Source organism: Astatotilapia calliptera, chromosome 3 (genome assembly GCF_900246225.1).
Source record: "Astatotilapia calliptera chromosome 3, fAstCal1.2, whole genome shotgun sequence".
Classification (NCBI taxonomy): Eukaryota; Metazoa; Chordata; class Actinopteri; order Cichliformes; family Cichlidae; genus Astatotilapia; species Astatotilapia calliptera.
In genome coordinates, this window is record NC_039304.1 from 43,139,140 (window position 1) to 43,199,875 (window position 60,736).

The 60,736-nt window shown below is 41.3% G+C and overlaps 2 protein-coding genes across 5 annotated transcripts; one reads left to right on the forward strand and one right to left on the reverse strand.

Annotated features, from left to right (window-relative positions):
* The first annotated feature begins 8,619 nt into the window (after window positions 1-8,619).
* Window positions 8,620-46,603, forward strand: LOC113009796 (uncharacterized). Of its 4 annotated transcripts, none has more exons than XM_026148365.1 (10): window positions 8,620-8,726; window positions 10,786-11,133; window positions 12,793-12,906; window positions 13,495-13,839; window positions 14,448-14,789; window positions 16,045-16,386; window positions 16,461-16,796; window positions 17,167-17,251; window positions 17,612-17,675; window positions 46,417-46,603. In XM_026148365.1, exons 1-9 carry the CDS (start codon window positions 8,690-8,692, stop codon window positions 17,652-17,654), a joined length of 1,992 nt encoding a protein of 663 aa, XP_026004150.1. In that variant the 5' UTR covers window positions 8,620-8,689; the 3' UTR covers window positions 17,655-17,675; window positions 46,417-46,603. The 4 variants fall into 4 exon arrangements, with proteins under 4 accessions (XP_026004150.1, XP_026004160.1, XP_026004140.1 ...); XM_026148375.1 differs by lacking the exon at window positions 46,417-46,603 and adding an exon at window positions 34,028-34,052; XM_026148355.1 differs by lacking the exon at window positions 46,417-46,603 and adding an exon at window positions 24,342-24,444.
* Window positions 28,723-44,578, reverse strand: LOC113014883 (stonustoxin subunit beta-like). Its single transcript, XM_026156686.1, has 5 exons — window positions 44,024-44,578; window positions 43,333-43,384; window positions 40,853-40,899; window positions 40,287-40,677; window positions 28,723-28,777 (listed from the first exon to the last, which is right to left on the reverse strand). Exons 1-5 carry the CDS (start codon window positions 44,088-44,090, stop codon window positions 28,723-28,725), a joined length of 612 nt encoding a protein of 203 aa, XP_026012471.1. The 5' UTR covers window positions 44,091-44,578.
* Window positions 46,604-60,736: the final 14,133 nt, after the last annotated feature.

Below are 60,736 nucleotides of genomic sequence, written 5' to 3' on the forward strand. Positions count from 1 at the left end.
GCTCTGTCATTTGCAAAATCCAAGTTGCCAGTTTCTCTGCATCTTGTCACCGCCCAGCGGCACGAGGTAAATGGGATGGAAACAAGTGCAAGATCCAAACCAGAAGCGAGACAGTGATTGAACAAAAACATTTATTTTCCTCACAATTAAACACACAAGCCAAATTAAAACAAAGCCACTACACTAGTGGGCGCATTGTCAAAACTAAGGCAACTAAAGGAAATCTAGACAGCTCTAGAATACAGCGGGTCAGCTGTGGCAGTGGGGAGGTGGAGGCTGGGCTGGGAAAAATGCTATGAAGAGACCGGGTCACTGTAATGAGAGGAGAGCACAGTCAGAGGAGCCCAGCAGTCAATAAGCAATCCTCCACAGTTAAACTGAGTTGCCTTTCTTGGTTTCAGGTGAAGGAGGCAGGTGAGAGGCGGGCTAGTTGGTAATGCAGTACCAGCAGCTGGTGGCCCGGGTCCAGAAAAGCAGGGATGACTGAAGTGAGAACCCCACTCCAGGAGCAAACTCTGAAGATAGGAAAAAGCAGGTACGTTTTCACACAGGATCTGGACAGAGCAATAACACACCACTGACTAACATGGGAAAGCAGATACTCAGGCGATGACTGATTGAGTGCGCAGGTCTTATATGCTGCAGGAATAATTGCCCACACTGTAAACCCGAATCAGTTGACTGAACTTAAAACATTTGTGGAAACTGATTACCTCAAAAGTTTTAAGTACACAAACTCATCTTTTCTAAGTATGGGGTACTCAAAATTTGTATTTATTGTTAACTTAAAAATTTTAAATTATATTTTTATTTTATTAATTGAGCTTTACTTAAAAACTATACACTTTAATTTTAATATTTTTGTGTTTTTTGTAGTTTACTATTTTGATCCAACACAATGCAATTATATTACAAACTAAACGCAAATTATATGATTATTAATTAAAAGATATTTATTTTTAAATGTTTGAGTGTAGACTAGTAAAAAAAATTAGAGAAATTCATTTACTTTACATTTTGTTTATTTAACATTTTTTATGGAAATGTAAAAACATCACTTAGTGTTTTTATAAAACCACTAACATGGACATTGGCACCATAAAGTGAGCATTATAAATTCAATGTAGAACATGTATCTTTTTATAAAATCACAAAGGACAACATCAGTCCTAATTGCATCTTTCTCAAAATACATAAATTCAAAATAAAAAGTCAAATACTAATCACTTTTGTTTGAAAAAGAAATGAAAAACAATTTTATAAAATGGGTACAAATAAAGATGATCATCTTCCAAATAACCAGAGCAAAGTTAGGTAAACTGATGGAGTTAAATCCACCCAAAGTCTGTAGTAAACTTAAAGTGCTTTAAATAAAGTGCTTAAAACAAAGTGTTTAGTAACAGAGTGCATGTCCTAACAAACATTGCCTTATATTCCTTCCAGAACTACTCTTTCAGCAACAAATCATTTTTAAGAGCATGTAGGCAGGGTTTCAGAGGTTTGCCGTCAACAAGCCCCATGAAGATTTTTTGGACAAAGGTAAATGTGTGAACGAGCTTCCTGGGGTAGTCTAAATGCAGAGCATAGATCAAGCCAAACAATAAGGCAAATGCATCTGCAAATCTGGGAATATCACGCATCACCAAGTCGCCTTCCACCACAACGGCCATGCTTGAGGAAGTAAAATGAACTGGACTGGTCTGGGAAGCGCCGTCGGTAACCACTGTGAGAAGGGCAACTGGAGTGTCAATGAGGGTCGACTCATCCAATGTGTCCGCCTGGAATAGACACAGTATCAATAAGTAAGGTTGGTTTGAGAGAATGTGACAAGCAAGACCTGTAATCTAGCAAAAAATTCAGCAGTGTAGTGGGTTACTTTGTAACGGGTTAGGGTACTCTTTTTTGAAAAATGTACATTAACGCGTTAGCTTCTTGCATTACATAATTAGTATGTTTGTTATTTTTCTAAAAAAAAATGACTTATGACTTTATCTCAAAAAGAAACTAAATCTTGACTTCAGCCTTGTTTTTGGGGCCACCTGCAGCGTAGCCGAAGTGCTGTGATACACCTGTGCCCTGCTCCTGACCCTGTGTGTGTGTGTGAGGGTTTTCTAAAGAGAGGGTATTTTGCTTGTACAATTTGGTAGCTGCTAGGGTATTAAATTGTATTTAAAAAAATCCATGGTGTTTTATCTCACTGGCAGAATTTAAGTGATGCAAAAATACACTTATATTACATGTCTTAAAGAATTCTGGGTCCTCCTCCCGCAGGTATACAGGAAGGGCACGAAGCACTGCAGTGCGTTTCACGTTGATATCAGGCGCCTCCTAAAACGGGAAAAGAAAAGTTCATTTAACGCAAAGTTTTCAGGTGTCATTCTTTGGGGAGAATACATGTTTATGAAACTGCATGACATGTGACTCTACATAATTTTGGAGACATTTCTTTTAAGACACAACCTTTCTGTCTCTTATGACAAAGAGTCTGTATCTTACTCATTTGACAAAAATCCTACACAGTATTTTAAAGTAACATACCAGATCAGAGCTGTAATCTGTATAAAACACAAATGTTCAAAGCAAGGAAAAATTGAGTTTTTATCAGTGAAACTTTTAATTTGTGTTAATTTTATCATTATCAATATTCACCTGAAGATCATAATGATTGAGAATGGTTCGCAGAGCCTCTGATATCTTGCCAGTCCGTGCAGCCTTCTGTCTGTATAGAGCCATAAGTCGTGGTGTGTGTCTGTCAAGTTCAGCGTAGAACTGGTTCCGCAGGTTAATGTTTGTGACTTGGTGGAACTCCGCACAAATCTAAAATAAAACAGGACAAAAACATCCAACATGAAGCCAAATTACTGACCTAATTTACATCTTATCATTAAAGAGGAATTGCCCAACTTCTGTCTAACCTTGTTTTATAGATGTCCTATGAAGTTTTCTTTTTTTCTTTTTTTCTTTTTTTTTTAATTGGACCCGAACCACAAGCACAAGTGTATCACAAAGCTGAAATATATTTTTGTTTGTTATCTATTATTTATTTATGTGTTATTTATTTATTATCTGAATCTGAAGAGATCTGCTGAACTTGCATTGTTTCATGTTAAACTGAAGAAGAAAAAAAAAATCAAAGCACAGATACCTGAGAGTCAAATCGCAGAGCAGGCCATTTCTCTAAGAAGTTCTTTACCATTGGGTTGTCTTGAACAATTTCATGGCGACGAAGTGCGAAGGTAGTCTGCATCAGTTTTTCAATCATTACTTTGTTGGGCTCAGTCTTCTCAACCTCATTTTTTATCTGGACTCTCATATCCTCCAAACTGACCTGATCTTCTCCTCTTGGAAAGTTTGGGAGGTAGTTCACCTCAGCTCTTCTGGCTCTTTTTATGTTTGAGTGGGGATGCTCTCCTTCAGGGTTGTTAACACTCCTCCTGCCAGCGTTGAAAGACACCTCCACACATCCAGATCTGGCTAGCTTGGTGCGATAATTTCCCATCTTGAATTCCTACTTCCAGGCTCTTTAAGACATGGATGAGTGGTAACAAGAGCTTCTGCTGCCAAACCGACATCTCCATCACTCGGATAGGCTTTGAAGATGTGCATCGCTGAAGCCATGGTCTCCAAGATGTTGTGCTTTTGGGCTCGAGTGTTTTCCAGACATCTCAAAGGCTCTATTTCCCTCCTCAAGGAGATGTTCAACTTCGTAAGAAAAGGTAGGTACTGGGAAAGTGTCAGGCCAACACTTCAGACGCTGAGCTAAAGGCACATGAGGAAGGATGTCTGTATCAGAACTTGCACAAGAACTGACATCACTTTCAGATCTCACTACTTTTAGTGTGCCCTTCTCCGGCAACTCTTGAATATCCAGTAGGCAGGTAAGTTGCCCATCAAAGTCGGGGTCTTCGTATTGTAAGGTAAACTCAAAGTCCAGCCTTGGGTTGAGCTTCTCACGGAGTATGGTGATTAGTTCTTCCACCGACTCAGGCCGCTTAGTTAGAGAAACCTTCACAACAACATCTGTGGTGAGGTGAACTCTCAGCAGGAACTTTTGGGATACTGCCATCATCCTATGAATAAAACAAGGAATGGAGATGATTTTTTAAAAAATGAATCGTCTCATATATAAAAACACTGTACATCATACCATTAACCTTATTATGGTCAGTGATAATTATATACTCAGCCATCATTACAGCTTTCAAAAATTTCAAAAGTACACTGTACATTTCATGACAAAATAAACACTTAGCATGGTAAAAAAAAACTTACAATTACTGCTGTTTACTTTGAGTGCAGTCTTGAATTCTATGGCCGATCATCCAACAGTCCAAAACATAGGTAAGAATTTCAGATGTTACAAAGTCACAGGCCATCATTCCATTTAGTCATGGTAAACAGTAACCCTCTTTTAGTTTTAAGTTTAACCATATAATCAACATTGTCTCACCATGTATAAATTCTGTTAAGTTGGAAAAAAAAAAAGAAAAAAAAAAAAGCACAGAATACATATGAATTTACACTGCAGTTATTTTAAAAAACCAAGCCAAACTGCGGGATAAATCTTTGCAAAGACACATTGTTATGCAATAGTACATAATACATCAGTGAGATACTTGTAATATTACAAAGAACTTCTACTTACAAACTACTTCTTTTACAGGCTGCTGCTTAAGAGTTAAGTTGCCACTGCTAGCTAAGTCACTTTTGAATGATGCTAATGAGAAGAAGAAAAAAACCCGGCCAAATAATGAGGCTGCTGTTGTAAAAACGCCAACTTTCTTGCGTTGGCAATGGGTCGTTAAAATATCACTAAGACACTTTCTTTATGTGCAATTCTTATTAAAACTGTGTTTTAATCGGTTAAAACTGTAAAACTGATGATATCATCGGTTTGAAAAAGAGCGCGAACAACAGCGAACAACAATTCACTACCTGGGTCTGTGCTGTTTAACACAACGGCGCATTCAAAAACAAGTTAATGGCTGCAACATATTAATATATTTGCTCTTTTACGGAAAAAATAAACATAACGAAGGTTCCGTTTTACTTACAAGTTTCTCCAAATGTGCTCTCCGGTCGCTCGAGAAGGTCAGCCATATTGAACAGAATTTTCTGTCAATGTCGTTCAGGTTAGAGAGAAAACGTCATGACGTCATGACGTACAAATGCGGAGCTCGAAAAAAAAACCATTTACTCAAAAATCATAATTAAAAAAGCAGTATTTACTCTTTAACTTCTAAGCCATGTACAATTATAACTGTTTGAATCGTTAAGAGAACAGAAAAGTTTTAAGTTTTTTCAACTTTGTGACGCATTTCAATTGTTGTATCCACAAACTTTATAAGTCAGGTGGACTGTTGGGGTTTACAGTGCATAGGTGGTCAGCCAGGAAGGAGCAACCGATCTCCACCCAAAGGAGGGCCACTCTTGGAAACCTACAGGTACCCACCCAGACCATGACACATCTATTATTGCAAATCAGTAACAAACCCATTTGGCACTGGGATACCACATTCACATCTCTGACTCTCTGACAAATGCATGAGTAGGCTTTTCTACCACCAAGTTGCCAGTTTCCCTTCCCTCTATCCCTCTTTCACAAAATGCAGCAGTAAGCTTATGGCACTAGGATGCCAGGTTTTCTTCCCTCATTTGCAAATGTAGCAGCAAGCTATACCACCAACAAGTTGGCAGTTTGTCTGCAGCAAAAAGCAGACACGAACCCCTCTAGCACAGCAAACTTTTGGCACCAAGATGCCAGGTTCTCTCTTCCCTAATCGCCCTTCAAAAAATACAGCAGCTCACTTTTCCACCACTCGATTGGCAGGTTCAGCCTTCTATCTTTTCACAAAATATAACAGTGGTCTGTATTGCCAGTCGGTCATTTGCAAATACAGCAGTGCACATTTGTTATGTTAGTGTTCGTTTTCTTTTTTTAAGGAAGTACATGAGAACTTTTCAAAGATTTAATTTGCTTCAGCAGTTGAAATTAAGCAGTTACAGTGTGCTGGACCCCAGTGTGAGCCAGTGGTTTGCTTCACAAATGATCGCCCTGTAAGCGGGCAATACAGTTTTATAGCGCAATAAAAACAAGTATTATTATGACTTTTTTCTTCTAAGAAATGAAGTAGCCAGTCCTGCAGTCACACGACTGGATCTTCTCCCACACTTTATCCACATCTGACCTCATCTCTCACCTGCTCCTTTTTCTGAAAAAAGATAGAGAAAGGAAAACAGCTCACTCCGTAACTTTGCTGGATTAATATTAGCTAGCAATTAGCAGCCTATTGAGTCTATTTATTAGGTATGTCTGGGACACTCTGTTCAGACTCCCTTGGCCCCCCAAAATTTCGCCCTGACCAGTTAAGCCCAAACACCCACAGTACTGGGGGCACTCGGGCTCAAGTGTTTATCTATGTTCAGTCTGTAGATGTGCAAAGCTGGTAGAGACAGACTGGCAGCTGGAACTGCAGCAAAAGGTGGTTCTACAAAGTATTGACTCAGGGAGCTGAATAATTATGCACACCCCACTGTGCAGTTATTTATTTGTAAAAAATGTTTGGAATCATGTATGATTTTGGTTCCACTTCTCAAGTGTTCACCACTTTGTGTTGGTCTTTCACGTGGAATTACAATAAAATTGATTCATGTTTGTAGCTGTAATGTGAGAAAATGTGGGAAAGTTCAAGGGGGCCAAATACTTTTGCAAGCCACTGTATCTGCTCGGTTTATCAAGACATCACATATTTGCAAAAGTGCTCAGACGTTTTTGGAGACGTCTGTTACCCACCTGCTCAATAGCTAGCCGGGAGGTTGAGGGTCATTAGAGCTGGCGAGAACAGAAAACTCCCGGCACATCGTTTTCAGATCCCCCGCAGTCTTTTGCTGCTCAGGTTAAACATGATATATAAGTCACTTACTTAATTTAAAAATGTTATTGTTTGGCTTTTTTCAGTGTTTTATTTGTTCGTGAGTAAATCGGTTTGGCTGAAATTAAAGTTATAGTTTTTACACAGCTGAATAAACGTCAAACAGAAAACTGATTAAACAGAAGTGTGAGATGATGGAGAATATACGCCAGTGACCTGTTATATTTTAGATAGCACGAGCAGATGGCTGAGTTTATTAAACTCCACGAGCCAGCCAGCTGATCCAGGTAACGTTGCCACACAGGTGTGTTAATGAAAGTCACAGGTGACCAGCTGAGAGCTGACGTCAATGATGTTTGTGTCTGAAAAGGAAGCTGAGGACACACTTGGTCTGATTGACGGACTACATTTCCCCATGCTGATCCTCTCTTCTATATCACATTTGTTGTCTTTGGTCATTCTGTGTGAAACTGTTCTGTGCTGAAAAACAGATGTGACACACAGATCACCTGAGTGTTCCTAAGGAACCCTGATTGTCTCCTGTTCAATACAACTGTATTTATACAGCACCAAATCAAAGAACAGTCGCCTCAGTTTGCTTTATACAAAAAGCTGGTTGGGGGTGATGGAGTTGTCATATGTTGTTGTCCAGGCGAGATCCTGATTGGCGGTGGGAGCTGTGCATCTCTGATCTTCCTCTCCTCATCCTTTGAGATGTCCAACTTTTGGGTCGCCCTCGCTTCCTGCTTCCTTTTTTGGATTTGCACTGACTTTGTGCAATTTAAGATTTGGGACCACATTTCCACTTGCCCTTACACCTGTAAGCTCAGGCGGTTACAGTTCACAGCTAAAATAAAATAAATTGAACTGATCCAGCAGAACTAACATTTTGAAACTGGATTTTCTTGGTTTACTGGTTAGTCAGCTGTGTCTCTTGTTGCCTGGCAACTGCTGACCCTGAAAGGGAGAATATTTTTGCCTTGCATTTTTGCACCGTGTAAGTACATAACGAGCAGCAACATACCAGTTATATTGCATATTTATGACACTGCCTCTGCAGGTAGACTCACCGTCTGTAGCTGCCCACAGCCTCCATGCTATCACCACTCAGCCATATCTTCCTCTCATTACACACGTCTTTTTATTTGGTACTGACTAGTAAAAACATCAAACTAATGAGGAGGATCCCTGTCATCTACACTAGTCTTTCTCAAACTGACCCTGTTATACCCATGGAAGCAGTAAGGATGTAGTCTTGTTTAGTTTTGTTAATGACACAGTGTAATGTGTCGTGCTGAGGTTGTGTTAAATCATTTCAGAAGCTGGAATCAGATTATCGTTTTTATCCTGACATGTAAAACATTATAAATGAAAGCCAGCAAACCTTCTTTACATTTGCCCGTACATGGAGCACACCTGTCATGTCATTTGACCCAGTCATTCATAAAGTAGTAACTTTAGGTAAAGTTTATTTCTAAAGCACCTTTATAGACAGAGATCACAAAGTTTTTCACAATAAAATACCAGAGCGGAAAAAAACCCCAGCTGGTCTGCAACTGGTGAGTCACCCACGTCATCGCATCAAAGAATGACAGAGAGAAGAAAAATAAAGCTCTTACTGAGTTCCTGCTGTCACTGCAGAACTTTCCCCTCTAATGGAATAAATAAAATCTCTGAACACTTCTCTGTAAGCTTTTATTTTGAAGGTTGAAACCGAAAGTAAAACTTGTCGTCACACCTGGAAAGTTAAAGCCATTTGCTAGTTTGTATCGAGTGGAGCTGAGTTGGAACTAGGTTATAGTCTCTGTCACAGGAGGATGAAGAGCTTCGTGCCCTTCCTGCTGCTCGTGCACGGTAAGAACTTTGAACCTGTCTATTTTTTGAGCCGTCAGACACACAGGTATGTTTCCATTAATATCGCTTCCATCAGCCGACGCGTGCGTAAATGTTGTCGTCGGTTGGACTTCCGTATAGATGTCTGCAAAAACTGTCTAATAGAGATCTGGGTTGGTTTAGGTCCCTGCGGTGGCATATTACATGATGTTGTAGATGCAGCAGCAGCAACAGTTACAGTAGACACACTGGCACCTTGATTAATATCACACTCAACTGACTACGTTTTATCCCCCCGCCCTGCTCAGCGCAAACACAATGCTTACCTGCGTGAAGCAGGAAAAAAAGAGAGAGAGGGCAAGAGAAAAAAAAAAAAAACACAGCTCCCAATGAGCTCCCATTTCAAAGATCAGGCTCTAAAAGTCGTTTCGCTCGCTATGTCTGGACTTCATTAAGTTTCTTGGAAACGTTTCATCTGAGAAGCTTCTTCATTTCTGGAGTCGCATCTCATGAGCCAATGTGTGCAAATGGCTGTGGGTTCTTCCACCCCTTCTATTACTCCTCTTTCAAACTGTCTTCTCTGCTCTTAGGTCATTTCATCTCAGTAAGTCACATGGTAGGGTGGGGCAAGGTCTGACAGTGGGTTCACCTGAAACCTTAGCTGATTGCGACCTACACCCATTACTGCACCTTGGGCTGTGTGATTAGGTAGAGGATCAACAGGGGGTTCGTGACCCTCTTGGGGACACTCCCATAGGGCTTAGAATCTGGGACTCACTACCATTTCTTCTTAGAAGAACCTTCTCGGATGAAACGTTTCAAGAAACTTAAAGAAGTCAGTAAATCATGTTTGTTCATACATAATTTGTATTCCTATGTATCATGTTGATAACAATGCAAATATTTGTAAATAAATAATTATAAATAAATAATTATAAGGTACATTAAGCAAAGCAAAAAAGTCAGATAAGCCAATCTTTACAGAATTCATTCTTCTTGCTTCCTCCACTTCCATACAATTGATTCATTAATGCTGAATTCTTTCTCAGCTGCTCTATTCCTATGTTGTTGCTGTATATTCATGACTAACCTCGTATTGTGGATGGATTATCTCAGTTGTTCTTCTGCATGAAGTTTGGCCCTTTTTCAGCATACTGTTAACTTTTATCGAGTGGAAAAATATTAGCGTTCATCCTCCAGCGTCACTGTGCTAATGTTTTGCTAACTGCTAGCTGTGTGGCTAGTTCTCACATAGCACATCATTATATATCACCTAGTCCAACTTCACTGCTGTTTAGTTTTCTGTCTTGGAATGTTGGAAGTGATAACAGAGCTGTATGTTTTAATTTTCTCAGAAATCTCTCAGTCAGAACATGGTGTGTTATGTTTAGGTTGAAACTAGCGAGCTAACTTCCCGATAATGCCGTTAAACTTAATAAATTCAGTTTTCGTGGATGCCTGGATGTTAAACTTAATTGTTACACCTGGTAAAGCAGCAACACTGATCATTTTATTGAAGATGAAAGAATTTAGACAGTTTTTAACTCTCAGTGATGCTGCAGTGATCATTTGACTTTGGGACCTGAAGAGGAGAGAGTTTAGGACTCAGATTACTTCATGAGGCTCTTGACTACGTTAGCCGTAATGCTCCTACAAACCATCAAGTGCTGCGGCTTTATAGGTTTCTAAAGTCGTACGAAAACAGATTCTGACAGATTTGAGTGGAACCGTAAGTTAGGTAGTACTGGATCCTCTGACATAAGTCTGTGAGCAGAGAACAGAACCTGTTCTGCTTTGATGGAGGGTTCCAGCTGCTGCTGGAGTAGCCTCTTCCTGCTCAAACATGAAGGCCTTCCAAGAAAAACTTGTCTGCATGGAGCAGATGTTTCTTTGGCTCTTGATCATACCTTTGAGCGCTGATGGAGGCTCCTGATGGGTTTCAATATGTTTTCAAAGGTTTCTAGTGTTACACACTGTGGTCATTACTGGTACTAATTTAAAACCTGTTGTTAGAACTCATCCCGACATGTGACCCACCCTGTGGACAGACTGAATGACGACACTCTGTTTCTCTTATCAGTTTCCCAGCATGCCTCAGGGGTGGAGGTGTATGAAGGGGAGGAGTCTGTCCTGCTGCCCTGTCAGGTACCTGTTAATGTTTCCAGTAGCTCCACAGCAGTGGTCTGGGACCGTGATGAGTTCAAGATCCCAACAGTCCACATGCGTGTGCAGAGCGGAGATGATATTCTGAACGATCAGAACCATCGTTACACCAACCGAACATCGATGAAAGCCGACGCCCTGCAGACTGGAGACCTCAGCCTCACCCTGAGGAACCCTACAGTCTCTGATGGTGGGACCTACACCTGCATCGTCCGCAAATATGGACAAGATCAGAGCAAGACCCATGTGCAACTGAAGGTCAAAGGTCAGTGTGTGCAATCAGTCAGTACTCAGTATGATGCCTTTAAAATATTGTCTGTCTGAGATGTTGTTGCTCTGAGCTCACAAATCATGACTGACTAATAATACACATTCCAAAACACTGACTAAAGGTTCCTGGGCACTTCATTAGGTACACTTGTAAGCTGCTCATTGATCTAAATATCTAATCAGCCAATGTCATGACACCAACTTACTGCACTTAAAACAACCTGCAGAAGTTCAAACTAACCAACATAATGGAGAAGAAACGATGATTTCAGTGACTTTATATGTGGCAATGGAAGTTTACAGAGGTCTGAAACACAGAAACACAGCACACCACACTTATCCACACCAATCACGTTAGACCAGAGCACAGACTCACTGGACAACAGAAGGTTGACACATGTTTACTGGTTTCTGCTGCAACATTCAGATGGTAGAGTCACAGTTTGGTGAAAACATCATGAAAGCATGGATCCATACTGACTTGTACCAAAGGCTCAGGTGTGATGGTGTACTGCTTTTCCTGAGACACCTTTGGCCTCTTAAATACCAACAGAGCATTGTTTAAACCCCACAGCCATGAGTACTGTTGCTGACTGTGTCCATCCCAGAATGACCTCAGTGTACCGTCCTCTGATGCTTCCTGCAGGATAACAAATGAGTAACAATGAGTTTGCTGCACTCAGAGGGCTTACAGAGTCTCAGATCTCAGTCCAACAGAGCATCTTTTGTCATGTGAAGGCTGTGTGCAGGCAGGAATAGGACCCAAAGTGCAGACTCACGGCAGGCAAAAGTGTACTTCAAAACTCAACTTTTATTGCTGGATGGCAAAACGTAACAAAAATCCAAATAAACTTAGATAAGCAGGCAGCCGGCGCGCGCGCGCACACACACACACACACACACACACAAAATAAAACAGGAAACATAACACAGACTGAACTAAAGACACAGACTCACATGCAGGCACTGCAACAGAGGGAACAAAGACATGGGCCCAGGGCAGACAGACACTGACTGGACACGAGGATATAGCAACTAAGGATTACACAGAGACATAAACCATAAGACATGACTCTGAAACCAAAGACTAGAAATGATAAATAATATAATAAACTCAAAAACCCTGGGTCAACGACCCAGGCATCCTAACATCTTTGGTATGTGCTGGAACAGAAGAGTCACATGATAAATGTGCAGCATGTCTGTGATGATGTCACATCTGAGCCATTAACAAGCAAAGGAACAGGATACCAGCAAAGTGTACCTAATAAAGTGTCCAGTAAGGCTCTGTGACAGTGGCTCTGTAATGGTGTGAAAGAAAAACTGAGAGATGTCCAAGTGTCTCCAGCAGGGGGAGCAATCTGACTTCAACACATATACACTCACTGCCACTTTATTAGGCACACCTGTTCAGCTTTTCTTTAATGCAAATATCTAATCAACCAATCACATGGCAGCAGTTTAGTGGACGCTAATAAAGTATCTGGTTAGTAAAAACCTATCATCTTTTCACTTATAGGTTGCTGACATCTTGCTAGTTTATCAGGAATGGCACATCTCTGAGCTGTAGATTGTACAGTCCGCCAGCCCACACTTTTGTCATCTGCTGTGAATTCATCATGTTTCATGTTCAGGTTTCTTCTGTTCACCACAGAGCGGCCTCCGACTTGGCTCTGGGCTCTCTTTGTTGTCCTGGCTATCTTGGCTCTCCTGGCTGTCAGTGGGATCGTCATGTGTTATAGATATAAATGGATCAAACGCCCAGCAGGTATGGTAGTTTGGTTTGTTGTTGGTTCTTTAAAGCAGCAATAAAAAAACAAACAAAAAAAACAAACAAACAAAACTCACTTTTGCAGGGATCTAATGAAGAATTCCCAATACTTATGAAAATAATCATGATTATCATTTTGATCGGGGTTGTGCATTATACACATTATATACATTGTACGATAAAGCAGCACTGGACAGGCAGTAATAAAAGAATGATTATTTCCTCATCGGGGCTTTGTGGGCACTCATTTCCCTGCAGAGGAAGCTGGAACCAGATCAGGAGAAGCTAGCTAATGTGAACGTGGCTAAATGATACATTGTTCATAGTTCTACATCAGTCTAAGATATGCACAGTTGTGGCTTGATGCTAATTTGAAACGCTTGAGATTCTAGATGATAATAGATGATGATGATAGATGAAAATCTAGAAGAATAACTGTATCATAGCGCAGATACAGTTATTCTTCTTTTTCTGTCCTTCATGACTTCAGCACTAAAACAATCACACACCTGCTCTTTGAGGTCCTGGTAGACTGATGTGTTGGTGTTGTGTGCACATGTCATGTTCTGCTCTGTCTCCTCACAGACAGCCAGGTATTGATGGTGGAGATGTTGGAGGGAGACCAGAAGTCTGTCCTGCTGCCCTTTAAGACCACAGAGGATCTTCCCCAGGACGCCACAGTGGAGTGGACACTCACTGACCCCAAACACATGCAGATTCACGTGTATGACAGTGGAAAAAATCAGCCGGACAAACAGGACGAGGTGTACCAAGGCCGCACAGAGATGAATGAAGAGCCACTGAGAGATAAAGACCTCAGTCTGAAACTAAAGGAGCCCCGCGTTACTGACACCGGAGTCTACACCTGCACCGTCAGCAGCAAGGATGGAAGCCTCCTACTTCAGAAAGTGGTGTCTCTCACTGTCAGAGGTGAGTGGAACAGCTTTGTCTTCTGGGTTCTCCACAAATCTGAACAAACCGCTGCTGACACATTGGCCCATGAATGAGGGGGCGTGAACCAGTCAGATTAAGGGCTGCACAAACCTCAGAATGAAAAAAACAAACAAACAAAAAAAAATGTGGGATAGCTCAGCTCTTTAACTCGAGAATTAGATGTCCACACTGCTTCCTTCTTCTACAGATCTTAACATGTGGCCATACTATGTCAGGTCTCCATGGCAATGTAATCATGACAAAAAACGTTATCAATAAATTTACCACTGTCAATATAACAACACAAATGAATTATAAGTGCGTTATTAAAGAATACAGGAGCACTAAATGAGGCTGCAGGAATCACAAATGCTCAGAAGTTTCACACTGTAAGTTTCTGCAGGTGTGACAGAATAAATCCAGAAGACTAAAGAAAGCAACGCAGCGCCACAGCTGTTTGTGCAGCCTCACACATCAACACACATCAGCTCAAAGTCAGAGAAACACTGAAAACAGGAGCTGCTGGTTACACAGCAGAGGACATGATGGAGGATCCACCTCACTGATGTCTGTCTGTCTCATGTTCTGCTGTGTTCTCCTCTCAGAGAGCCAGATGGAGACGGTGGAGGTGACAGAATGGAACAAGTCTGTCCTGCTGCCCTTTAAAACCAAAGATGACCTTTCTCAGGATGCCACGGTGGAGTGGAGACGCTCAGACTCCAAACACAGGAAAGTTCACATGTTTCAGAGCAGCCAGCACCTTTCAGGTGAACAGGACGAGATTTACAGAGGTCGCACAGAGATGAACAAAGAGGCGCTGAGAATCGGAGACCTCAGTCTGACCCTGAAAGACCTCCGACTAACTGACAGTGGAGTTTACACCTGTACTGTCTACAAAAAAGATGGAGCCATCCTGAAACAGAAAGTGGTGGTGCTCAGTGTCAGAGGTCAGTAAGCACATCACAGAGGCTGTCATATGTTGTCATTTCCTGTTGTCAACTCTCTAGACTCCATTGACTGTATGAAAAATATGAATCTAGTGTCTAGCCTTTACTAGACGAGATAGCTTTTGTCTCCTGAATCCAAACTGGAAGCTGGTTCCATAGAAGAGGGGCCTGAAAACTGAACTGGTTTTTGCAGCTGCACTTAGGAACACATTTAAAGTTTTAGTAATTTCCCGGACTGACTGACCATGAGTTCTTAAAGTAATGATGGACTGTCGTTTCTCTTTGTTAGCTGATTGGTTCTTACCATAATATGAAATCTAACTGTTGTCAAACACTGCTGTCAGCTGTGTACCAACCTGACCTTTGCACAACATATCTGATGGTTAATAAGGCAGATAAGTTAATAAGTTAATAATTCCACAAATGAACCCTGACAAGGCATAGCTGTGAGTCAAAACCATTTCATGTGATCATAAAGCTCATATTAACATAACATAATGTATTATGTAACATAATGTATTGAGAGAAAGCCAACAAACAAGTCAACAAAATAAAGGTTGGCTATTATAAGGTATCAAAATATGGGATATATTTAGATTTATGTATTAAAAAGAAATTCTTGGCTACTTCTTACTTCATATATTTGATGTCTTCAGCATCTACAATGTAGAAATTAATAAAACAAAACCATTAAATGTGAAAGTGTGGCCAGACTTTAGACTGATAGTGTAAGTTTAGGTGTTCCAGGCCTCCAAGACATATTCTCATATCAAACACCAATCACTGCACATATAAATATTCAATTCATGTTTATATTATGGGTTACTGCTATTATCTGCATTTTCTGTTTGTCTGTTCTGTGAAGTACATTGAGAATATAAAACGAAAAATCTTTGTTATTTATTTCACTCTTTGTATGTTGATGCACCACTAGTTCATGTCCTGAACTTTGTCTTCTCTCTGCTGTAGTTTGTTATTTGTCCTGTTTGTTATGTGTGGTCTCTCTGATCTTCTTCCTCTACCTCCTCACCACCCAATAAATAGACCTCTTTGATCCTGTTTCTATTGGAAGTCTCTTCTTATAAAAGATCATTTTGCTTCACATGTGTTGCTCACAGGAGGTTATCTGATCAGTGTAGTTATTTTTTTTTGGTATTGTAGATTTACTTTCCTTGTGAAGCAAATAAACTAAACTGATTTGAATATCAACTGCAGAATATAACGTGTGTCTTTCTGTATCTCCTACTTTCTTCAGTCTACGAGCTTCAGACAGTGGAGGTGACACGGGGGGTGAAGCGCGTTATGCTTCCCTTCAAAACCACAGCTGACCTGCCTGAGGACGTCAGAGTGGAGTGGAGACGTACAGACCTTGAAGATGTGAAGGTCCTCATGCATGAGAACCACCAAAAAAAGCATGAAGAGCAACACCAGGACTATCAAGGCCGCACTGAGATGAAGGAAGAACTACTGAGAACCGGAGACCTCAGTCTGACCCTGAATTTCCCTCGACTTACTGACAGTGGAGTCTACACCTGCACCGTCTACAGAAAAGATGGAGCCATCCTGAAACAGAAAGTAGTGATACTCACTATCAGAGGTCAGTAAACTCATCTGAGGTCAGTAAATTTATAACTTGTGTCTGTATTTACAGCTCATGTTGTATTTTATCAGACTACCAGGTGGAAATAGTCGAAGTAACAAAGGGGAAGAAGTCTGTGCTGCTGCCCTTTAAAACCACTCCTGGTCTACCCGATGATGTCACAGTCGAGTGGAGGCGTGCTGATACCAAAGTCACAGTCCACACCTATCAGGATGGCCAAAACCTGCTAGAAGAACAGGGACAGGATTATAGAGGTCGCACAGAGATGAATGAAGAGCCACTGAGGACTGGAGACCTCAGTCTGACCCTGAAAGATCTCCAAAAAAACCACAGTGGTTTCTACATGTGCACAGTCTCCCAGGGTGAAGACATCCTGAGACAGAAAGGAGTGACGCTTACTTTCAGAGGTAAATGCATCACAGAGGTCAGTAAATGCAGCTTCCTCCAGCTTCTGCTACTTTAGTGGAGGAACTGCTGTGAAAACAGTAAGTAATCAATTTCTATTGAGTCTCAGATGAGTCAGAAATAGGTTCACATAATAGACTTATCCTGAAACTGATAATAAATCAAAACAATATTTGAATGCTGTCTTTTACAGTGTAACGTTGTAATTCTCCTTTGTTTATAATGAGGAATAGCTTCCCATAGTTTTCTTTGATATCACTGAGTAATGGTTGCTGTCCTGATTCCGATGTTTCAAATATTCTTGATAACTCGCACCAGAGATTGAAGACAAGTTAAATGAGACTGAATCAATGTTGTCTGTTTCCTCTGCAGGAAAACATGGTGCAAGCTTTACAGAGCAGTTTCAAGGCTTCAGAAAGAAGAAAAAATCCATGACTGATGGACCTTCTTCCACTGTGTAAAGTCCTCTTCCTCTTCTTGTTGTTGTCTGTTGTAAAGTTGGTGTGAAATGTAAAGACTGGAGCTGGAACATTTATAATGAATCTTTAACTCAGCGCACATCCTGCAGGTTTAAATCCAATTTTGCTAAAACCTCAACTTACATCAGAACCTGAATACTGAAAGCGTCATTCATCCTTCTTTCAATCTTTACTGAATTCTTTGCTGATCAAGTTTGTTTTATTTATATTAAATATCTAAGTGTAATCATGTGACTCATTATTTGGTTCTTGGTGTCAAACTGGAAATACCAATGTTACATATGTTGATCTTTTTGCTTGCTTCTTCCTGATTGTCTGTTCTATCTTCTCTTGACCAGAATTCATGAATCTATTCCACTCACTACTAAAGAAGCAAGTTAAATGGAGGAGAAGAGCTGGCAGGTAAGTCATCAGGCACATCCGTCCCTCTCAGCAATGTTTGATTCAAATGACATGCAGATTTGTGGCCACGTACACAGGTATTTTTGAAAATACAGCTTTTTCTAGATCCACATGTAAATGGCATTTTCAATCACTGAAAACTGAGATTTTTAAAAACTCATGCCAGGGTGGAAATTTTTGAAAGCTATGCTTTTGTGTTTATGTGTGGATGAGGAAAACTGAGATTTATTCACACAATATCAAAGGTGTGCGCAGAGTGAACTTCTTCATTCAAAACAGACACTCTCACAACCTAAATCCTAATGTGGTCACTGGTTAGGAATAAATGTAATTTAAAAAAAAAAAAATTGTGTATGCACAAATTTGTTTATTAACATTTGAGATGATAAAGGCACTTGAAAAGTAACATATATACAGAACATACATACAGAAGTATTTAAGGTTTGCATAAAACCCTGTTTACTTTTTCCACTCCCAGGCTTCTACACTTCTCATTGCCCCAAATTTCTACACCACTAGGATTTGGCATGTCCTTGGCAGCGTTCACATTTTTGGTGTTTAGATGTGGACGGATATATTTCTTTTCAAAACTGCACGTGTGGACGGGATTTTTTTTTTTTTTTTTTTTTTTTAAATAAAACCGAAAATCTCTGTTTTAAAAAATACTGTGTGGACGTAGGCAAGGCAAGTTTATTTGTATAGCACAATTCAACAACACGGTGATTCAAAGTGCTTTACAGAGACATTAGAAACAAAAACAAATAAAAAGCAGGATTTAAAATTGATTAAAACAAGCAAACAAACTAACTAACTAATTAACAAACAAACAAACAAACAAACAAAACAGTATATAAAATCAAAACAGATAAAATCAGAACATTAGATAAAATCAGTAGTTAAATGTAGACGTAGACTATGTGTGATCCAGTGTGTATCTCTGACTGACTCTTCTCTCACACCTTTAGACAGGACTGGGCTGAGACAAAAAAAATTATTTATTTATTATTATTATTTATTTGTCTCTCAGAACCAGTTCATGACTTCCCTTCAACTCATTCATGTCACCTAAAAGATAAACCTGTTTCTGGCGGAAATTGGGAGATAAACAAGAGAGACGGGACTTGCGACAGAAAAGCCGATCAGCTGATCATTGATCAGTTTCATGATTGAAGTAGCAACAGGAGAGGGAGGGGGAGAGAATGAGAGAAGAGGCAGCTGACAGCGTAAAGACACAGAATAACTCCAGCTTTGTGTCTTTTTTTTTCTATTCTAGCTGAAGTACAGGACAAACTGTTCCTTTTCAGTTCAATACGAAACGCGTAATAGTTTCTCAGGACGATTCCGTTTTTTTATGGGACGGTTGGCAACTCTACTAACTAACCTTATGAATAAAAAAAGTTCACTATCAGTAACATCATAGCACCCACCCAGCTGTATTGAAACTCCATCATGCTTGCTAGTACACAGTGCGAGTTATTGTAACTGACTGTAAAAAGTCAACACAACGAAAATAAACTACACCTAAACTTGGTTTATATCTGATCCAGATAGACTGCAGGTCATAACTTCTTACCTGAAGTTCAGTTCCCCTGACACTCGAACCGGCAGCCGCCTCGAGTCTCTCCTCCTTCTGGCTCCCCTTTCCCTCATCCACCTACTGGCTAAAAAAAAAAAAGGGTCAGGCTAGCTTTCCAGCTTGTAAAAACAAGCAAACATTTGTTGACCTTCAGTGTGTTGCTTACAGACATGTTCCGGTGTGATGTTTATTTGTTTATTTATAAGGAACCATTAGCTTCCACAACAGTGTTTGCTAGTCTTCCTGGGGCCAAAGCCATCAAATACATCCATCCATCCATCCATCTTCATCCGCTTTATCCGAGGCCGGGTCACGGGGGCAGGAGCCTAAGCAAAGAAGCCCAGACCTCCCTCTCCCCAGCCACCTCCTCCAGCTTATCCGGGGGAACACCAAGGCGTTCCCAGGCCAGCCGAGAGATATAATCTCTCCAGGGTGTCCTGGGTCTGCCCCGAGGCCTCCTGGAGAGATATAATCTCTCAAGGGTGTCCTGGGTCTGCCCCAGGGCCTCCTCCCGGTAGGACATGCCCGGAACACCTCACCCAGGAGGCATCCTTGTCAGATGCCTGAACCACCTCAGCTGGCTCCTTTCGATGTGGAGGAGCAGCGGCTCTACTCTGAGCCCCTCCTGGATATCCGAACTTCTCAACCTATCTCTAAGGGAGAGGCCAGCCGCCCTTCGGAGGAAGCTCATTTCTTTTTTTCTTTTTTTTTCTTTTTTTTTTTTTTTTGTCCCGTTTGGATCTTTAGCAATCAGAATTTTACCAAGTGGATCATCATGGCCTTGCCATATTGGTCCATTTGATTGACCTTTATTATAATTATGAATTTATTTTTTTTCAGTTGCTACAAACGGGACAGAGATGACTGTGGGATAGGACAGGGAGAAAGAATGAAAGAAAGAGAGGGAGAGAAAGAAAACCAAAGGGGAGAAGAGACGGTGAGAAGGGGGGGAAGAAAGAAAAAAAAAAAAAACAAACAAAAAAACAAAACACCTGGGTCACCTGTATGGAGAAAAAAAAACAGAAGAGAAAGCAAACAACAAAGAGCAACATAATAAGAAAAAAAAGCACCATCACAATAAACTAGCTAGCAGTAGATATCAGTAGTTACTAAATAATAAACGATATTGTGCAGCACGCAAGATAGACAGCGCACAGTGTGCTTTGAGGCAGCAGCCAAGAAAGCTGTAGTCCACGTCTGTGAATACCCATGTGTACACCTGTGTGTACACCTGTGTGGATCAGCATACTTGCATTCCAAAGGTTTCTCCATGTAATGATCTGCTAGGGAGTGTGGGGAGCCACAGCCCTGTCCTCTATGGTATGAAGCAGGTATGGAAGAGATCAAAACTCCAGACATCCAGAGGCCCCCAGAACACAAGAGACCAAGGAAGACCAACAGAGGGGCAGCCGCGCCACTGTCCCAGTAAGAGCTGAGGAGAGTCCCAGATGAGGGCTCATTCAGCAGCTGCGGAGCAGAAGCCAGGGGGAGTTGCAGTGACGCGCCCGTGAGCTCCGCCGGCAGCCAGCTGTGCCTGAGTGACCGAACCCCCGGCCAAGAGGCCGGGGGCACCCCACCTCCGAAGTGGCGGAAGCTCATTTCTGCCGCTTGTATCCGTGATCTCGTTCCTTCGGTCACTGCCCACAGCTCGTGGCCATAGGTGAGGGTAGGGACGTAGATCGACCGGTAAATTGAGAGCTTCGCTTTTACACTCAGCTCCCTCTTCATCACGACAGACCGGTGCAGTGTCCGCATCACTGCAGCCGAAACCCCAATCCATCAGTTGATCTCTGGCTCCCTTCTCCCATCACTCGCGAACAAGACCCTGAGATACTTGAACTCCTCCACTTAGGGCAGGAACTCATCCCCGACCCGGAGTGGGCACTCCACCCTTTTCCGGCTGAGAACCATGGCCTCAGATTTGGAGGTGCTGATCCTCATTCCTGCTACTTCACACTTGGCTGCGAACCATTCCAGTGCGAGCTGGAGGCCTTCACTCAACAGAACCACATCATCCTCAAAAAGCAGAGATGAGATTTGTCCATAAAAATTATGAACAGAACCGGAGACAAAGGGCAGCCCTGGCGGAGCCCATCACCCACCGGGTACGAGTCCGACTTATTGCCGGCAATGCGAACCAAGCTCCTGCAACGGTTGTATAGGGATCGAATGGCCCGTAGCAATGGGCCAGTCACCCCATACTCCCGCAACACCTCCCACAGGACACCCCGAAGGACACGGTCGAATGCCTTCTCCAAGTCCACAAAACACATGTAGACTGGTTGGGCAAACTCTCATGCACCCTCAAGTATCCTTGAGAGGATAAAGAGCTGGTCCAGTGTTCCGCGACCAGGACGAAAACCGCATTGTTCCTCCTGTATTCGAGGTTCGACTAGCGGACGAACTCTCCTTTCCAGAACCCTGGCATAGACTTTCCCAGGGAGGCTGAGGAGTGTGATCCCCCTGTAGTTGGAACACACCCTCCGGTCTCCCTTCTTAAGGATGGGGACCACCACCCTGGTCTGCCAGTCCAGGGGTACTTCCCCGGATCTCCACGCAACATTGTAGAGGCGTGTCAACCAGGACAGCCCTACAACGTCCAGAGCCTTCAGGAACTCGGGGTGGACAACATCAACACCAGGGGCTCTGCCACCAAGGAGTTGTTTAACTGCCTCAGTGACCTCGCCCCCGGAAATTGGCGGGTCATTCCCCTCATCCCCAGACTCTGCTTCCTCTTCGGAAGATGTGTCAGTGGGATTAAGGAGGTCCTCGAAGTATTCCTTCCACCGCCTGACAATTTTCTCAGTCGACGTCAGCAGCGTTCTGCCAGCACTATACACAGTGCAGGTAGAGCACCGCTTTCCCCTCCTGAGACGCCTGACGGTTTGCCAGAATCTCTTCGAGGCAGTCCGAAAGTCTTTTTCCATGGCCTCTCCGAACTCCTCCCACTGCCCGAGCCGCATTCCGCTTGGCCTGTCAATACCTGTTGGCTGCCTCCGGAGTCCCTGGCTCCCTTCACCTCTGGTTTCCACCGTTTGGTTTGGGGATTACCACCACGGCAGGCACCAACCACCTTGTGGCCGCAGCTCAATGCAGCAGCTTCGGCAATGGAGACACATGGTCCATTCGGACTCAATGTCCCCAGTCTCCCTCGGAATGCTGTTGAAGCTCTGCCGGAGGTGTGTGTTGGAGATCTTGCGGACTGGGGCCTCTGCTAGATGTTCTCAGCACACCCTCACTACGCATTTAGGTGCATCGGGTCTGTGCAACGTCCTCCCCCGCCAGCTGATCCAACTCACCACCAGGTGGTGATCAGTTGACAGCTCAGCCCCTCTCTTTACCCGAGTGTCCAGAACATATGGTCACAGGTCTGGTGATACGATTACAAATTCGATCATCGACCTGCGGCCTAGAGCGTCCTGGTGCCACGTGCACTTATGGACACTCTTGTGTTCGAACAAGGTGTTCGTTATGGCCAAACTGTGATTTGCACAGAAGTCCAATAACACCGCTCGGGTTCAGATCAGGGAGGCCGTTCCTCCCAATCATGCCCCTTCAGGTCTCGCTGTGGTTACCCACGTGAGCATTGAAGTCTCCCAGCAGGACAACAGAGTCTGTGGAGTGTTTAACAGTAGTGGTTTTCTTTATAAATACAAGTAAGCCATAGTATAATTTAGCTTGTACAGGAATCCAAGAAAGTTTATTATGCATTTTATCAATATTTGTATAATATGAACACCTTAACACTAATCTGGCTGCCTTATTCTGGACTAACTGAAGTTTGTTTAGATCTGTCTTATTTAGCTGCTGACCAAATGACAGAACAATACTCCAGGTGAGATAATATTAGTGCATTAATGACATCTTTTATAATTGAAGAAGTAATATGAAATGAGCATCTCCTAGCCATAGCTATGCCCTGTCCCATTTTTCTTAATAACAGAGTCGATGTGCTGAGACAATGCAAGGTGGTGATTTATAATAATAATAATAATAATAATAATAATGGATTGGTAAAACCAAGTAATTTAATCTGAGTGGGCTGTTCTAATCCTGATCCAGCTATGGAAAGATGGCATGTTGGTGTACATATTGGACTGATGGGACTGAAATTGGGACAGAAGTGGTTGGTGTCAAGGTTCGAATTTGAGGAAGAGACAAACGACTGCATGGTCTCTCAGTAGATGTCAGAATAGTGATTTTATTATACATATGTACATATGGGGAAGATGAGCGTCACAAGTCTTCACGAGCAAATCTCCCAAGAACAACCCTAACACAAGGTTTTTATTGCAATGATGACGTCAAGTCACCTGATAAGTATCAGTCAGTTCACCCTTCTATGTCCTTGTATGGCTAAGAACAACAACATGTTCCAGATGTTTCCACTCCTCTGTATTCTGGGAACATAACCAATAGTGTGTAGAATGTGTAGTTGTGTGAGAGTGTCCGTTTCCGGCCAACAAAAGTTCACCGTGTCCTCATATGACTTTACTGCGGGCTGACTGGACCCCCAGCTAAACTGGTGCTCTACTAACTGATAGAGTATTGTGATACATGATAATATTGATGATAAGCTGATGCGGACTAATGAAGTAATAATGAAATAATGACGGTGCTTTATGAATGATATACAGTGACAGTAAAATAAGATGTTTTCCTCAATAACTCCCCCTTTTTGTGCTGGCTTTGCCAGCACAACTTCAACCAACACGTTACAGCACTTATCAACCCCAACATCCTCGTTAGTTTCTAATTTTCCCCACAGTTTCATGATCCCTGTTCCCAGGCTCTTTTACTTTTACTTTAAACTTCGTGATAAAAATATGAGGTTATAAGAATGAGAGTATAAACTTCTGAGTATAAAAATATGTGGTTAACATACAAAACGATTACGATTCCTTTAAACTATCAATTACTTCAGTCTAGAGCCCTAGCCTATTAGGAGCCTGGAATGAATTAATCAAATGCTGCTTGGCGCGACGCTCCTCTTCATTCTTCAACCTCAGGGGTTAGACAACCCTTCAGTCGTGGCACAGATCAGGGGATTATTCTGCCCCGATTTCGAACAACGATCTGTGTATCCTCAGGTCCTCGAACCTCCAGGAAAAGAAACCGGAATGTGTCCCCCTTTAGCCCCAGAGCCTCTCGAACCTCGTTGGTCTGGTGTTCCTGGATTTCCGCCAACCCCTTCATGGTTACTGCTGTGTTTATGGGATCCATCCTTTTGAGGTGACTACCTGGAGCCCAAACGCCATGACCCTTGGACCCAGTTGATGTCTCGGCAGTCACTGTGTCTATCTCTGCTGCGAAGGATCCTCGCCTATCTGTGACCTCATCTGGTGTCTGTTCCTTTCTCTGCAAGAGACAGAAAACCAACACATCTCCCTCGCTGGCTCTCCTAACCTAATGTTGTTGACTTTGTTTATTCCAATCCTATGCCATGCCTATGTGTGTATAAAAGTGACCAACAGACCTCCAACCAATTGGGCATTTTTAATTCTAACTTAAGTTTAAGTCTAGTACTCAGTTTCTGATCATCTAATCATGCTTCTCACTGGTTCCCTAAATTGTCCAAAAACCTTTAATTTTGCCATACCTAAATCATTAAAACACAAACGAAATCATAGACCCCTGCTATAGCTTTTTGCCTTATGAAGCTGAGCACAATTCTATAATGAGCAACAACCTGCAATATGTACCAAAAATCTTCATGGTCACACCTGCAATTAAAGATCGGATGCATTTTATATCTGTTTTAATTCTTCCTTATATAGAACCTCCTCAGTTTCAGGTTAGTTTTAATTAGTCTCCGTTAATAGTTCTAGTTGTATTTGCAATCTCCCTACTGCAAACTGCACAAGAACATTACACATCCTCTCTAACACACTCTCCCGCCAACCAGTAACCCTGTGTAAAAACATTAGTCAGCAGCTACCTGTTAACCTCCTTTAACTCCCAGTTCACCTAAAAAGCAAATCTGTTAAATCAGACAGCTTATTTACCCCCTGTAAATCATAAGAGTAATAAAAGATTCAGCACAACAGACAAGTATCGTGTTCAGATTCTCTCCAATCATTAAATCACTACTATTGCCGCAATCTGTTTTATTCACACTTTGGGCAATGTTACTCCCCTTGTTTATCACTCAGAGCCCCCTAATGGCCAGTTAGTGAGCTCTACGACAAACTGTCCCCAAATTTGTTATTTGTTATTATTACTTGTTTTACTATTAATCTTTTGTTTTCATGTCACTTGTCTGTTTTCTACTGCACCCTCCTCACGCATTCTTAACAACAGCAAAGCAAACATTAGCAGCACATTGACCGCGGTCAGCCATCTACCTACCAGAGATGCTATAAAAGATTTCCTGTAAAAAGAATCACACTGTTTTCAAGACAGGATGTGTCTCCCGCCGTTTAATCGCCTTACCAAATCATAACCCATAAACACCGTTTCTTCACACATAAGCCCAGAAATCCTGTAGTAGGAAAACATTATTGGCAAACAACACTCTCTTTTTAAGTTGACAAGTGGTTGATAACGCTGCGCAGGTGTGTACACACTTTCACATACACAGAAAGTAACATTTAAAAGTTAAATCGTCATGCAACCTCAGATGTCGCTGTCCTCTTTCTGCTCCTGTAGAAAGAAACACATAAATTCATCCACCCTTTTATCCTATCTAGGTGGAGGTGGTTAACCTTGAGTCGTGGTCAAGTCTTGTCATCTTTTACCAGTCAGTCCGTTTGTTTGTTGTATTTCCAGTCTTTCATCCATTCATCCATTCATCCATTTCTTTGCTGATAGTGAAACCTGTCGTCGCATTTAGTTTCCACACTCAGCAAAATGACGTCATTTCAAAAAGAAAACGAAGAACTTTAGCTTGGATTACATCGCTGAATCCTTTTTGGACAGGAACTTACTTTCTAATTGTCCCAGATAAGTGGCTTTCTCCTGAGCCCATTTTAATGTGGAGAAACTCACTTGCAACAATTTCCTCGACGACGTGTCGTACAGCGCTTTTAATTCCCGACGTGCAGATCTGCTTAAAGAAAAGAAATTCACAAACAAAAATCAGTGCACTGTTCAAAAAATAAAAATAAAATGAAAAATGACAAATAAAACTGAAAAACAAAAGAAAATAAAAATACAGAAGCCCGGTCTTAGGACTTGTCACAGAATATTCTTTCTCTTATAGGTGAGAAAACACCCGTACTTAAAAAACAAAAACAAAACAAAAAACAAAACAAAAATCTGCCAGTTTCACTCATTTAATTTCACTCATTTAAACTCTGGCTGCAGGATTCTGTTCACCCCTGCTATCATGTTCCCCAAAATACTAATTAAGTAGTCTATGTGTCAGTTCTCAACCCACTCAATAAACCAGACATGATGATGGTAACAGTATTACCTACTTAAAATTGTGTTTGATCCTAATGAGCTAATCCTACTGACTTTCATTACTCCATTGCATGTGTGTGTGTCGTCCTCAAATACTCTCCCAATCAATTCACCCGTTGCCCTTCTGACCTTTTACCCGACCAGAGGCTGAATAAATGTTTTCATCAAGAACCCCTACTAAGAGCTTAGTAAAAGAATGCACCTTAGTCTTTCTGAAAAACACACCCTGTTTAAACCTCCGAATTAAATTATATCTGTGCTGTCAATTATATTATTAATGCAATGGTGATGATGTTTTATTATTTAGCGCCATAGGTTGTGTCCTCGCTCTGACCCTCTCTTGTGGTCCCGAGATCTACTGCAAAGGGAACAAAACCCCATTTCCACTTTAATCAATTGAGTCGAAGCATATAAGCAATTACTCCTGCCTAAATTTCATCATAGCTAAATGTTACCCAGAAACAACTCCTGTGTGTTAACACTAACTTCACTTTAACCTCACATTTCCTATGTTATAACCTGTTTTGATATAACTCTTTTTATTTCATTTGGCTCCTTTTAATGTAACAATACATTCTAATTCTAGTTTATCAGACTTAACCAAAATCTATGCTTTCCTTCCTCTTTGGTCCGTCTTTAAGTTCAGTTAAAAGCTAAACAAATTTGAGGCCTTTTGCCTGGAATCAATGCTCTCATGTGTGTTTCTGGACTCTGTGTCTGTAAGCGTGTGCAATCCTACAATGACTCATATCCTCCTCACAGTAGATTGGCCAATCATAGCGCTAGCCAAAGGCTCGTGACCCTCAAGAGATGAATTGAGCCACAACTCCTTTAAAGGCACAAAATGCAATATGTATATTAAAAAGAAATCATCTCTATTTCTAAGCTCTCCCCTTTATCCCAAAAATAAATCTATGTAATAACTGTATGTGTACGCCTACATTATAGCCACTACTTCTAGAAATCAAAAAGAAATCAAACCTATTCTCCTTCTTCAACCCTCACTAATTTTCCCCTTTAACATTTGGCAGATTTCCTCTATTTTGACACCTACCCCCTTTAGCATTTGGGATTCTCCCAACAATATACTATAATCCCCATAATATAACCCCACTCAATAAAACAGAAACTTTCTCTAGTAAAAGCAAATTGTTTGTCCAGATTTATTCAAACTGAGCTCCTTCATTTTTATTTTCCATAGGAAAATAGTCCCTTAGGTTTTGGACTGGATTGAATAGCTTTCTCCTCAGCCAGTTGTAATCTGGAAAGCCCACCTTATATTTGCTCTTCCCGAGAATTTGTGCTGTTATTCACTGTTGCAGGCCTGCTTAAAACAAAAATGAGAAAAAGAGAGCTGATTATTAGCTCATGAGAACACAAAACAAAATCACCTGACAGGTTTTTCTAAGTGCACTGTTACAAAAATAATGGGCCCCTTTCAAACATGACCATGTTTCCTAAAACTCCCTCTATTAAAAACAAAAAAAAAACAACAATTCCACCCTAGCTGACAAAATCAGCCCATCACCACTACAACCTCAAACCCCCTAAAGACACAAGTATTGTCACCACATAATTCCACCTCCTCAATACACCGAAAGTCTAGTTAAAACCCCAAAGTCTAGTTAAAACCACACACTCTGCCCACAACACTCACATCACCCCCTTTATGCACTTTAACATGCCTAGATTCAACATACTCAAATGTTTTCATTAAACATTCACCCCATTCTATCACTCATACAAACAGCAAGCTGTGTTTTATTGCGCATGTTTGTGTTCTTAACCAAGTATAATCAATGTCTATGCAGTAATCATTATGAGCTTGTCCTTATAAGGTTAATGCATTTTCTGCTTGTGTATGTGAATTTGCATATGTTGCTTTTGGCAGTGTGTCAGACTCTTGCACCTCTTCTCCACTTAAGCCGTCAGTTTTCTTACCCCCAAATTTGCTAACCCAAATTTTCCTCAGCCACAAATTAGGGCCCCACATGTTAAGTCTATGGAAACATGGCGCTGTGAACAATTCAACCAGAAACTTGCCTTAACATATCCAGTCAAGTTAACCTATAGGTTCTTCCGACTGCTGCACGTGGGGAATTGATCCAGGTCTGTCTCGCCCCTGAAGAAACACAATTGAGACATTTTATTATCATCATGAGTACTTAAACTGCCCGTAAGTGTAAGCAGGTCTTCATTGCCAATCCTATATGTTTTTGTTAATGTTCAGTGAGTGTAAGCTGCATTCTTCATTGCCTCTATATGTTATATTCAGAGTGAATTCATGCATCGTTTCACTGATTTCTTCATTCAAAACTATCTCACTTCTGATTCTTTATAAGAGTATAATTACACCTGTAACACTTTGTGTATGTGTGTTTTCCATTCACTCATGTAATTGTCAGTTATTTTCTTTCTTTATTTTATCTTCTCCTGTTTACCTCTTTTAGTTTTCCGGTGGACATCTCTAAACACCATCACGAGTGCAGGCTTTCATTTCAATCTAATTATACCCCGTATTCTTACAGTCAAGCTTCACCTCACACAGGTTCCCGTCCTCTTCTCTCAGTGTCCATTTATTGTCCTGGATTCACCAGCACACAGTCCGTTTCTTCTCCGTTTCTCTTCAGTATTTCCTTCTGGATTAAATCCCAGCCTGGCAAAATATCACGTTCAGTGTCATATCACACTGTTCTTACCAGCCTGCAGTCCACCGTGCATTGTCCATCACGTGGTTTCTTCTTCGCTGTTGATGCTTCAATCGTCTCTTTCACGATTACTCCAAGCATGGCAAATCTGACAATCAGTGTCCAGTGCTTTCCCACCGTTCAACTGTCCAGCCTGTAACTCAGAGTGCATGTCAGTTTTGGTTTCAGGGTTAACAGTTCAGTTGCACTATTTTCGGCTGCTTGTAAATTCTTCTCAAGTTCACGATGTTCTATTGGTCTTCATCAGGAGATTAATTGTCCTTTGAGCTTCTTCTCAGGATCGGGACAAGTGGGAGGTCAAGCTGTAAAACTTTTTAAGCCAAAATCCGGCCTGTTTTCTCCCAATTATGTTACTCTACTGGTTTTGGCGCCGTACCCAAAATTCCAGGTTGAGAGAAGTCCACCGTTATTTATCCGTAACCTCCATTCGCTTCATGCCCATTCAAACTTAAAGAAACAGAAAAAAAAAAAAAAAAAAACTGTTTCTGCACTTTCCTCAATATTAAATGGACGCACGCTGCCCCCCTCTCTCTCCTTCTCTCCTCATACACACACCGCGGGGTTAGAAGCCCCCCTCCTTGCAACTGCTTGAGACAGAGAGAGAGACACACTTTTCCTTTTTTTTTTTTTACTTCGGTCTATCTGCACAGAGTTTACCTCATCTCTTTCCTTCTATGGGCATGCACTCTTCCTGTCACACACACACACAGCCCCTCTCTCAGAGAGAGCAGAAAAGAGTTTTTCCTTTTTTCAACACTCAGGAGAAATTCAACAGACAATTTATACCACTATTTTACACTTTATTTACACACACCGGTAATTTATATTCTATTTACACACGGGCCCGTATAAACGTAAGAAAAACACCACATGCCAGACCAGCTTCTTTTCTCTATTTCTCTGCTGGTGTACCTAAACTTTTTGACTAATTTAAAAGCCTCTGTAGCCCAGGCCGCGCCTTTCTGATCAATTACACGCTTCGGGACCCGCCCTCCCGATCGCAGTCTAATTCCTAAGCTCTAATTGATTTATAACCATTTCCCGCAGCTGGGAAGGAGCTCCACCTCTGGCGCTAGTATCAAACCCACGCCTTCAGCTTTACTTAAAGCTCTCAGGCCAACGACGTTGGGTGGTCCTGGCCGGGTCCGCGACCCTGTCAGTCAATTAATGCAGTATTAAGGCAATCACTCGTAGATCACCTAGCTTTATTAACGGGTGTCCGAAGTCCCACGGAGAGCCACTCCGAGCTTAAAACCTAACCACGCGTCCGCAATTAGGGGTCAGCGCCACCTGCTGAACAGACTGCATTCCTAGGGGCCACGCCCCCGTCCTAATTAAATTTACTTATTTTAAAAGCCTCACTGTGGGTACCCTGCCCTCCAGTTTAATTACCTGAGACCCAAAACCGCGTTTTTACTGATCAATTAAACCACATACCCTACGCTACCGGGTGGGGTGATTGGCTGGCACCCAACCACCCCACATTTAAACCTTTAAACCTTTTAAACCGTATTGACTTAAACACATAACCTCTTAACTCAACAGTTCACTTCAAATATTCCCCCTTAAGTTTTAACACTAATTACCCCAAAATCACCACGGACAGAACAGAAGCTCCACTGAGTGAACATTTAATTTAGCTTGATTTCCAATTCAGCACCTTTGGAGATCCAACAACAGGCGGTGCTTACCTCTCCTATTTCGGGGCCCATCACTCAGTCGAGCTCCTGGCCGTCCGTCTGACACCACTAGACCGTCAGCCAAGGTCCATTAGTCTCCCCTCAAACCGGTGTTTCGGCACCAAAATGTCAAGGTTCGAATTTGAGGAAGAGACAAATGACTGCATGGTCTCTCAGTAGATGTCAGAATAGTGATTTTATTATACATATGTACATATGGGGAAGATGAGCCCCACCAGCCTTCACGAGCCAATCTCCCCAGAACAACCCTAACACAAGGCTTTTATTGCAATGATGACGTCAAATCACCTGATAAGTATCAGTCAGTTCACCCTTCTATGTCCTTGTATGGCTAAGAACAACAACATGTTCCAGATGTTTCCACTCCTCTGTATTCTGGGAACATAACCAATAGTGTGTAGAATGTGTAGTTGTGTGAGAGTGTCCGTTTCCGGCCAACAAAAGTTCACCGTGTCCTCATATGACTTTACTGCGGGCTGACTGGACCCCCAGCTAAACTGGTGCTCTACTAACTGATAGAGTATTGTGATACATGATAATATTGATGATAAGCTGATGCGGACTAATGAAGTAATAATGAAATAATGACAGTGCTTTATGAATGATATACAGTGACAGTAAAATAAGATGTTTTCCACAATATTGGGAAGGGGCTAACAATAACAAGTGACCATACTGAATGTAGCTGATGATAAAATGTTTGTGTGGGTTGCCATGACAACACCAGAAGCGTGTCTGAGGTTGTTGTATTGTTTTCTATTTGTTTTCCTGTATTTGGGACTCATGTTTGTGTACACTTATAGTAGAAAGAGATAATCTATGAGTCCAGTGATACATTTTTATAAAAAATGTTTCTGTTAAAAATTATTCTGAAGTAGTCACTTCCTGTGAGTTGCGGGAACTGGAAGTTGTGCGCCGGAGAGACAAGACAACGATAACACAGAACATGGAATCTACAACTTCTCTACTGCTGGTTTTACAAGGCGTACACAGTAAAAACATGCTGGCTAATTTGTTAAGCACTTGTGCACTTTGTGAAAAGTAATAACTGGTTGACATGGATGTCGTATGTGCTCTTAATATTATTTTACTTGTTTCTAGTTTTCACAGTGCTTCATGATTGTGAGAGGAATAAAAAAGAATTGTGGACATCAGTACGAAGCGTGGATTCTTTTGACCAGAGTTGATACACTGAATTTCCTCTAAGACTTTAAAATAAGTTTCAGTGTGTGGCTGTAACTCAGGTAATAGACCAGGTTGGTAGGTATCTTGCCCAAGATACTCATAGTCATTGGTAGGTATGTTGCCCAAGATACCCATGTTGCTAATGATTCATCTATGTGTAAAGGATAGATAATGATAACATCAAGGGCGTAGATTTGGCATGGACAGAAAGGACATGTCCCCACCAATATCCAGCAATTATTGAATTGTCCCCACCTATAATTTGACCTCTTCGAGTAAAGAAAAACAAACCCGATAGAAAGAAAAAAAAAGATCTCATTCACCCAGCGGTGCAGAAAGAGTTAAATTACGTTCTCTACTGGAGTCCTACCTCATGTGACAAATATGGCCAATGTGATTGGCTGTGCCTTTCATGGCCATACATGCCAACACTCCCGATTTTTCTGGGAGAATCCTGAATTTCAATGCCCCTCCTGAAAATCTCCCAGAGCCGCCATTCTCCCCAATTTCTCCTGATTTTCTACCCGGACAACAAAATTGAAAAACCATATCCCAGGTTGGCAAGTATGTGCTAGGCTTTGGCCCACATCAGTCTAAAATTGTATGTAACAATGAATAACGTGATGCCATGTCCACCAGGAGAGACTGGACAGTATAGATGTAAAACAAATATGCCAGCAGTTCATCTCAGTTAATGAGAGGAGAAGGCATGTGTTTGGCTCCTTCACATAGTGGACATTGAGTTGTTGTGTGGGGCACCAGTAGTCCATGTCTGTTGCTGTAACAGTAGTTCATGTTTAGAATAAAAAATCCCAGCTCACTGATTTGATAGGGGCAATAGTGTGCCTATTGCGATCGTGGCTCAAGAGTTGGGCGTTTGTCTTTAATCAGAAGGTTGCCGGTTCGAGCCCCGGCTTGGACAGTCTCGGTCGTTGTGTCCGTGGGCAAGGACCCCCTGATGATCCTCTACCTAATCACATGAGTCAAGGTGTGAAAGCGGGTTTGGGACCTAATCAGTCAGGGTTTGGAGTGAGCTCATTGCGAAACCTGGCCCCACCCTATCATGTGATTTCCTGAGGTGAAATGGCCCAGGATGTGAGTGGGTGTTAAGGCGTCTGGTAAGGGATCTCAAAACTGGATTATAGATGGCAGAGAGTTGGTGTCGTAAACCACCGCCTATTGACTATATATATATATATATATATATATATATATATATATATATATATATATATAAAGCGTTATATAAATGCAATCCATTATTATTAATGTTTGTACTAACTTGGTTTTAAAGCCTTTACTTTAAAATAAACGCCGTTCAATAGTCAACCTTAATCTTAAAGAGAATGTGATGATTTTGTGGATAATTAAAGTCAGTCATATATCCACAAACACAACAAGCTGAAAGTCAGTGATGCTGCTCAGTTTGCAGTCCTGAATATCACGGCACAAGCAGGATTCACTGCACTGTTAATGTTAGCTATGTTATATTGCTGCCTCTGTTCGGTGGTGTCGAGTCAAACGCACTTTAACGTGTGTTTGAACGAGCTGACGGTTCACTCGTTAAGCTGAAAGAAAGATGCTTTAATCACAGCAGTCACACATGTGTCCACTGTACCATCTGGGAACTCTTCTTGTTTAGCACTCGTAATAACACAAACACTAAATCCTGCTTCTCTGGTGCTGTTGTGTAGCAGTGAAAATGTATTTATAAGTTACACATGTTTTTGAATCCTGCAGCTTATCACACATTTGATTTCCATGTGTAACAACTGCAAGTGTCCAGAGTGAGGACAGACTGAGGGACCCACTGCTGCACATCATGTGTGAGGCTTTGCACCCCTGATGATCCACCAGGACAAACTCAGCAGTGTGTGAGGAAGAGGAGGAGGAAGAGCCAGCAGCAGCTGACAGATGCAGAGAATAGACAGACTGTTCCCTGTTTGTGAAGGACTGCTAGGAAAGTTTAACATAACTGTCTGTGCTGAATCAGTCTTATTAGGTAATGTTCAAATAATTTTATGTTAAGTGACGCTGAAAAACTAGTTCATGCATTTATTACTTCCAGGCTGGACGACTGTAATTCATTATTATCAGGATGTCCTAAAAACTCCCTGAAAAGCCTTCAGTTAATCCAAAATGCTGTCAGGGACTCGAAAGAGAGAGCAGATTTCTCCTGCATTTCCACAAACGTAAATATGCAGAATCTGGCAATGAGTCTTTCACATCACTATGGAGGAGTTTTGGTTGTGTATATTTTGCAGAATTGATTGAATTCAGCCACATTGGAGGTTTTTCAAGTTCATCCCAAATACACTTGATGTGATTCAGTCTGATTTAGACTTTGACTTGGAAACTCCAAAACCTTGATTTTATTTATTTGAGTCATTCAGAGTTGGACTTGCTGGTCTCTCTGCGTAACCTGAGTGCTCTTGAGTTTCAGGACATAAAATGGTGTTTGAACATCCTCCTTCAGGATTTCTGAGAGCAGAATTCATGTTTTCCTGAAGCAGCAGAGCAGCCCAGACCATCACATCACATCACATCTCACTGCTGCTGTGATGTTCTGTTTATGAAATGCTGTTAGTTTGATGTCTGATGTAGCGGGAGTCAAACCTTCCATACAGTTCAGCTTTTGTCTCTTCAATCCAAAGAAAAGTTTTCCACAAGGATCATCCAGATGTTTGTGGCAGATGTGAGATGAGTGTTTGTGTTGTTTTTGCTGAGCAGTGGTGTTCTCCTTTTCTCCACTTAAAGATATATACTAATTTTTCAACTGTCAATATTGGCTTTTTAGCAGAATTTCTGGGTCAACCTCATTTCACTATAATTTCCCAGTCAACCAGATCACAGACTTCAGTTGTGGACAGATGGGATGTAATAGAACAGTCTAACTGATAATATCTTAAAGTTCACAGTCAATTATAAATCCATTACTTTTCAATGTCTTTGATGCCACCTGGTGAACTCTAAGTATTCTATTCAATTCAATTTTATTTATACAGCACCAAATCACAGCAACAGTCGCCTTAAGGCCCTTTATATCGTACAGTAGATCGTACAACAATAGATACAGTACGGATTTCGACGGAACAGATCAACAGCAATAGCGTTAATGAATACTATTGAAGACATTTCATCAGCAACACATAATAATAAATATACTATAGGGATATTCATTGATTTAAAAAAAGCTTTTGACACACTGCAACACTCCATCTTAATTTCCAAGTTAAGTACTTATGGTGTGAGAGGAATAGTGTTGAACTGGTTAAGCAGCTATTTAGATAATAGGTTTCAGTATGTGCAGTGTTTAGGCAATTCATCGGAAAGAATGAAAATAGAATGTGGGGTCCCTCAAGGTTATGTTTTAGGACCAAAACGTTTTAATTTATATATAAACAACACTTGTGTTGTGTGAAAAATGTTACATTTCATTTTGTTTGCAGGCGATACAAGTCTTTATTGTTCTGGAGAAAACTTGAAAGAATTGGTAAAATTATGGTTATTGAAATGAATGAGTTAACTTAAATTAAAAAAAATAATTGAATTAAAAAATGGTTTTAAGTAAATGAGTTATCGCTGAATTTGGAAAAAACAAAGTTTATGATATTCAGAAACCGTCTAAAGGAGGAAGAGATAGTATCATCTATAGAGGGAGAATTAATTGAAAGAGTGACACAATTCCATTTTCTGGGTGTAATAGTGGATGACAAGTTAACATGGAAATCTCATTTTGAACATGTTGGAAAAAAAATGGCTAAAAGTATTTATATCCTGGGTAATGTTAGATATAAATTATATTACAAGGCAATGCAAATATTATATTTTTCATTATTTCTACCTCACCTGAGTTATGGTGTTGAAGTATGGGGGAATACATATGTGACTAATATGAAACCATTATACTTATTACAGCTCCTTTTCATGCTTGGAAACAGTGTAACTTCAATTAAAAGGAAGGTTGTGTGTAGGAAGTGAATTGCTGATGTACCATGTGTGAAACAAATATATATATATATATATATTTATATATATAAAATTCCCCACTCGCCCCTGTGGGCGGTCAATCCTTCAAGCTCGGGTCCTCTACCAGAGGCCTGGGAGCTTGAGGGTCCTGCACAGTTCCAGAAGATCGCAGGTCCTGTTCCTAGGACTGCGCTCTTCTGGACAGAGATCTCCAATGTTGTTCCCGGGATCTGCTGGAGCCACTCGCCTAGCTTGGGAGTCACTGCACCTAGTGCTCCGATTACCACGGGGACCACCGTCACCTTCACCCTCCACATCTTCTCGAGCTCTTCTCTGAGCCCTTGGTATTTCTCGAGCTTCGCGTGTTCCTTCTTCCTGATGTTGCTGTCATTCAGAACTGCTACATAGATCACTACAGCTGTCTTCTCATGTTTGTCTACCACCACTATAGTTAGCCAACACCATTTTGTCCGTCTGTATCTGGAAGTCCCACAGGATCTTAGCTCGGTCATTCTCCACCACCCTTGGGAGCGTCTCCCATTTTGACCTCGGCACTTCCAGGCCATATTCAGCACAGATGTTCCTGTACACTATGCCGGCCACTTGGTTATGGCGTTCCATGTATGCCCTGCCTGCTAGAATCTTGCACCCTGCTGTTATGTGCTGGATTGTCTCTGGCGCATTTTTACACAACCTGCACCTGGGGTCTTGCATGGTGTGATAGACCCCAGCCTCTATGGATCTTGTACTCAGAGCTTGTTCTTGTGCTGCCATGATTAGTGCCTCTGTGCTGTCTTTCAGTCCAGCTTTGTCCAGCCACTGGTAGGATTTCTGGATGTCAGCCACCTCCTCTATCTGCAGGTGGTACATACCGTGCAGGGGCCTGTCCTTCCATGATGGTTCCTCGCCTTACTCCAATTTCTTGGGTTTCTGCTGCCTGAGGTATTCACTGAGCACGCTGTCAGTTGGGGCCATCTTTGTGATGTATTCATGGATGTACGTTGTCTCATCCTGGACTATGGTGCTGACACTCACCAGTCCCCGGCCCCCTTCCTTCCGCTTAGCATACAGCCTCAGGGTGCTGGACTTGGGGTGAAACCCTCCATGCATGGTAAGGAGCTTTCTTGTCTTGATGTCAGTGGCTTTTATCTCCTCCATTGGCCAGCCTATTACCCCAGCAGGGTACCTGATCACAGGCAGGGCATAGGTGTTGTTGGAATCTCCCAATTCTTTTAATCTTTGGGCTGAAGGAAGGACAATACTCGGTGTATAAATGCTCAATCAACAATCATTTATTTTCATACAATTCAATACTTAAGAGCATTTAGAACCATCATGATGGGGAGACCTGCCTACAGAGGGTCACAGCAAGTCTCAAAATGGTGACGGATTTCACAGCCTCTTATAGCTTCTAGCGGCCCCCACCTAGTCGTAAAAGCCTAAACATTCACATTCTTTCTCTCTTACGGCGCCTAAGTTATGACCTCGGCTCCTTGTCTTTCTGCTCTCTGTAAAGGTGGGGGTATGGAATGTGGTCTGTCTCTTCTATTATCGGCACAAGGTCCTCTGCACACAACATTCTCTTCATGATTCAGCAGTATGACATGTCAAGAAACAGTGTAACACATTCAACAGTGTCAAGTAATACAGGTCAATCCAATAGATCTAATGATTTTCACACTCTTTTAAGTCAGAAGTATAATGCAAACTAAAACTACATACTGATCACACACTCTATATTAAAGGGTATAATATGATCTACAGCAGTATCATAATTCAACTACTTTGATTACATATATAAGGTAACATATGATAACAGAATAATCTCACAGTGTTGATAGCCCGGATCTTGTTCTTACCATTCAGCTGACTCCTCAGGACTTGCCTGACCCTCTGCAGGTATATAGTTCTGGGCATTCGAGTATACAGCTGTGGGGCATTGAGTCATAGGCCTTCTTGTAATCAATCCAGGCAGTGCACAGGTTGGTCAGTCTGGTCCTGCAGTCTCGGCTGACTGCTTGGTCTGTCAGTAGCTGGTGTTTTGTGCCTCTGGTATTCTTGCCCATCCCTTTCTGTGCCCCACTCATGTATTGACCCATGTGCCTTTTCATCTTAGCTGCTATGATGCCTGACAGGAGCGTCCACGTGGTGCTGAGGCAGGTTATTGGTCGGTAGTTGGAGGGGACCGGTCCCTTCTGGGGGTCCTTGAGGATCAGGACCGTCCAGCCTTCGGTTAGCCATTCCGGGTGTCTCTCGTCAACTACCAGCTGGTTCATTTGTGCTGCCAGGCGCTCGTGCAGTGCAGTCAGCTTCTTCAGCTAGTAGGCGTGAACCATGTCAGGGCCTGGTGCTGTCCAACTCTTCATACTGGAGACCCTTTCTTGGATATCTGCCACTGTGATGGGTACTGGACCCTGTTCAGGGAGGTCGCTATCGTCTGCCCTCAGATCCACTAGCCACTGAGCATTGCCGTTATGAGTTGCGTCCTTCTCCCATATGCTCTTCCAGTATTGCTCCGTCTCCAGACTGGGCCCGTTCAGCAGTCTGTCTCAGCTGGGTGGTCCGAGGGGCCACTAGAGCCTTCTATCTCCACTGGAGAGTCCGAGGGACTGCTCCACCTTCTGTCTCCGCTGGATGGTACGAGGGACTGCTTCAGCCTTCGTTTGCCTACGCTGCAGCCTGCTTCCACTGGAGGTCAGATGAGCCCATCCAGCACCATCCTTGCCTGGTCCAGCCTCGTCTGGTCCTGCCTTGTCTTGTCCGGCAGTTGCTACACCGCCGTTAGGTCCCGCTCGGCCTGTACCACCTCACCTTTGCCGGCCGCTCTCTAGGCCCCTAGCTGGACATTGTTACTGTGTAAGGCAGCCTCCTGAACGAGTTCGTTGCTGCGGCTGGCTTCGCGGTCGGCTTCGCGGTCGGCCTCCGGATCTGCTCTGTCACCGCCACTGCTTTCCGTATTGTTTGTTCCCGTACCTGGTTGGTCTTTTTTTCTCCGCCGCTGCATTCTGCGGTGGAGTTTATATATATATATATATATATATATATATATACATACATTATATATATATATATATATATATATATATATATATATATATGTACATACATACATTATATATATATATATATATGTATGTATATATATATATATATATATATATATATATACATACATACATTATATATATATATATATATATATATATATATATACATACATACATTATATATATATATATATATATACATACATACATTATATATATATATATATATATATACATACATATATATACATACATACATATATATATATATAAATAAAGACATTGTGTCTTTTTGTCAAAAGACATTCAGAAATAAGACAAGACTAGTTTCAATTGGTAAATTCAGTCTTTCTTATTTATTAGTTGATGATGATACTCCCAGACAATCATTTTATCGTTATAACTGCATTAACATCCATTGAGCCAATATTTGCAGCTTCTATGGCAAAAGTGTTTATAAATGATGAGCTTTCAACAATAAGTTAAACATATGATGAGTTTGGAAAAATCCCATTAGAAAAGAGAAATCAAACATTTGGATTAATTTTCATGAGCTCAGACTTGTTGAAAATCCAGAGGAGCTGGAACTGTGTGAACTGAGCTTCAGAGAAACACAACATACTGATATTCACTGTGAAGCTTTGAGTGGAAAAAATATAGAAAAACAACACGTGGGCCTGGAACAATAGTAGCTTGCATCTTTAAAAGACTGAAGAGGAAGAAGTTTACAAGAAATCATTTAGAACAGTTTCAAACATCAACTGATTGAATCTATGAATCTGAAAACATGTTTCTCAGTGAAAGAGACAGACTGAACTATCTTTTCAACAACTGTTACAGTGTTTCTCTAACAGGAGGACACTCTTTACACTCAACTCAACAGAAGCACTGATGAACCATATTCAACTGCAAACCCAGGATAGAGAGGTTCAGTGAATGTGGTGTTGAAGGTGTGGAGGTGGATCAGAGTGTCAGAGGAGACTCTGTAGAAGGACAGAGTGCCAGCAGGACAGTCCACATACACTGCCACTCTGTTAGAGGAAGAGGAGGAGGAGGAGGAGGAGGAGACAGAGGTCAATCTGTTATTGTGAACTACACCTTGAGTGTCATCATTAGAGCAGATCAGACACCAGGAAAGCTCATTCCCTCCAAACGTAGAGTCCATACTGATTCCTTTCCTTTTGATTCTTCCGTAACTAACTGATACATGCACCTCTCCTTTCCATTCAACCTCCCAGTAACAGCGACCAGTCAGACCATTTCTACACAGCAGTTGAGGATCACCATCAAATCTGTCTGGATGATCAGGATATGACTGAACCTCATCAAATGTACATGTCACCCTTCTGTTGTTGTCAGACAGTTTGAGGTATTTTTGTGCTGTCATTGTGTCGATTGTAAGTTGACAGGAATCTGATGAGAGACCAAACACAATCCAGCTGCAGTTATTGATCCATCATCTGTTCATTGATTGACACTTTGATGATGACTCCTGACAACAGAGATGTGAATGAGTGATGTGACAGTTTGAAGATGGTTGAATGTGTGCTGCTTTGTTTTTATGAATCACATTAAAAAACACACTTACACTTCCTTAGACTTTGTCTGAGCGATAGGACTCCAGCAGGCTCCACCCTGAAAGGAAGAGGGGGGTCAAAGCAGCACAGTCTCTATCAGCAGGCACACATGGACATTACATGGCTTTCATACACATACTGTTAGACACTGATAAAGGAACAGTCCGAGATTTTCACAAATACACTTCAATCCATATGTGGCTCAAACTGCTAATGATCTGCACTCAGTACAACACTGTATTGAATGAAATATAACTGATTCAAACTGTCACCTTCATTATTTTTATATTCCTCTTCTGTTTAGCTGGAAAGGATACCTCCCTGCCTTTGATTTTATTAATGATCTTTCATAGTTTCCTGTAGCATCCAGCGATCTGAAATGTGTTTCATGCTTTCTAACATACACTATAAACTCAAAACGTAAACTCAAAAGTTTTAGAACACCCTTTTCTACATATTTATTGCAGTTTAAGTCCTGTTAAGCACCCACACCCCAAAAATTAGGGGAAAAGGGAGGAGATCGCATTTAATCCATCATAACACGGGTTTAGAAGTATAAGTCCAAACATGTGTGGTATTCAAAGAAACAACGAAAACAAGTGATGATTAAAAGAGCAGTTATGTAAAAGTCCACTAAACAAACAACTGAACCAGAAATTCTCATGTAACCAGCTAAAGAAAGGCTAGCTAGCCTTCAGAGCTATCACAGATTCCAAATACCAATGTTCATCATGCTCAGACCATAATTCACTGAAAGAGCTGCAAAGGAAGACCACAAAATCACATAGCGGTTCAAATGCACTAAGACAGAAGTTGGCTTACCATCCTGAGTTTTCTTTTTTCCATTATTTCTGCGGTAGCCAGTAGCCCTGTGATATCAGCAGCTACCATGGCTAACTGGGCACATCAGAGCCACCTCTGTCCAAAACCATCATTTTAGACCCTGCTACAGACACGTCACTGGACAGACGGCGCATGCTGTAAATCTGGGCCCATGTGGGGTTTGGCTGCAACTTCTGATTGGTTGGAGCTAAGTGAACATGGCATTGTTACTGTGATTCTATTTGCTCAAACGATTAAAAACAGGTGTTAACAATGCCAAAAAGTTTCAGCCTCTCAAAGTTTAAAAGGCCAGACGCCATTTAAACTACATGTGTACTACATGTGTGTGGCAGAAAGGGCCAGTAGCCTGTGAATATGTGGTTAATTCTTCAGAAGAGCTCTCTCAGGAGATTAGAAAGAAAATCGTAGACAAGCATGTTAAAGGTAAAGGCTATAAGACCATCTCCAAGCACCTAGATATTCCTGTGACTACAGTTACACATGTCATTCAGAAATTTAAGATCCATGGGGTTGTAGCCAATGTCCCTGGACGTGGCCGCAGGAGGAAAATTGATGACAGATCAAAGAGACTGATAATCTGAATGGTAACAAAAGAGCCCAGAAAGACTTCTAAAGAGATCCAAGCTGAACTTCAAGCTCAAGGAACATTAGTGTCAGACCATCCGTCGTAGTTTGAGCTAAAGAGGGCTACATGGGAGATGACCAAGGAGGACACCATTGTTGAAAACAAATCATACAAAGCCAGACTGGAATATGCCAAACTACATGTTGACAAGCAGCAAAGCTTCTGGGAGAATGTCCTATGGACAGATGAGAACAAAATGTAACTTTTTGCCAAGGTACATCAGCTCTATGTTCACAGACGGAAAAATGAAGCATATCAAGAAAAGAACGCTGTCCCAACTGTGAAACATGGGGGAGGCTCGGTTATGTTCTGGGGCTTCGTTGCTGCATCTGGTACAGGTTGTCTTGAATCTGTGCGGGGTACAATGAAATCTCAAGATTATCAAGGGATTCTAGAGAGAAATGTGCTGGCCAGTGTTAGAAAGCTTGGTCTCAGTCGCAGGTCATGGGTCTTATAACAGGACAATGACCCAAAACACAGCTTAAAACACTCAAAAATGGCTAAAAGGAAAACACTGGACTATTTTAAAGTGGCCTTCTATGAGCCCTGACCTCCATCCTATTGAGCATCTTTGGAAACAGCTGAAACATGCAGTCTGGAAAAGGCATCCTTCAAACCGGAAACAACTGGAGCAGTTTGCTCATGAGTCGGCCAAAATACCTGCTGAGAGGTGCAGAAGTCTCACTGACAGTTACAGGAATCGTTTGAATGCAGTGATTGCCTCAAAAGGTTGTACAACAAAATATTAAGTTGTAGGTAATATCATTTTTGTCCAGGCCTGTTTCATGCATTTATATTTTTTAAATAATTCAGTTGAAGCTTGGTTGAAAAGCAATGTCTGACTTTCATTGGTTAACATTCATAGAATTTTTATTTATTATTACTTTTGTCAGATTAAAGTTATTTCTGTGACCATTGTGAGTTTTTCTTTCATTGAATGAAGGGTACCGACCATTTTGTCCACGTCTTTATCTGAAAGGTTTATTGAGTGACAGACAAAATGGATTTTTGAACTTTACTTACAGTTTCTGGGTTACTTCACTGCCCTGAGCGAGACCACTATTCGGCACTCTTCCTTAATTTTTCAATTTAAAAAGAAAATAGAAAGGAAAACATTGAGTCAGTGGGCAACAACTCCAAAATGTACTTCAGTTGAATTGCTATCTATGTACAGCACAGAGACCTGCAGTAGTAACTACCTGTTTTATAACTTTATTTAAGCTCAATAATAAAAGTAGACAAAGTAAAAACATAACATTGGGTGTAGCGTGTTTTCCACGAAAGTCAGTTCATGAAAATGAAATGAAAAGATGAAAGCAAGATGAATTGCTTAAATATCAATAAATCAAAAGTGTTAATTTCTTCATGCAATTTTTGGAGAGGTAAAGGTAAAACAGGCATAACAGGATAATCTTTTTAGAAATGTTATTATTTAATGTATTAATAGTTTGGCTGGACAATTAACAAATTAATGGAATGCTATTTATTAAGGGAGTAACTGGGAAGAAAAATAAAGAAATAAAAATATTAACTAACCTGAATCGCTAAAACAAAAAACTAACAAAAAAACATCTTTAGGATATTTCCTCTAAGTAATTTGAGGAGAAACGTGAGAAATTTAAAAACATAAAGTGACACAACCTGACTCTCAACATGCTTAATAAAATAAACCTTTGTATTTATTTTGTTGTTTTCATGTCTTTTTTTCACTTACTATTATTCATCATCATAATAATCAACGTTGCCACCTCCACTGCATGGTCTGAATAGCTCTGTATCATCACATCTACCGTTTTCAGCCTGTCTGCATTCTCCAGACGACTCTTTTTGATAGTCTGGAAATCACCTACAGGTTAATTCTGCAGGTAAAAGTGGAAACGTTTCAGCTGTTCCTCTCCCAGATCATCCAGCATTTCCAGGAGTTGCAATGGAACAGACTTCGCCATCATTGATCTGTAAAATACGAGAGGGCATTTTCATCTGAAAGAACAAGAGATTATCCATTAACTGTGGATACAGGAGGAAAGACTGAGTTTTTGTCCCAGTCACTGGACTAGCTCTTTATTCTCTCAAGGATAATTGGGTGCATGTGAGTTTCACCAACCATGAGCTCATGTGTTTTGTGGACTTTTTGCCGCATTGCTGGCAAAAAGTCCGACTAGTTCCCAGTGGGTGATGGACTCCATCAGTGTTTCCCTATGTCACTGATTCTCTTCTTAATAGACCGAATTTCTAGGTGTAGCCAAGTGGCAGAAGGTTTCCACTGGGGTGGTCTTAGAATCTCATCTCTGCTTTTCACAGTTAGTGTGGTTCTGTTGGCTTCTTCAGGTGGTGGCCTTCACCTCTCATTTGCAATGGAAATGAGATTCAGCACCCGAAATGGTGAAATACCCACTCTAGGGTGAGTTACTACCCCAAGTGGAGGAATTTAAGTGTCTCAAGACTTGTTTACGAGTGAGGCGAGGACACGGGAGATCGGCAGATGGATTGGTGCTGAGTATCTGAGTGACCCAGCCATCTGAGAGAAGAGGGAGTGAGAGGATTTTTCCGCACCGCGTTGGTATTCTCAAAAAGCCTGAGAATCCTCTTAGAGAGCTCTGAGCTTAGCCTCCAAATATCAGAAAGGATAGGAAGGAAGCTTAGGAGGTTCGGGAACATGATAAGAGCTGAGTTTTTTTGACATGTTTTTAACTGTCTGACTGTCTGACTCACACCTGAAAAATGAGGCTGTGCCTCATCTGGGCCTATGAGTGTGGAGCAACTTTGTCTTTCTTTTCAGATTTTCAGAGGCTATTACTGCAGTTTGTTATCTGATTCTTTGATGCGAATTAAACAGGAACACAAATGGATTCTATGATCAATCAAGGGAATATGAAGTTTACAACCCGACTGCAATCAAACACATTACAACTAACATTCATGTCATTTTAATTTTAAAGGACTGACAGGAAACATTTGGACACTGATGTATGTGATTTAATGGTGAGACAATTTTTTCATTCCAAGAAATAAAAAGGCACAGTTTGTTTGAGAAGTTATCAATCAAACATGAACTGTTTATAAAGCTGTTTGTTTCAACTCAATCAGTAATTTAGAATCATGTGGATTTGTCTTCAAACACAACAGTGATCAAAGTTTATCCTGAACTAAGAGCTGAACATCTGGTCCAAACATCACAGAAACAAAGAGTCAAACTGTTAAAGGAGGAAAAAAGCAAACTTACAGTTTCTTCACACATACCAACAACAAGATCCACTCCACACCTGGACACTAAACACGGACACACAAGTGAGCTGCTTCCTGGAAGGAGGCGGGACTCCACCTGAAGAGTGTGAGAGGGCCACACCTTCATGTGCTGATTTACAAATATGTTGTCTGACTGCTCAGACTGGCTCAGAGTGAACAAACTGATCACAGCTCGTCTCTGACACTTTAAACTATAAAAGTATGGAGGACCACAAGAGCCACGCTAAAAAAAACACATGTATACGGCTTGTGTCACTAAAGAATGCAAGCTTGATCGATGACCTTTTCACCTGGGTGGGGCATTTATATGGATACACCGTAATAACATGGGAATGGTTGGTGATATTAAAGTCCTGTTTGTGGCACATTAGTATATGTGAGGGGGCAAACTCCTCAAGATGGGCGGTGACCATGGTGGCCATTTAGAAGTCGGCCATCACGGATACAACTTTTGTTTTTTCAATAGGAAGAGGGTCATGTGACACATCAAACTTATTGGTATTGTCACAAGAACAACAATGGTGTGCTTGGTTTCAATGACCCAACTGTGGCCTGTCATTAAAACGTAAAAACTGGTGTATACTCTCATTGAAATATGTCAATAAAAGCTCATCTCTTCTCTCAGGGAGAAAATATAACAGCAAGAGGTTTCAGCTCTGACTCGGTGTGGGCTCTACTTTCTTCTACTTTTAAAAGAAAATGTCAACTACTATATTAAGTGACGTCATCCTCATTATAACCTGTTACTCACACACTGCACCACCGTAAGGAAAATATTTCTATTGTAAAAATCAAAACTCAAAAACATGTCATTAATTAATTCAAGGTGATCTCTTTCTTTCTTTTTTATTCCCACTGAAGCTTCTGTTGTGAATATCTGATAAACAACAGGAGTCCTGCAGGTTCACTGTGACCCAAACTCTACACTCAGTGAACATCACCTCACTGTTACAGGATACAACATCCACAGCAGCAGGAAGTTTCTCCAGGGTTCAGAGGTCGCTCATCAGAGGAAGGTTCACAGGTGTGTGTGAAATGGACTATTGCGATTGGTCTAACCCGTGAAAATGTGATAAATGTTCACTTCTTATAGTGAAGGAAATCACATTTTTCAACCTTTTCATTTAAAAATATATTTTGAGTTAGTTAAAACCTTCTAGCTTTGCTGAACACTGTGTGGAACAAACCTGATGACAGGAAGTCAAAGACAACTTAAACATCAACCAAACTAAGCTGACTGAGTCCATGGAAAACTGTAACCCTGTGTGCTTATTACAGTAAACGCAGCAGTTTTTCCTCTCTGTGTTTGACTTATAAACTGATTTATTGTGATCAACACAAATGTTAACAGAGGAATGATTTTACTGACTGATCATTACAGTCGCAGCTTTCTGTGTGTGTGAGGATTTCTTCAGAGCACGTGATGATCACAGTTATTACCAGTAACTGACCACAAAGCATGTTTCCACGTAACCTATGACAACAGACTGTATGTACAGTGGGGCAAAAAAGTATTTAGTCAGCCACCGATTGTGCAAGTTCCCCCACTTAAAATGATGACAGAGGTCAGTAATTTGCACCAGAGGTACACTTCAACTGTGAGAGACAGAATGTGAAAAAAAAATCCATGAAATCACATGGTAGGATTTGTAAAGAATTTATTCGTAAATCAGGGTGGAAAATAAGTATTTGGTCACCTCAAACATGGAAAATCTCTGGCTCTCACAGACCTGTAACATCTTCTGTAAGACGCTTTTCTGTCCCCCACTCGTTACCTGTATGAATGGCACCTGTTTGAACTCATCATCTGTATAAAAGACACCTGTCCACAGCCTCAAACAGTCAGACTCCAAACTCCGCCATGGCCAAGACCAAAGAGCTTTCGAAGGACACCAGGAAAAGTACTGTAGACCTGCACCTGACTGGGAAGAGTGAATCTACAATAGGCAAGCAGCTTGGTGTGAAAAAATCAACTGTGGGAGCAATCATCAGAAAATGGAAGACATACAAGACCACTGATAATCTCCCACGATCTGGGGCTCCACGCAAGATCTCATCCCGTGGGGTCAAAATGATCATGAGAACGGTGAGCAAAGATCCCAGAACCACACGGGGGGACCTGGTGAATGACCTGCAGAGAGCTGGGACCAAAGTAACAAAGGTCACCATCAGTAACACACTACAACGGCAGGGAATCAAATCCCGCAGTGCCAGACGTGTTCCGCTGCTGAAGCCAGTGCATGTCCAGGCCCGTCTGAAGTTTGCCAGAGAGCACATGGATGATACAGCAGAGGATTGGGAGAATGTCATGTGGTCAGATGAAACCAAAGTAGAACTTTGTGGTATAAACTCAACTCGTCGTGTTTGGAGGAAGAAGAATACTGAGTTGCATCCCAAGAACACCATACCTACTGTGAAGCATGGGGGTGGAAACATCATGCTATGGGGCTGTTTTTCTGCCAAGGGGACAGGACGACTGATCCGTGTTAAGGACAGAATGAATGGGGCCATGTATCGTGAGATTTTGAGCCAAAACCTCCTTCCATCAGTGAGAACTTTGAAGATGAAACGAGGCTGGGTCTTCCAACATGACAATGATCCAAAACACACCGCCCGGGCAACAAAGGAGTGGCTCCGTAAGAAGCATTTGAAAGTCCTGGAGTGGCAAAGCCAGTCTCCAGACCTCAACCCCATAGAAAATCTGTGGCGGGAGTTGAAAGTCCGTGTTGCTCGGCGACAGCCCCAAAACATCACTGCTCTCGAGAAGATCTGCATGGAGGAATGGGCCAAAATACCAGCTACTGTGTGTGCAAACCTGGTAAAGACCTATAGTAAACGTTTGACCTCTGTTATTGCCAACAAAGGTTATGTTACAAAGTATTGAGTTGTATTTTTGTTATTGACCAAATACTTATTTTCCACCCTGATTTACGAATAAATTCTTTACAAATCCTACCATGTGAATTCATGGATTTTTTTTTCACATTCTGTCTCTCACAGTTGAAGTGTACCTCTGGTGCAAATTACTGACCTCTGTCATCATTTTAGGTGGGGGAACTTGCACAATCGGTGGCTGACTAAATACTTTTTTGCCCGACTGTATATTGTCTGCTTTAGAAAAGTGACAGAAAACAGATGGATGGGCTATGACGTAGTCACACAAAGAACAAAGGAAAGCATGTCAGCAAACCCAACAGAATAAAAGTCATACTTTGCTGGTTTTGCTGTAGAGCAGGACCGTCCACGGTCACCTCGTTCAGTTTGCTGAGCATGTGTGGAAAACCTCGACTAATGGAAGGACACAGAGTTTGTGTTCTGGTATGCTGAGCCACAGAATCACTGGACTCCAAAACTAAATCATCATCAGTTACTCTGACTTGCCGTCAGCAATGAGACAAACACATTCAGGTGAAACACCAGCTCCTGCTTTTACTGGCTGAGCTGATGATGTTTTCTTCTCATACTGTGGTGATGAAAACTTTGAAGAGCTCATTGCTCCCTCAGTCAGAGTTACATGTCTGAGGTCTGGATCTGTCAGAGGAAGCAGGTGAGTGTCTGAGCTCTAAGAGAAAAAACTCGTGAAGCAGATTTTCTGTTTATGAGCATCATGAGGAGGACATTGTTCCATCCTTTAACATGGATGATGACACTTTCTGTTGGACGTCTTTGGGTTGCAGTGAGTATTGAGTGCAGGCTTAACACTGACAGCTCAAAAGGCTCAAATGATCCACGTGTGGAAAAAAATGCATCTGCATTTTGTGAAAATATTGTTTGTGACTGAATAGTTTTATTGGTAATTTGGGTTTAAATGAATTCGGTTCCTCTGCAGAGAAGCAGAAGTGTCATGTATGGATTCAGGTGGTGATACTGAGGAGCAGAGGTAATCATGAGCTTATAAGAAACACAATATGCAGTGTTCTTAGCAGGTATCTGCCACCACCTCGTCAAAGATAACCTGAGTAATAAAACTGTTGTTTTTAAAAGATGATAATTTTATTTAGGGAAAATGTTATCCAAACCTACCTGTGTGCAAAAGTCTGTACCTTGTGTCAACCTTGGCATCGAGAACTGCAAATCAAAGATGTGTGGATTTTCGTCTTATCTTCTTTGAAGGATGGTTTGAATTCAGACACATTGGAGGTTTTTTTTAGCACGAATGGCGGTTTAAGGTCAGTGAGTTGCCCTCGTACAACCGGAGAGCGCAAAGTTGAAGTCTGAGTCACCCACGAGGAACACAGACATGTTTAAACAGTCAGGCTGGTGGACTTAAAGGTGTGGTTTGTAGTTATGGGAGTTGTGGAGCTACCCTGCTGACAGATGAACAAAGATTGTCTCCACACAGTGATCATAAAGGAGCTGTTATCATTATTCATGATGGACTCGTGCCTTCGCATGTTTCTGTCAAAAGTCTGTTTGGGTTGAGTGCTCCGTTTATTTTTCTGCAACAAGGTCAAACACAGAAGAGTGTCAAAGGGCACACTCTGAAACTGTGTTCAGAGCAGGAGAGAGTGGGTGGGAGTGGGCAGATTGTAGTGACTAAACTCTTTTAGGTACTGCAGCTGATTATCTGACAGGAAGAAGGAGACGAGGCCTGAGCTCTACAACCCCAATAATAGATGACAACCTGGTGATGAGTGATGATGGAGGGCAGGCTTGCTGCTGCATCACTACACAGAAAAACTCTTTGACATGTTTATTAAGATTACCTTAGAGTTTTTTTTTAATTATGTTTTTATAATTGGGCATAATATCATAGCCATTTCTTATGGGAGTGGCTACATGCTCATCTAAACTCTCATTCCCACCTTAACTCTTGGTCTTCTTCACCTTCTTCTCTTTGAAGCTTAGATGTCTGTGACCAAAAAAAAATTACAAACAGAGATTACGAATAACCCAATTATTTATATTACAATAAGGGTTTGGAGGGAAATGTGTAAATGTTGGGTAGAAAAGAGTGGACTTCATTCTTGACTCCTTTATTGAGAAACAAAGACTTTGTTCCAGAAACGTCTCGCGGTATGTTCGATAAGTGGCATAAAAATAGATTAAGGGTAATTGGTGACTTGTTTTACAACAACACACTGATGAACTTTGAGCACCTGCAGTCAAATTTTAATAGAGACCATTTTTTTGACTTTCTCTAGGTTTATAATTTTGTTCATTCCAAAACTCCATAGTCTCCAGAAATAGTTTTATATGATGAAATGGAGACATTTCTTATTAAGCGAAAAGCCAGAACTCGTTGTATTTCTGTGTTTTATACTCTTCTGTAGACTCTCAGTAGCAGCACACTGAGCGCTATTCATAAATGGGAGAGAGATCTTAATATTCAATATAGTGAAGAGGCATGGAAAGGAGTCATTAACATAGCTAGATCCATTTTTACTTGCAACCGCTTGCAAGAAACTGTCAGTGTTTGAGACGGACTCAGGCGCAGACCAGAAATCCTTGGCAAAAGAGTGTGCGTTTATTTACAGTGAAACACCAGGTGGGAATATATATACAGTGTGGCCAAAGGAGGAGATAGAAGCCACAGACATAAAGACAAGAAAGCTCCTTACCATGCATGGAGGGTTTCACCCCAAGTCCAGCACCCTGAGGCTGTACGCTAAGCGGAAGGAAGGGGGCCGGGGACTGGTGAGTGTCAGCACCACAGTCCAGGATGAGACAACAAACATCCAAGAATACATTGGGAAGATGGCCCCAACTGACCGAGTGCTCAGTGAATACCTCAGGCAGCAGAAACCCAAGAAAGAGGAGGGAGTTGAGGAACCATCATGGAAGGACAGGCCCCTGCACGGTATGTACCACCGGCAGATAGAGGAGGTGGTACATATCCCACAACTTAGACATTCACATTACTCATACTCTCATAACACATACATATAAGACCTTGGGGTGGGCATGCTACACGGTGTCCAGAAGACCATCAGGGTGTACACCTCACCCCTGGCGTCGTTGCCCACCTCTCAATTTTAAATACACGTAGACATTGAGGGCTAACAGGAGGGACTATGCACTTACCTGCTGCTCTCTGGCAGGTAGCTCCATGCCCTCCTGGGTTTTAAATGCACCTTAGAACACACATGCATCAACACTACAATGAGCGGGTGGAGGGAGGTTTGGAGTCTTCTCTCACTCCCGTTCTCTGCAGCCTGTTGGAGCGGGGGGGCTAGGAGGAGGAGTTGGCCGTCCGATTGGGGTCTGGAATGTGGGGCCTCCTTGCTGCTGCGGAGTCGGGGCGGTCTGCATCTCCCCACCGCAGGGAAAAGGGTAACACCACCTGAGTCTGGGTGCAGTTTCCCCCTCCAGGGGCAAGGGTACCTAGACCCGGTTCGTAGAGTACGCTTGGGGAGTGTGATTGTGTGTACAGCGTCTCTTTATGTCTGTCTCCACGTTGGTTGAGTGTGGAGTAAGTGCATATGAGAGCATGAGGGTGGGAATGGATGTTTGTATCTGTGTGTGCCTGTATGTCTGTGTCTATATGTCAGGTTGGGTATCAGACGCCACCTCTCTGGGGACATCTCAGGCCCTCCAAGGTTTGGAGGCCTATGAGGACGCCCTCAGACATCGGTGCATTGGTAGTCCTTTGTGTCCGGGGATGGACGTCCAGGTACGCACCGACTGCTAGTCGGGACTAGCAGTCGGTGCGTACCTGGAGCCTGGGGCTCGCTCGGGCCACTTCGGGGGTGGGGTGCCCTCGGCCTCTCGGCCTGGGGCTCGGTCACTCTGGCACAGCTGGCTGCCGGCGGAGCTCACAGACACGTCACTGCTGTAGCTCAGGTGGCAGAGCAGGTCAGCCACTAATCAGAAGGTCGGTGGTTCGATCCCAGGCTGCCTCCTGGCTGCATGCCAAATATCCTTGGGCAAGATACTAACCCCATGTTTGCCTACTGGTGATGGTGAGAGGGCCCGGTGGCGCCAGTGTTCGGCAGCCTCACCTCTGTCAGTGCGCCCCAGGGCAGCTGTGGCTATAACGTAGCTTTCCATTGCCAGTGTGTGAATGTGTGTGTGAATGGGTGAATGACTGAATGTAGTGTAAAACGCTTTGGGGTCCTTAGGGACTGAGTAAAGCGCTATACAAATGCAGGCCATTTACCATTTTATTTACCCCCTGGCTTCGGCTGCTGAGTGAGCCCTCATCTGGGACTCTCCTCAGCTCTTTCTGGGACAGTGGTGCGGCTGCCCCTCTGTGGGTCTTCCTTGGTCTCTTGTGTTCTGGGGACCTCTGGATGTCTGGAGTTTTGATCTCCTCCATACCTGCTTCATGCCCTGGAGGACGGGGCTGTGGCCCCCCCACACCCTCTAGCAGATCATTACATGAAGGAACCTTTTAAAAACAAGCGCGTCCATGCTCACAGGTGTACACACGGGTGATCACACACACAAACTACACCCTTTTTGGCTCCTACCTCAAAGCACACTGTGTTCTGTTGATCTTATGTGCTGCACAATAATGTTTAATATTTAGTATTTACTGTCATATTCCCATATATCATTGTGATGTTGTTTATTCTATTGCTCTTTTTTCGTCTTCTGCTCGTTTTCTCTTTTTTCTTTCTCAACAGGTGATCCAGGTGATTGATATATGTATTTTTTTGTCTGCTTATTTTGTTGTTTTTTGTTGTTTGCCCTTTATCACCTTTCCTCTTCCCCACTGTTTTTCTTTCCCTCTTTCTTTCTCCCCTTTCTTTGCCCCAGTCAAGTCTGTCCTGTCTTTAGCAAGTGAAAATAAAATAAAATAAACAATAAAAGGAGAATCAAATAGACCATTATGGCAAGGCTGGGATGGTCCATTTGATAAAGTAAAATCTGTTGGGCATCTTTCTTCGCCTTTAGACAATAATTCTGATGGCAAAAGAGCCAAGCGGGACAGGCGGAAAGAAAAAAAAGAAGACCCAAATGCCATGTTGCAATACTATACTGCTATGGTAGCCAACGTTTCAAATGCAGGTTTGACAGGTTTGTGAGTGTACACTTTATCCAATACCTAGTGAGGGTTATTGACATTTACCACTGGGTGGCTGTAGCTCAGGAGGTAGAGCAGGTCATCTACTGATCGGAAGGTTAGTGTTTTGATCCCTGGCTCCTCCAGTCTGCATTTCAAGAGTGTGAATGTATATGAATTGGGGTAAGTAGCACTCAGTTTAGAGAAAGTGTGTCATTTGGTGAATGTGGCTTGTTATATAGAGCACTTTGACTAATCCGTGAGAGTAGAAAAGCACTGTATAAGGATCACTCCATTCAATGTCTGTACAGAGATTTGTCATGTTACTTTTGCACTATTATGTTCGACACATTAGGCTGACATCTGCTGGCCTGCTCTGGCCCCAGGAAGACAATTGACTATGGTTGCTGGTAGTGGTGCAACAGATCACGGTTGATCCGTAATCTGAATTGATCCCACTCCACGGTTCGGCACGCACGTGATCCGAAGATTTGAAAAAGAAGGAAAAAATGTATGTGTATGGTGCGCGTGGTCAGTCTGTCAAGCGATAGTTATGGCCAGTGCTAGCGGTCCAAGTGGTGGAACAGAGGAGTTTGCGGCATTTAAGCAGCCCTTTTCTCCCCAATACGACCGGGCTAAAGCTATTGTTAGATTTGTATTGTTGATTGTCATTTATGCAATAGAAATATCTACTCATATATGCTTAGAGTTGTATAATCAATGTCATGTTGGTAGAGGTTTGATCCTCATAGTCTGCAAAGACTTTGTGTTCATTCCAGAGTGTTCTGGCATTCACATCTATATACTGGGAGCATGGGAGAGGTCGCACCTTCTATTATTGTTTTATGGTAGGATAAACGTATCTATGTCTGTTTTAGGCTAAGTGCCTTTTGTTTAGATGAACTGCTGGACTTCCAGACCAGCAGGTTTAGGGAAGTCTTTATGGGGTCACACTCTGACCACACACACACTTACACAACGCACAAGCAAGGTACTCTTTGTGTGTATGTAGACGTCATATGTTAATGAACCTATGTATATTCAAAGAGAGTCAAAGTGTTATACAAAGCAATATTACTGGAGTCAAGTTCATGGGTCGAGAGCACAAGATTTCCTTGTTTGCTGATGATATTTTGATTTACTTGACAAATCCAAATGTTACTTTTCCCAAGCTGTTATCACTTCTGGAGACCTTTACCTCACTATCAGGTTATAAACGAAATATATCGAAGACTCAGATATTAACTTTTAATTATAAGCCAAATCAGGAAATTAAGTCTAAAGTCAATTTGAACCGAGAGTCGGAGCAGATGAAGTATCTTGGAGTAAATATCACTAGAGATCTCTCTAAAATATATAATGCAAATTGTAATGCTTTGTGTTATAAAATAAATGAGGATATTAAAAGATGGAACTTTGCACCATTTTTAAATTTTGAATCATGTATTGATACAGTTAAAATGAATATCTTGCCCTGGATCCTTTATCTGCAAACACTCCCAGTTGAAATAACTGATAAACAATTTCTTTTTTTTATTTTACTATTATCTCTTTTATTGGGACAGCTGTTGAACATAACAGTTTGCCTTTTTACATTTTCTTTGTTGTCACATTTTAACTTATATTTAAATAATAAAGAAAACAACAAAAACAAAACAAAACAATTTCAGGAGTGGGACAACATAATCTCTAGGTTCATATGGCAGGGAAAAGACCACGGATTAAGTACCAAACTATCCAGTTGGCTAAAGACAAAGGGGGTTTGGGTTCCCATGTTTGAAAGATTATTATACTTAAGCTCAATTGAGGATATTAGTGTGTTGGTGTAATGTAGACTACCAAGCAAGATGGAAAGAAATAGAAACAGAAACAGTGGCCTTAAGAGATTTTCCAATTCAGACAGGTTTAGGGGATAGGAACACTTATTAAAAAAATTTATCAAGGAAATCAATGGATTAACTTGCCTATAAATTTTTTGGTTACAAATTCTTAATAAGAATGATTGGAATGAAGAGGCCAGGATTTTAAGATTGATTTAGATTTTTTACCCAATAAGTTAGATGTAAGATATAAAAAATGGGCAGGACAAGGCTTAATGGCATATTGTATGTTTTATGATAAGGGAATTCTTAGGGACTTCCAGTCAGTAAAAGATCAATACCAGTTAAGCAAAATGGATTTTTTTAGGTTTCTTGAAATCAGGCATCACCTACATAACTTTATACCTAAGAGAACAGATCTTTTCTCTCTTCCTGTTTTGAATATATTTGTCAAGGCTTACCAGGCAGACCCTGGCCTCAAGGTGATTTCTAGATTGTATAAGGATCTACAAGAGGTTAAGAAGCGGAATACTACCTACATTAAAAAAAAAATGGGAAAGGGAAACAAATACAGCAATTTCAAATGACATTTGGTATCAGCAGTGTGCTTTTCAGTGGAGAATTTCTAGTTCTAATGGTTTGGTTGGAAGAGTCTCTGTAGGTTTTTTTATTACTCCTGCACAAAGTAAACATTACTCTAATCATTCTAGCTGCTGGAGAAACTGTGGGGCCCAAGGAATAAAACACTTCCGCTTGTTTTGGTCTTGCCCATTAATCAACACTTTTGGGGAATCGATTCATTCATTCATTCATTCATTCTGAGTTACAGATCATTTTTAGTATGCAACTCCCCTTTAATTGGGATGAACTTTTGTTTGGATATTTATACTCAGTAAATGTGGATAAAATGTCCAAGCTGTTGTATGGTATTCTGAGTCTGGCTGCCCGTAAGACTATTACTAAGAAATGGCTAAGTGTGAAAATCCCATCACTAAATGACTGGTATGAGATTGTTTATGGGTTGTTTAAAATGGAAAGAATGACCTTCATTAATAGACTCCAATATGACATATTTAATGATATTTGGGATAAATGGAAACATTAAATTTTGTCAAGGAGACCCGATTTAGTTTGAATCTCTGTAATTATGTATGCCATATTTCTGAATTGTTATGTGTATATATGTATATGTCAGTATGTATGAGTGTATAGGCGAATACGTTTGTACGTAGGTATGTGTATGTATGTATGTGTATGTATATGGGTGTATATGTGCATATGTATGTGTGTACGTATGTGTGTGTGTGTGGTTATATATATATATGTGTATATATATGTTTGTGTGTGTGTGTGTGTGTGTGTGTGTGTGTGTGTGTGTGTGTGTGTTTAATATATGTATATACACACTAGATGGTGTGGGATAAAAGGGGGTGTTTTACTGTTATTTTAGCATCAGCATTATTATTACATCAGAATCATATAACAAGCATTGCATTAAACATTTATTGAAGCTTTTGACATTACATTAACATTTGTATTACAGTGATTGGTATAACCTCAGGTTGATCTTCTATATACAGGTGTCAGAATAGTCATATGATCTTTCATTGCAGGTGTAACCATGATCATTTTTAGACATATTGCAGTTTGTTGCTCATTATAGAGTTGTGCTCAAGTTAATAAGGGTTAAAAGCTACAGTCAGCGCGATGTGTGGCTGATCTATGGAGTGGAGTGACCCATAGAGGGCCGCACGCGCTTACATAACACTGATATCATGTTATTCTTTGTGATCTTTTATTCAGTTATATCTTTTGTTAAGTTTTAAGTAGTGGCAGTTGATTAAACAACATTAATTTAATATTACATACCTGATTCAGAGCATTACACACAGATCAACTTAACAATCTGCAGAACCTTGTAGCTGCAATGTTGTGTCTCCATAAGGGACAGTTGGCTACAGGAGATAAGTGGGAGTCAGTGCCTGTCCTCTAGATGGAGAAAATGTTCCTTTGCTGTGTCAAAAGTAGTCAACATTGATTGTATTGTACCTGCCTTACACATGAGGGGGCGTTCTAATACCCTGATTTCATAAAACAATTGTTGTGTGGTTTTTGAGGTGAGATCTGATGCTGTCTGCGTACGGTGTCCATCTCCCATGCGTGTATTCATTAAATCATCGTTTGACTCAACCCGTCCGGACCAGTGTTGTTATTTTGGTTTTTCCTCTTGTATCCACCCCAATATTTGAATCCGTAACAATGGTACACCCATTTATTTATTTTTGATTATTTGTTTATTTTGGTTTATTTGTGTTCTTATAGGTTGTTTATTAAAAAATATCAAAAAAAAAAAGGAAAAAAAAAAAGCACTACATATTCATGTAACCACAATAAAAGGAGTGCTATGGGGAACCTGGCTGAGAGTCTGACGGAGGTCAAGTGGGTGGAACGACACTTGGCTCTAGCCAAGTCTCCCTCATGTATGAGTACCATAAGGAACTTTGCCTACTTGGTGTTCAATGCTTTTGCTCTGTAGTTAAATTGTCTCAATCCAGAGGTGGGCCTGTGCTAGACAGACCCAACAGCTATTACAAAAGCTACTGGGATGTTTAGCTGCAGACGGGAGGCTGTATTCCCTTGTGCAAAACAAAGAGTTTAAACTATAACGAATGTGCTTGAGCCACGCTATGATATCCCGTTGCACGTCCACTTCAGTGACAAGATCGTACCCAGGCGTGTATGAGCAGGAAAAGTTTAAAGTTATGGCTGAACTGTCCCTGGCATCTTCTGTTGCCCAACTACAAATGGGTGGACCTCCAGGTCAACGGAAAGCTACGTGACCATGACCACTCAATACAGCAGAGTGTTAGATACAAAGCCCTATACTGCCCTATATCGCACCTTTATTTGTTTTTATATAATTGCGTGGAAAATGTCTTAAGTTGAATGTTTTTAATAGGCAAAAAATACTTAAATAAGTTAATAAGTAAATGTTAAATTTTTTAATTTTTTTATTTTTTGCTGATCTGAAAATTGATCTGATCCATGACTTAAAACCATGATCCGATCCGAACCGTGAGATTTTTGATCCGTTGCACCACTAGTTGCCAGTGTCTCTAGCTTCACATGTCTGAGAACAGAATCACCAATTACCAGAGTTTGACCCCTGGCAGGTGTGTCGCCGAGTGGGGAAGAAAAACGTTTAGACACATGAACAGGTTGGTGGTGTACCTGGGGCTTCTGTTTAGGACTATGCTTCCTCCTCACCGTCACCCAGCCGCCCTCTTTTCCCAGCTGCTTCTGGTCTGCCGGGGAACAGCTGCTAGTCATGCTGCTAGTGAGTTGGCTATGAGCTAAGCTAAGCTAACGAAACAGTAAAGACACGGTGAGTGAATACTTTGGCTATAAATTAGGTACCGATTACACAGAGAGTGTTCTTCGAGTGAAGCACCTTGAAGATTAGACTATGAAAAAAGGTATCTAAAAGTTTTTAATAAAATTGCTAAGCAGATAAGGTCTCAATACAGTCCTTTGACTTTTGAGCTGATTTTAAGCATGGTTCTGGCAGTTGTCCTTCCAACACAGTGTGTTTGTTTTGATTTCTGGCCTTCTAAGATGGTGCTGTGAACCCACAATGCACTGCAGCGTTACGTCAACTCCAAAGCCCTATAGTCTTATTAATTCCCAAATCGATTATTGCAACTCCCTGTGTTTTGGTCTCCCCAATAAGTCCCTCCATGAACTTAAACTTCAACTCTTAAGAATTCTGCAGCTCAGGTCATAACTCGTACTCCCTTAAGAGACCATATAACCCCAATTCTTCTTCTAGTTGCCCATAGAAGAAATTAAACTTTAAAATCTTAGTTCTCATGTTTAAGTGCATCCATAACTTTGCCCCTCCCTATCTCTGTGATGTGCTTCATATCACCAGTTTCCTGCTCTCTCAGATCTTCATCTGCCACTCATCTTGTTGTTTCTTCTGATTGTCTTGTCACTAAAGGGAATAGAGCTTTCAGTTGCTCTGCTCCTCAGCTCTGGAACTCACTTCCTTCAGTCTTAAGAAATATACATTTCCTTCTCTTACTTATGTCACAGCTTAAAACCTACTTGTTTAAATTGGCTTACTCGCTTTAATACAGATCTTACTTGTTGTCAAATCTTGTGTATTTGTATTTTGTTGTCATTTGTTGTTTTTTGTATTTTAACTTTTTTTACTGATATCTTTTCTCTCTGTAAGGTGACCCTCAAATAAAATGTATTATTATTTTATATAAGTATGTTATTAAAAATATATGTAAGAGATGATTATGTAAAGATGAAAGCATAATAGTACTTTTGCCCAGCCATGTCAACAAAAAACAAAATTACGAGAATGTCAAAAACGTCAAAGAGAAATGGTCACACTGTGAATTCTTTAAAAAATGTTTGCATATTGTCATCTTCATGTAAAGTTCAATTTGACATCACTTTCTTATTGTTTTTAATGCAGTGTTTTATAAAATTCAGAGCAGAAATCATAACAATGAAACAGCATCTTAAAGTTTTACATCAAAGCAAATTGAATGTCTGTCACCAAATTCCAGCAGATTATTCACCAGGACACTTTTTGATAGTTTTCATATTTCATACAAACTAAAGTGATACACAACATATGCAGTGCTATACACATGTTTTTACATGTTTCTGAGTCTGATAACCAAGCTGTTACCAACAACCTGCACCATGTTCTTGTTCAAGATGGGAAAAAACACAACACAAGTTTCAAATGAGGATTGAAGCCTTTGCTGTTTACTAGATAAGCCGCATGCACTATGATCACTCAATACAATCAGATGCTGCTTAGAACTGCATTCAAAACTATTGAGCCAATATATTCAGCTTATTTGGCTGAAACATTTTCAGATGATGAGCTTCCAACAATGAGTGAAACAGTAAGAGCATGGGGAGCTTGGAAACATCCCATTAAGAAAAAGAAATCAAACATTTGGATTAATTTTAATGAGCTCAGACTTGTTGAAAATGCCGAGGAGCTGGTTGTGAACTGAGCTTCAGAAAAACACAAGATACTGTGAAGCTTTGAGTGTAAAAAGACAGAAAAACAACATGTGGTCCTGGAATAATGGTAGCTTCCATCTTTAAAGGACTGAAGAGGAAGAAGTTTACAAGGAATCGTCTTGATGCTTCCTTCATCCAGGTAAATAAAACCCCAAAATTGGATTCTGTTCATCTGCCATGGGCTCCCCAGATTCACCCATTGTGGCCAATTTGTACATTGAGGAAGTGGAACAGAGGGCTTTGTTATCCAACCCTGGAACACCACCAAGTCATTGGTTCAGGTATGTTTAACACCTGGGTGAAAATCAAATCTCAGGATGTCCCACAATTCACGGATTACATAAACTCCGTAGACGAC

Excerpts from the sequence above, each read along its gene's own strand:
- LOC113009796 (XM_026148365.1), top strand. The coding sequence starts at position 8,690 with ATGAAGAGCTTCGTGCCCTTCCTGCTGCTCGTGCACG. Across the intron at positions 11,134-12,792 it reads TGTGCAACTGAAGGTCAAAG|AGCGGCCTCCGACTTGGCTC; the intron begins GTCAGTGTGTGC and ends TGTTCACCACAG. Across the intron at positions 17,252-17,611 it reads GATGGACCTTCTTCCACTGT|AATTCATGAATCTATTCCAC; the intron begins GTAAAGTCCTCT and ends TCTCTTGACCAG.
- LOC113014883 (XM_026156686.1), bottom strand. The coding sequence starts at position 44,090 with ATGATACAGAGCTATTCAGACCATGCAGTGGAGGTGGCAACGTTGATT. Across the intron at positions 43,385-44,023 it reads TATTATGATGATGAATAATA|GAAGAGTGCCGAATAGTGGT; the intron begins GTAAGTGAAAAA and ends TGAAAAATTAAG. Across the intron at positions 28,778-40,286 it reads TCCTCTAACAGAGTGGCAGT|GGGCGAGACAGACCTGGATC; the intron begins GTATGTGGACTG and ends GTGTTTCTTCAG.